Source organism: Aquarana catesbeiana, linkage group LG03 (assembly GCF_042186555.1).
Source record: "Aquarana catesbeiana isolate 2022-GZ linkage group LG03, ASM4218655v1, whole genome shotgun sequence".
Classification (NCBI taxonomy): Eukaryota; Metazoa; Chordata; class Amphibia; order Anura; family Ranidae; genus Aquarana; species Aquarana catesbeiana.
Window position 1 is genome coordinate 364,530,005 of NC_133326.1, and position 72,089 is coordinate 364,602,093.

Below are 72,089 nucleotides of genomic sequence, written 5' to 3' on the forward strand. Positions count from 1 at the left end.
TGGGGGTACACTGAAGAAAAAGTGGGAGTAAAGTAAGCCCCAGCTTTGGTGTCGGTGGTCACAATATTAACCCCAAGCATATTGCTGTGGCAGGCCACAGTCATAATTCCTAGCATTGGTGTCAGTGCCTGCACCAATAACTGCCAACATTGGTGATAGTGGCTACAATAATAACCACCAACATTGGTTGGCAGCCGCAATAATTGTCCACTCGCCCAGCATTAGTGGCAGTGGGTGCAATATTAACCACCAGCATTGGTGTCAGAGGTAGGGTAATAGCCCCCACGTTGGTGTCAGTGGGTGGGGTTATAACCCCCAGCACTGGTATATTTGGGTAGAGCAAGAAACTCCCAGGATGAGTACCTGTTTTTGTGTCAGTGTGGGCAGAAATAAAACCCTTTCAGCTCTGGCATTTTTAAGTTCACCTTCTCTAGTAGGGCACAGTCATTTTTTTTAACATTTGGGATAATAAACTTAGCATTGGTGTTCAAGGTTTACTTACCTCCGCACCCACTCCTAAAATGTTCACTCTCTTTTGCACTGCCACCTCAACCTTCCAAGTAGAGCCAGAACTATAATTTAAATGTCAGGCAGGAGATCACTGCACTCAGAGTAATCCAACCTCTTGGAGTGCTGGAACGCAAAGTATTTCTGCACACTGGAACTTTTTTTGTAAATGCTGCAGGGATCCAATCAACGCTGTATCCTGGCCTAGGCTGACAAGGGCAGCACTTTGCAGGGGGGCAGCACGCAAAGAGTCCTCACCCGCTTGCGCTACACTGTTAGTGTAGCGCCAGTCTTATTGGTCGGACTGGGCTGAGAGGCAAATTAGTCTAGCGTGCCCATAAAGCGGCCGTACTGCTTCCAATATGCGGATGGCCAGCATTCCACAACTGTGGGGGGGCGCCACTGTCCTATTTTGACCGTCCTATCATCTTGGACCACAAACCTTCCTCACTGTGCTATATGTTTTCTGCTGTACCATTAGAATGGTTATATCTTCTTATGCCGCGTACACACGACCAGACTTTCCGGCAAAAAAGGTCCGACGGAATCATTCCATCGGATATTCTGATCGTGTGTGGGCTTCATCTGACTTTTTTCTTTTGAAAATTCTGACGGACCTAGAAATAGAACATGTTTTAAACCTTTCCGAAGGAATCAATTCCTATCAGGAAAACCGCTCGTCTGTATGCTATTCCGACGGACCAAAAACGACGCAAGGGCAGCTATTGGCTACTGGCTATTGAACTTCCTTTTTCTAGTCCCGCCGTACGTCATCGCGTTCTAAACGATCGGACTTTGGTGTGATCGCGTGTAGGCAAGTCCGTTTCAGCGGAACTCCATCGGAACTCCATCGGAAAAACCATCAGAGTGTATTCTGACAGAAAAACTGGTCGTGTGTACGCGGCATAAGTCCTCTCCATAAAATTATCAGAAATTTGTGCTTAAAGCAGAACTATGGGCAACACTTTTTTTTTCATTTTGGATAGAATAAGGGAGGGTTATAGCCCCTGTCATTTTATTTTTTATCATCCCTGTCCCGTTGCAGTGATTTCCCTTCACTTCCTGCCCCATAGCCAAACAGGAAGTGAGGAAATCTATGCAAATTAAGGGAATCCATTGCCCCCCAGCCCTCAGAACTAGTGTCCCAACTCGAAAATTTCAGGGCGGGTCTTAAACAGCAAGGGGTGTGGCCTTGACAGGAAGGGGTGGGTCATATTTAAATTAGGGGGTGCATGAGTTTAGTCAGGCCTAGGGCAGCACAAAACTTAAATACACTACTGGATCCTATGGAGGATCCTCCAGTTCCCCAGTGGGCCATTCCAAGGAGGGCCTTTGTGTAGATACCTTAACCACTTGACCTCAGGGAGGTTTTATCCCGTTTATGACCAGAGCATTTTTTTTAATTCAGCACTTCACTATTTTAACTTGCAATTGCGCGGTCATGCAACATTGTACACAAATGAAATTTATATCATTTTTTTCCACACAAATAGAGCTTTATTTTGGTAGTATTTGATCACCACAGTGTTTTTTTATTTTTTGTGTTATAAACAAAAAAAGACCAAAAATTATGAAAAAAAAACACCAATTTCTACCTTCTGTTATAAAACATATCCAATATTTTTTTTTACATAAATCTAATATCTTCATAAATTTAGGCCAAAATGTATTCTGCTACATGTCTTTGGTTAAAAAAAATCACAATAAGTATGCAACAAGTTTTTCACACCTGGATTTGGGGATCCTCTGCCGTTCCTCCTTGCAGATCCTCTCCAGTTCTGTCAGGTTGGATGGTAAACGTTGGTGGACAGACATTTTTAGGTCTCTCCAGATATGCTTAATTGGGTTTAAGTTAGGGCTCTGGCTGGGCCATTCAAGAACAGTGACGGAGTTGTTGTGAAGCCACTCCTTCATTATTTTAGCTGTGTGCTTAGGGTCATTGTCTTGTTGGAAGTTAAACCTTCGGCCCAGTCTAAGGTCCTGAGCACTCTGGAGAAGGTTTTTGTCCAGGATATCCCTGTACTTGGCCACAGTCATCTTTCCCTCGATTGCAACCAGTCGTCCTGTCCCTGCAGCTGAAAAACACCCCCACAGCATGATGCTGCCACCACCATGCTTCACTGTTGGGACTGTATTGGACAGGTGATGAGCAGTGCCTGGTTTTCTCCACACATACTGCTTAGAATTAAGGCCAAAAAGTTCAATCTTGGTCTCATCAGACCAGAGAATCTTATTTCTCACCATCTTGAAGTCCTTCAGGTGTTTTTCAGCAAACTTCATGCGGGCTTTCATGTGTCTTGCACTGAGGAGAGGCTTCCGTCGGGCCACTCTGCCATAAAGTCCCGACTGGTGGAGGGCTGCAGTGATGGTTGACTTTCTACAACTTTCTCCCATCTCCTGACTGCATCTCTGGAGCTCAGCCACAGTGATCTTTGGGTTCTTCTTTACCTCTCTAACCAAGGCTCTTCTCTCCCAATAGCTCAGTTTGGCCAGATGGCCAGCTCTAGGAAGGGTTCTGGTTGTCCCAAACATCTTCCATTTAAGGATTATTGAGGCCGCTGTGCTCTTAGGAACCTTTAGTGCAGCAGAATTTTTTTGTAACCTTGGCCAGATCTGTGCCTTGCCACAATTCTGTCTCTGAGCTCTTCAGGCAATTCCTTTGACCTCATGATTTTCATTTGCTCTGTCATGCACTGTGAGCTATCAGGTCTTATATAGACAGGTGTGTAGCTTTCCTAATCAAGTCTAATCAGTATAATCAAACACAGCTGAACTCAAATGAAGGTATAGAACCATCTCAAGGATGATCAGAAGAAATGGACAGCACCTGAGTTAAATATATGAGTGTCACAGCAAAGGGTCTGAATACTTAGGACCATGTGATATTTCAGTTTTTCTTTTTTAATAAATCTGCAAAAATGTCAACAATTCTGTGCTTTTTTGTCAATATGGGGTGCCGTGTGTACATTAATGAGGAAAAAAATTAACTTAAATGATTTTAGCAAATGGCTGCAATATAACAAAGAGTGAAAAATTTAAGGGGGTCTGAATACTTTCTGTCCCCACTGTATATTAATTGGTTTGTGCGAAAGTCATAGCATCTACAAAGGATGGTATACTCTATATACTGGAACTTATGCAACTATAGACGCTATACTGTAAAGGCGGTGATCAGCGACTTATAGGGTGGCAGGAAATCTGGCACTAACAGACACTATCTTGAAGGGTCATCAACTGACACTGACATTGCTAGTAACACTTATACAATGATCAATGATAATACTGTATACTGACACTGTAATAATGACACTGGCTGGGAAGGGGTTAACATCTAGGGGCCATCAAAGGGTTAACTGTGTGCCTAACAATGTGTAATGTGTGCTGCTTTAACTTTACTATCTAGCTGTTTTTTTTTCTCTCTGCTTTGCAGGAAGAAGAAACAGCCAGATCGCTGTTCACAGTGCACAGAATTCTGTGTTTTTGTGTTTGTGATTGGCCACAGCTGATTAGCTGACTTCAGCCAAAATCATTGGCTGAAATCAGCTGCCAAATTTGTGCTGTGTCCAATCAAATCCAAATCCGGAAGAAAGGCTGCAATGTACAGGTATGCCGCCCAGCCTGAAGCTGATGCTTGCCCGCAGTACAACTACTGTACTGTGTGTGGGCGGGAAGTAGTTAAATATGAACTCTATTTAAAAACACACACTCTCCACACTTAAAAGAATACATTCCCTTTTTCAAAGGGACTTTTAGCTGATCTGATGACAACACATGTCCTTTTTCTTCTCCTCGAGCTATGGGTGGTAGTGGGTGGTCCTTACTGTTGTACTGAACAGGGCTTACATAATCACCCATGAGCACTGCATAGTGTCATAGTTGAGTGCTGTGATAATACTGCTCTAGGAGGCGGGTGCAAGACAGCCTGGAATCAAGGGACGTGGGTTTGGTAACACTGGCCATTGTTCAGCCTGAAAGACTGATGACATCTGGTTGAAGAAAGGAACTGAAGGCAAACATTTTCTGTAAAAGCTGATTTTTTATTTATACATTGAGTCCATTATTAGTTTGATTCCTTTTTTTTACTTAGCTGGAATTCTGCTTTAAAGTATATCTAGAATCAAAAATAGTTAAAACCGCATCTGATCCTTAATGTAGAGCCCTGTAATAAGAGTAAAGGGTCCCAGGATCAGTGGGAAGGACCCCAGCACCACAGGTCAGGGGAGACCTTCATGGATTTTTGCACCAGGGCCCTGTTATTCAGGTTTCTACTATAAACTAACCTGTTTTCAAATAAGACTTCCCTTTCACTTCCTATCCTGTAGACACAACACAAAGTAAAATGGCAAAATTTCCAAATGGAGGGGAATCCTATCTCAGACAGTGATAAAACCTGACAGTGGTTTAAATCCTTCTCTATTCTATCCAAAACATAAGAAAAAAAGTTTTGGCTTTGAATACACTTTAACACCCAGAATGAATGGCAAAAGAGAGATACACAGGGGTCCCTACCTTATCTGACCCAGTCTTCCTTATGTGCATTTCTTTGAATGTATGTGTCATATTTTGGCACTTGATCTCATTTCTCCTCCACATCACCTAATTTTCCAATAAGAATGAATTTATAATTTAATTTTAATCACGTATTAGGTGGATCATAATTCCCAGCAAATTGATTTCTAGTTGCTCCCCTGAGTCTTATTGTTCTATTGTATGTGCAGCCTAAAAAGTACTCATCTCAATACAGAGGCCATGTACCAGAAAAGAAACCTTGTTCAGCTGCAATTTCCAGTAGAAGCCTAAAAGCATATTTAATGTTCTTTTTTATACTGATTATTCTGATTCTTGCTTCTCAATTGTATACAAACATCTATTGTTGGGGGGTATTGCCAGTTGTAAATGGTGTAAACCAGGCCTGGACTGGGACAAAAAATATGCCCAGGCATTTTAGCCTGAGCAGCCCAGATCCACTGCAGGAGTCAGCAGGAGAGGGGAGGGGGGAACCCTGCAGCGCCAAGGGGGGCCTGGGAAAGAGCACACGGGCCTGGACAAAGTACAGGGGCCCAGGGGGTGCAGAAAGAAGGTGGATAGGAGCAGAGGCATAACTAGAACTTTCAGGGCCCTGGTGCAAGAAACCATGAAGGTCTCCCCTGACCTGTGGTGCTGGGGTCCTTCCCACTGATCCTGGGACCCTTTACTCTTATTATGGGGCCCTACATTAAGGATCAGATGCGGTACCCTTTTACATGTTCCGCAGCGGGCCCCCCATGGTGATGGAATGCCAGAGCCCAGTCGCAATTGCGACGTTTGCGACCCTGGTAGTTCCACCAATGGGTGCTACAGGACCCCCCTGGTGCTGCTCTTAGTGACAGGGAGGCTACATGGGCCCCCTACAGCATGGGCGTGGGTTACAATTGCGACCCATGAAGCTACGCCATTGAAACATTGTACAGTGGGGGGAGCAGTATACAGTATGGGGGGAGCAATATACAATGGGGAGAAACAGTGGGCAGTATAAAGTGGGGGGAGCAGGGGAGTAGTGAGCAGTATACGGGGAGAAACAGTGGGCAGTATACAGTGGGAGGGAGCAGTGGGCAGCATACATTGTGGAGGGGGTGCAGTATACAGTGAAGGGGAGCAGTGGGCAGCATACAGTGTGGAGGGGGTGCAGTATACAGTGGGGAGAGCAATAGGCAGCATTCAGTGTGGAGGGGTTGCAGTATACAGTGGAGGGGGAGCAGTGAGCAGTATACAGGGTGCTAGCAATATTTTTGGGGGATCTGTAACACACCCCTGGTGCCACCTCTAGTGACAGGGAGGCTGCATGTGCCCCCTCCAGGATGGTCGGGGGTCACACTTGCGACCCCTGAAGCTACTACGCCAGTGAAGCATTATACAGTGGAGGGAGCAGTGTCCATGTCCTTATTCTGCTCCAGTCCCATCTCCTCCATCCTACCTCTTCCTCCAGTTCCAAGTCCTCCATCCCACATCCTCCACCTCCTCCAGTCCCATCTCCTCCACCCCACATCCTCCTCCTCCTCCAGTCCCATCTCCTCCATACCATGTCCTCCCCCTCCACCAGTCCCATCTCCTTTTCCTCCTCCAGTCCCATGTCCTTATCCTCCTCCAGTTCCATATCCTCCTCCTCCAGGCCGATCTCCTCCATCCTCCTCCTGCTCCAGTCCAGTCTCCTCCATCTCACATCCTCCTCCTCCAGTCCCATCTCCTCCTCCTCCAGACCCATCTCCTCCATCTCCTTCTCCTTCTCCAGTCCCATCTCCTTCTCCTCCAGTCCCATCTCCTTCTCCTCCAGTCCCATCTCCTTCTCTCCTCCAGTCCCATCTCCTCCATCCCATGTCCTCCTCTTCCAGTCCCATTTACTCTATCCCATACCCTCCCATCTCCTCCATCCTGGGACTCCGGTTCTGTTGGCAACTGTCTCCAAGGGCATTTCTCTCTCACTATCTGGTGTGTCTATGGGACCTCACAATGGGACACAGATGGTAAAAAAGTATGTGGTTTTAACTCTTCCATAATTTAGCCTAAATGGGAAAAAAGTGCTTGCTTTATGTATACTTTTTATACATAACTATAACATCTAATAGGGTTATATCATTGCATGAGATTTCCCCTCACTTCCTGTCTTAGTGTCACCAGTACAGGGAGTGGGGGAATCTCACTGTGGGGTAATTGCAATTGTTGCCTTATAATGTCCATATTATATATTATATATTTTTTATATATATATATATATATATATATATATATATATATATATATATATATATATATATATATATATATATATATATATATACTGTATATATATATATATATATATATATATATATATATATATATATATATATATATAAAAGAAAACAATTGCTGGCTATATCCCCACAGAGATATTCCCTCACTTCCTGTCCTGGTGACACCAAGACAGATAATGAGGGGAAATCTCTTGCAATGACATAACCCTGTTAGGTGTTCTAGCTATGTATAAAACTAAAGCATATATGAAGCAAGCACTTTTTTCCCCATTTTGGCCATATTATGAAAGAGTTAAAACCCCATTCGTTTTTTCCCCATCTGTGTCCCACGGGCTACAGGAAAAAAATTAGCTCTTTTCCCTGCTGTGGAGCCAGTGTATTCTCCCAGTGGTGGGTGGGGAAACTGCCCCTCCCAGAAGAAACACAGTGATTATTGCTAGTGGCTACAAGAGCTGCTAGCGATAATTGTATGACAAATCTGACAGGCTGGTTGTACTCAAGTTCAGTGGCGGCTGGTGCTCAAAATTTTTCGGGGGGGGGGGGGCACAAACAAATGAAAAATTCTGAAAAAAAAACATCAATTGCAGCCTCACTGTGCCCATCAAACGCAGCCACTGTGCCATCAAACACAGCCACTGTACCCATAAAACGCAGCCACTGTGCCCATCAAACGCAGCCACTGTGCCCATCAAACATAGCCACTGTGCCCATCAATTGCAGCCACTGTGCCATCAAATGCAGCCACTGTGCCCATTAATTGCAGCCACTGTGCCATCAAGCTCAGCCACTGTGCCCATCAAATGCTTCCACTGTGCCCATCAAATGATGCCACTGTGCCCCATCAAATGCTGCCACTGTGACCTATCAAGTGCTGCCACTGTGCCCCATCAAATGCTGCCACTGTGCCCCATCAAATGGTGCCACTGTGCCCCATCAAATAGTGCCACTGTGCCCCACCAAATGCATCCACTCTGACTTCCCACCCGCTCGCTGTCTGCCCGGCACTTACCCTGTCTCGGTGGTGGGTCAGGCTGGCAGCGGGTGACGGAAGCGGTGGGGCCTTACAGCAAGTCAGACAGCAGCTCCTGTGTCCTCCATGCGTCTCCTCTCCTCTTCCTGATAGGCGTCCAATTGCAGTGCCTGTCCTTTCAGCCAATTAGGTGATGGATAACAGACCCGCGCACCTGATTGGTGGAGAGGCGGTTCAGTGTTAGGAAAGCGAATATTCATTCGCTGTTCTAACACACCTGGGTGAACTGCGAGTGCAATGCTCTGTGCTTGTAGTTCACCTATTTTGAAGCCTAGTAGAGCCTATGGCTCTAATCAGGTGCTTAAAAAACACCCCCGCCTTTGTAATTCAGGCGCCTGGCGTCCAAAAAGGGGCCAGGCACCTGAATAGAGGGTGGCGCGGCGGCGGAGGCCATGGATAGATTCATGCAATTCATGAATCTATCCATTATACACAGAGGAGGGTGGCTGGAGAGAGGGGGTGGTGCCCGTGCTACCTTAATGGAAGCACCACCACTGCTCAAGTTGTTCGATCGATCAACTTGGGTACATTCAGCCTGCCCATACATAGTTTAAATTTTGACCAGTCTCTGCTAAACAGACTGAGATTTAAACCATCTATGGCTGGCCTTATCTGCACTCTAGTTGCAATCTTCACAGGGGCCGATCCAGTTTTTCTCAACAGGGGATCTGACCGTGGATCCCTTGCTAAACTGAGCGGGCAACTGACTGGTCTGTGTATACTCTTGCTGTCCGTTTACACCCTACTGTCCTCTGATCCGGCCATACAGAGGGGAATGGAGGCCTTCCATCTTTTCTTTTTGCCAGATCAGATCAGATTGGAGGTAGGCAGGTGTAAACGGTCAAATTTGCATTTAAATCTGCCATTTCATAGACGAGAATGAGTGGCCTGATTGCATTTGCCTCAAAAACGGACAGACCACTCATGTGAAAGGGGCCTGAAAAACAATCCGCATGGATTGCTTTTCAGAGCATTGTCTAGTTTAGTGAACCTGGACTAATAACAGTCACTGCAATGCTACCCATATTGCTGTCCTTTTAACATGGTGACATAAGCTGACTCCTATACTATACATGTGTAAAGTTACTTTCACTCTGCTAAAAGGACAGCAATAGGGCTGGCAGTACAGTGATTGATATTAACAGGGGAGCACAGGCTGTGCACTGTACATGTCTTCTAGCAGCTTCAGGGAAACACTTCTTTTTTTATTTAATTCTTTTACTCACCTCAATCTCTGCAGCAGCTTCTTCGCAGAGGAATTCTGTCCCTCCCACCAACACAGGAAGCACAAGGCTCTGCAGTGATGGACTGTGCACCCTGTGTAACTATTGGCTAAGGAGGCAGGAAATTTGTTCGAAAAAAATGTTCCTGCTCCTACAAATTTTCTCATAACTGCGGTCGAAAACAAAAGTCAGTTTGACCCAACTAATGATTACAAGAACAAACTTTCTTAAAACATTCTTTTCCTAAGAATATTAATTCCACCCGTCAATGGCCAGCTTTAGCCTTTAAATGTCACAGTTAAGTAAACCAAATATCTAAACTTGCAGAAAAAATGCAGAGCAGGTTCAATATTTTATTATACCTTTTCATGTGACAACACTGAAGAAATTACACTTTGCTACAATGTAAAGTAGTGAATGTACAGCTTGTATAACAGTGTAAATTTGCTGCCCCCTCAAAATGTCTCAACATATAGCCATTAATGTTTGAACCGCTGGCAACAAAAGTGATTACATCCCTAAGTGAAAATGTCCAAATTGGGCCCAATTAGCCAATTTCCCTCGCCGGTGTCATGTGACTCATTAGTGTTACCAGGTGTGAATGGGGAGCAGGTGTGTTAAATTTGGTGTTATTGCTCTCACTCTCTCATACTGGTCACTGGAAGTTCAACATGGCACCTCATGGCAAAGAACTCTCTGAGGATCTGAAAAAAATAATTCTTGCTCTACATAAAGATGCCCTAGGCTATAAGAAGATTACCAAGACCCTGAAACTGAGCTGCAGCATGGTGGCCAAGATCATACAGCAGTTTAACAGGACAGGTTCCACTCAGAACAGGCCTCGCCATGGTCGACCAAAGCAGTTAAGTGCACGTGCTCAGCGTCATATCCAGAGGTTATGTTTGGGAAATAGACGTATGAGTGCTGCCAGCATTGCTGCAGAGGTTAAGGGGTGAGGGGTCAGCCTGTCAGTGCTCAGACTATATGCCACACACTGCATCAAATTGGTCTGCATGGCTGTCGTCCCAGAAGGAAGCCTCTTCAAAAGATGATGCACAAGGAAGCCCGCAAACAGTTTACTGAAGACAAGCAGACTTAGGACATGGATTACTGGAACATGTCCTGTGGTCTGATGAGACCAAGATAAACGTATTTGGTTCAGATGGTGTCAAGCATGTGTGGCAGCCAGGTGAGGAGTACAAAGACAAGCGTGTCTTGCTCACAGTCAAGCATGGTGGTGGGAATGTCATGGTCTGGGGCTGCATGAGTGCTGCCAGCACTGGGGAGCCACAATTTATTGGGGGAACCATGAATGCCAACATGTACTGTGACATACTGAAGCCGAGCATGATCCCCTCCCTTCGGAGACTGGGCTGCAGGGAAGTATTCCAACATGCTAATGGCCCCAAACACACCTTCTCCAGACCTAAACCCTATTGAGCATCTGTGGGGCATCATCAAGTGGAGGGTGGAGAAGCGCAAGGTCTCTAACATCCACCAGCTCCGTGATGTTGTCATGGAGGAGTGGAAGAGGACTCCAGTGGCAACCTGTGAAGCTCTGCTGAACTCCATACCCAAGAGAGTTAAGGCAGTGCTGGAAAATAATGGTAGCCACACAAAATATTGACACTTTGGGCCCAATTTGGGCACTTTCACCTTAGTTATTTTGATGGGACAGCAAATTTACACTGTTATACAAGCTGTGCACTCACTACTTTACATTGTAGCAAAGTATAATTTCTTCAGTGTTATCACATGACAGGATATAATAAAAAATTTACATAAATGTGAGGGGTGTACTCACTTTTGTGAGATACTGTATATATATATATATATATATATATATATATATATATATATATATATATATATATATATATATATATATATATATATATATGCGAAACACGTAGAGGATTCTGGGTAATTGCAGACGTCACTTCCTGTCACGGACCCGTACCAAATCGAGGCTTGGAACGCATGCTGGGCTAGAGGAAAAGAGTGGCGTGACAGATTCCCAAAATAAATCGCTGGATAGACTCAGTGCCAGTCCTTAGGCCATATAAAGTGTGAGTTTACATTTTATACATTGTGAATACTTACTTATTAGCCAAGATAAATAAATCTTTTATGCATACATGTTGCGCAATGATGGATGTTTAATTCTTATGAGATACCATTATTGACATGGAGAAATGAGGAGCACCTAGCAGTTAACTAGCTGGAGGAATGCCAGGACAGTGGAGTGGTTATCCCAAATGAACCAAAGGCAAAACTTTTTCTAGGCTCTGGTGAGTGCCCATTTTAGAAGGTGGTGGTGGCACATGAATTGGTGAAAAGTTCCTGTATAAAGCACGGATGAAAATTGGAGAATATATATGATAAATGGAAATGGACTTTGGGAATATTATATACCTATGTTCTAAGCTGTGATAGTTTGCACTTTTTCGATATTTGGCACTTTATTGTCACGTTGCACTTTACAGTAAGGTTGTTTTACAGGGTATATACACCGTGAGGTTGTTTTATAGGTTATATACACCGTATTAGTGGTAATATTACACCCATAATGTTTGGATTAGTGCAGTTACACTTTTTTTAATACAACTTTTCCTAAATCTATGTTATAGGACAATTTAACTGCAGCAGATCAAATTATTAAAATTTCACTATTATATATTACTTTATATTTTTTTGCGCCGGTGACACAAAAACTTTTATACATACAATATACCTATATATTTCTTCCAGAGGGGTCTGGAACAGCAAAACTCTGAGTGCTTAGCCAGCCTGCCTCCTCCCGCCTCCCTCTTCTCATAATTGGTCAGTGAGGCTGCCTATTAGTTTTAAAAACCAACCATGAGGTTCGAGAGGCAGCTGGTCAAAGCAATGGTTTGCTAGGTGCATTGATATCTTCATAAGGCATTGGCACATGGCTCTCGGAAAAATTAGCAGGTATTTGTAGGCACCTCTAGGTACCCTCATTTTATTACTACTGCTAGTTTATGTGAGCAACGGGTTTACTTTATGCCTGACAGCTTAACATTGCTACTAACGCTAGGAGTAAAACTATTTTACCCATCAAAAAAGATCCACTCAGAATATCTATGGATTTTATTTGTTTGGATTATTTTCCATCCGGCTCAAAGCTGAACATCATGGCTGAGTTGTCGCAGCGACTTAATTCTGCAGGAGTTCGGTAAAAGTTCTATCACTCCCCCACTCCACTGTTCCCTCTTTTTCCCTGAAAAAAATGGTCACAAGCCTGACACTAATAGAAAAAGACCTTTAAAAAGCTTTATGATATTCCATTCTTATAGTCCTGGTCCCTTTCTCCCTTTGTTGCTGCTGGCATTTTATGAATTATTGATGTGTCTAGGTGATTCAGCTCCCTGGATCTCTCTGTAGTGCTGTTCCTTATGCCTGCATCACATCCTTCCTCTGAGCCAAGTGCTCTGCAGTACACAATCCACATCAGTGTAATTAGCACTTCTCAAATTGCTGTGGTGTGTCAGTATTGTTTCCATTTACTGACAGTGCAACTTCTCAACCCCAAACATTTATATTTGTAACCCCCTCCGTGCTGAAAAAAAAAAAACTTAAATCATTGCCATTTAAAGATACCGTTCGAGAAGGAGCACACTTTAGGATTAACTTTGAGGGGTGTATTTATAACAGATAAAATCTTATTGATCACTCCCTTTCAGTCACTGATTTGTTGTTAATTCTATGCCACAAACTTTATGAAACCTGGACCTAAATTTTGGTTTACCTAAATATTCTTTTGGGAATTCCCTAAAACAAGAGTTTACTAGGTTCTTAAAGAGGAACTGCAGTCTGCTCACATAATTTGTAATAAAAACATCTTTGCTATTCTGAGGCTTCCCTCCGACCACTTTGCATATTATTTTATATATACTGTGATTCTATACTTGCCAAATATGCTACAAAATCTCCCTCCACTTAGTCTGGCTGCAGCCATTTTAACCGTGGCAGCTGAAGCCGCTGCCTGTTCACTTCCTGGATTTACACAGACACACCTCCTGCCCTGCAGCTCTCATTGCCCCTCCTATGACTCATCCCCCTTCCTTCCTGGCAAACTCTCATCAGAGTGAGAGAGAGAGCTGTGCATGATGTCATAAACCTAGGCTTTTTTCAAGACAAGAAAGAGGAAGTGGGCTGTATAAGGTATTTACTGGCATAAAAAAAATGTTTTACTATCCAAATTTAAAACAACAAGGGCAGAAGATTTAATAGATGGAAAGATGAAAAAATGACTGAAGTTCCGCTTTAAAGGTGAGACAGGCTAAGGATTATTTGTAATTCCCCAACATTCAGAATTTCTAGGCTTGAAAACAGTGGTGTGTGAAGATAAAAATAGTGACGAAAAGGTGTATTTCCTATTAAGAAAGATTTATTTATGTTTTGTGATTTTAGCCAATCTCCTCCAAGGGGAAATTGAAACCCTTAAAGTAACATCTTCTGTCTGGGTGCAGGTATTATAAGAATTGAATGGTTATTTATTATGACAGTAGAGCATGATAGCATCGACAACAGAGGAAGTGAGCAGAGCAATAATATATAGGGAGAGATAGTGAGGGGGATTTTTTTCCAGTTGACATATTGCTACAGTGTACTTGTATTGAGAATCTAAAAGCATGACTATCCAGTAGTCCTCTCTTTGTTAGTGCTAACAATGCACCTATTACTTTGGAAAGTCTGCCCATGGCCACCAAAGTACATTATCTGAAAGGTTCAACATTCTCTGCCTCTCATCAAGTAGAAATGAACTGGCCACACACTGATGCCTTTCCATCTCTATCGTCTCCATGATTAAGCTCTTTGTGGGGTGAAACATTTTGGTGAGGTGGACAGGTGAGACTATATGTCGTGTATCCAGGGCCATCTTAATAGCATCATGGGCCCCTGGGAAAAGTAATGTACTGGGGCCCCTAATAGCCTGCCCCAATTAACACACCTACTCTCAAGAATTAAAGTATAAATAGTAGATGGAATTAAACATATATTTATTTGTACTTTCAATAAAATCTATTTTTTTAAACTTTAGGAAAACATGCCATAAATCAATGACTAATCAATATAAAGGTCACAGTACAGGGGGGATCGGGAGGGAACAGTCTAGGTTTCAGGAGGGCTCAGCACGGGTTTCCAGGATGCTGCTTGGGACACAGCCATCCCTGGACAGCTTAGTAAAAAACGTGATTGTCCCAGCAAATTCGGGACAGTTGGAAAGTATGATGTAGTGAAAGATTATCATGGGGCCCCCATGCACCTAGGGGCCCCTGGGCAGTGCCCAGGGATTCCCATGAATTAAGATGGCCCTGTGTGTATCCTTTACTTATTATAATCAGGCTGGTTTTACATTGGTGATGCCATCAGTGTGTGGCCCGTTAATTTCTACTTGATAAGTGGAATAGCTGAGCGGGGATGTATTCATGAGTGTGCAACTGATGAGAACTGGAGGTACAGGGAAAAAGGCATGCCTGGAATGCTATTGATTAGACAAACCGTGAGTTCTTTGCCTTTCATTGCAAAGTCTGTTCGCCAGCATCATTGCGATCACTCGCAACAATGTAAGATGGGGCTGAAGTCTCTGTTAAAAGATAGAATGATGTTAGCCCCCTTGTACTGCATCCTGGCCCAAAGGGTCATAAGGGATATGTAATACATCTGGCTGTGGCTACTTCTTCTTGTGTCAGTAGTGATCTAAACCTAATGAAAAGTGATGAAAACACAATGAAAAAATCCAGGGATGTTAACACATTGACAATAAAATTGTTATGCAGCTTATGGAAGGTATTGCTGAAGTAGTTTAGGTTGAGTATGTTTTAGTCACTCATGGCATACTGCAGTAAATGGTGGGAGCAGCTAGATACTACTACTAACTTAAGAGATTTAGCTGCAGTGCCAGCATCTTGGAAAAATAAACATTTAGTTCTACTGAATGTGTGGTAGAGTACTGCCAATATAAAGATTTTGCACATGAAGATGGAGGACAAAGGTCTTGCATCCAGTGTTGTTCATATGACTGACTCCATGTATCAATGAAGATGAACAAGGATTTTGGACAGCTGCACTCCAAAAATTCGCCTTTATTCTTAGAAAATGTAATCACAAAAACATATTACAGCAGAACGGACAGAAGGACTGACACGTTTCACACTATCAAACAGTGTTCAATCAGTGTTTAATCGCACCCAAGCGGTGCTTGGGTGTGATGGAGGGTCTATTGATGCTGGCTGCCGGGGCATCTATTGTTGCTGGAGGGGATCTATATTGTGTGATGTTTATTGTTACTGGTGGGGGATCTCTTGTTGCTGGGGGGTCAATTGTCACTGAAAGGGATCAACTGTTGATGAAGGGGTCTGTTGTTGCTGGCTGCTGGAGAGTCTATTGGTGTTGGCTGCTCGGAGATCTGTTGTTGCTGTTGGGGGCCTATTGTTGCTGGGGTGGTATTTTGTTGCAGGGGTCCATTGTTGCTGGTGGGGTTTATTGCTGCTTGCTGTGGGGGATCTATTATATTGCTTTTTTTGTTATTATTTCCAAAATCCATACAAACTACTTAGCACTAGGAAATTATACTCTGTCTCTGTATTCTCTAAATGGGGCTGTACTGGGAGGTGGGTAGGGGTGGAACCAAGGGTCGGTGCTTGGAATTGGGTAGGGGATAGAGACACGAAGTGACTCAGAAGTAGGGAGTTCCTGCACCTACTCTCTGAGAAAAAAAAACCCTGTCTACCATTGTGTTAGTTTTTAAGGGGGGGGGGGGGTGACTTTTGGCAGTTTTTATTAAAGTGTTACTAAACCCACAACAGTAAAATCAGTCTGTATATGCAGTAAAGCATGCTTGTTATACTCACTGTGGAACCTAAGGGGTTAATCCTCTGCATTGTGTAAAAAGGCTGCTTGAATCTGTATGCACAGATAGTACTCTTAATCCACTGACTCCAGAACATGTCCGGATAAGACAGAGTTACTGGAGTCAGGGTGCACATGCTCAGTTTGGGGTGTATTGCTTTTTTTGGGGGGAGCGTGCATGTGATCATCACAGGGCCAATCAGCACTGTCCAGACAGAGGGTCAGGGGTTAGCATGGTGAAGGGAGTGGGCACACTCCCCCAAATAAAAACCACAGAAGAAGCAAGCTGCTGCTTCATTAGCTTAAGTTTGGCTTCAGTTTGTTAGTGTAACTAAACCTACTAGTCCATCTAACACTTCCTTCCCCCCAGACTGAGAATGCTGCTGTATGCTGTGCCCCCTGTTCTCATTCATCCAGAGTGGGGGCACTCTAATACAGGAAGTGTGTTACTGGCCAGATGACCAGGGGAAAACAGAGGGGAAAAAAAGCATAAACAAGAAAACAAATGCAGTCACCACATCTAATGATTGGTGAGCTGTGATATATTACATTTTTGGTTTTGGGTTTAATACCACTTTAACTTTTAGTGATTTCAGGTAGATTGCACTCCCTATATACACTTTGATGCTTAAAGTGCATCTCTAGCCAATGCTTTTTGTTTTGGTTTTCGATTTACTAGAAAACTGTTAGGACCCCTGTCAGGTCTTTTGCTGTCTGTGTCAATTTAGGGATCCCTTGTCGTGATAAAAATGTGGTCAATGTGGCACAAAATGAGGGTTTATTTCCATTGGGACACAGGCAACAATAAAAAGCCAAAAAGGTTTCTCATCTCTCATCTGACTAATAAAATGTTTTTATTGCTACCTTGTCTTGGTTAGACAGATTTATCCTCATTTACTGTTCCTGACTACACTGTCACTGCAACAGGAAGTAAGAGAAAATCTCTGAAATGGGGCAGCAAAAAAACGAACTGGATTCTAACCGTTTACTACTATCTTCAAGCTTGCCTATGGGTACACATGAATTTTCAGTTTTGACTGAAGTGCACCTTTACAAGGCATGGACCTGATGGTGTATGAAATTTGAATAGTGTTATACTATAGAGTGGGCATCCGAGTATTTCAGAATGAGGAGCAAATTTTTTGTTAAATCCTGTATAGGAATTTGGCCTTAATGGTAATGTCAGTACAGGCATAGCTAAACCAAGAACAGTCCTGGTGACGTACCAGTTCTTAGACATGGAGACTACATTAGTTTAAGAACGTTATTATTATTATTGTACAGGATTTATATAGCGCCGACAGTTTACACAGCGCTTTACAACTTGAGGATAGACAGTACAAATACAACATAAGTGCTAAGAACATTTCAGCAAGTACAGAATATATCTGGCGATCTTGGCAGAAATGCAATGTCCTTGTTACTCCCTGTGAGTTGACCTAGAAGCATAAAACAACGTTATCCATTTTGTGTAAACTACTAATCTACCCACCATGTAACTGAGGCAAACAAAGGCAAACGTGTGAGGTCCAGCCTGGTAGCAACCATGTTTCCTTCCATAGATAAGGCAAAGGAGTGAGCACAGCCACTCAGAGACAGGAACTATTTAAGCCAGCACATCTAAGAACTGGTAAGCTACATTATACAGTATTATATTTTTGTATATAGATATGCTTAAATTACATGGGGCAACACTTTCTCCCCTTTTCTCATTTAAGAACAGTTAAGTCCCATACACACTATCATATTTTCTGCTGATTTTTGTTTTCAGATTTACCAAAACCATGTAGTGCAAGGGCTTGCCTGATTGCATACAAATTGTAACTCCTAAGGTATGACCTCATATTATATGGTTTTGGTAAATCTGAAGGAAAAAATCAGCAGAAAATCTGGCGTCTTCTTGGCAATTTGCTGGCGACTTGAGTACTGCGCTGATGCAACTTGATGCGACTTTGAAGTGAGGGAGAGGCTACACCGCAGGTAATGCCTGGGTAATCTACCTGTAGTGTCCAATCCAAATCACATCGATATAGATGAGGATCCGACTTGGAGTTGACTTCCATTAACCTTTTCAATACCAGGCACTTACGCCCCTTCCTGCCCAGGACAATTTTCAGCTTTCAGCGCTGTCACACTTTGAATGACAATTGCGCGGTCATACAACACTGTACCCAAACTAAATTTTTAGCATTTTCTTCCCACAAATAGAGCTTTCTTTTGGTGGTATTTGATCACTACTGGGGTTTTATTTTTTGCTAAACAAACTAAAAAAGACCAACATTTTTGAAAAAAAATAGTTTTTCTTTTGTTTTGTTTTTTATTTTGTTTTCCCCTTCACTGACGGGCACTGATGAGGCGGCACTGATGGGCACTGATGAGGCGGCACTGATGGGCACTGATGAGGTGGCACTGATAAAGTGGCACTGATGGGCAGTGATGAGGAGGCACTGATATGTAGAATTGATGGGCACTGATAGGCGGCACTGATATGCAGCACTGATGGGCACCAATAGGCGGCACTGATATGCAGCACTGATGGGCATTGATAGGCAGCACTGATGGGCACTGATAGGTAGCACTGATTGGCACTGACAGGCAGCTGTGATGGGCACTGACAGGTGGCTGTAATTGGCACTGACAGGCGGCTATGATGGGCACTGACAGGCGGCACTGATTGACACTGATAGGCAGTACTGATTGGCACTGACAGGTAGCACTGACAGGTGGCACTGATGGGCAGCACTGATCATGAGGTATTGATAAGTACTGACAGGTGTTACTGCTGGGCAGTGATTGGCACTGTGGTGGGCAGTGATTGGCACAGTGGTGGGTAGTGATTGGCACGGTGGTGGGCACTGGCAGATTTTAATCTTGGGACATTGCTGGGCACTGGTTGGCAGGTGATTGGCACATCTGAGGGGTCTGTGCTGATAATCAATGTGCTGATTATCAGCATAGACCCCCCCCTGACAGGGAGAGCCGCCGATTGGCTCTCCCTGTCAGCGCGAACCGAAGAATGCCGTTTACCGGCACTTCCTGGTTCACGCGATGATCAGCTGTGATTGGTCACAGCTGATCATGTGGTAAGAAGCCTCTGACAGAGGCTTCTTATCACTATCCGAGATGCGGGGTGTCAGACTGACACAACGTAATCGTGATCATCGCGCTGCACGCCCCCACAGGCACGCTCCGTCATGTTATCCTGCTGGACGTCATATGACGCCCAGTCAAGATAACAGAACCACTTCCCGGCCTTCAATAATATGCTATAGGTCGGGCGGGAAGTGGTTAAAGTCTATGGGCACAAGTCAGATAAAAGTCGCCTTGAAGTAGCACAGGAACCTTTTCTAAAGTCGGAGCGACACCAGAAGTGCTATTTAAGGCAGCTCTCATTGACTAACATGGGATTTCACATGTGACTTGGTCAGATGCCAAGTCCTGACAGTGTGAACCGAGCCTAGTGTGGGCAGGGTCCAATCAGATGTAAAACAAAATCAGCTGCAATTCAGTTACACATTGCTTATCTCTGTCAGTGTGTAACAATTCTGTTATCTCCTGCACCATCGAACTATGGGGCTTTTGTACCAAAGATTATGTTATAAGTCAGGTGTTGATGGTGAGGAACCAGCTTCAGTTCATGTCCTAGTAAACAGTAGAGGCCTGATGAATCTACTATATTGGTCATGTGATGGAATGTCAGATACAAAAATGCCATCAAGTGACAATAACTTTAACCTCTTGGATGATATATCTGGCTCAGTTTCTATTGCCTCTTCAATTCTGTAGATATAGTGATATAATACAAGTTAATAGGCGTGACAATGGTAATTTACTTTAAGGCACAAGTGACTAAAAGAACTTTTAGAAAAGTTTTGATTATTTTATAAAGCCTAGCCATATTTTTTTATTTTATTGTTTACATTTTTATATATTTAATTATTTTTGGATCACTAAAGTATGTTATTTTGCCTGTGACACTAGTGCTACATGATAAAAAAAAATGGTTAAATTAAATTCACAAAACATTCATTAATACTAAAAGGCATTGACCTAAGTCAAACCTCTCTGCCTGTAGCCCATTGATTAAGGGACATCTCATAAGACATTTGCACTGTCACTTAGTTTCCTTTATTGAATGTAGAACATTGGGGAAATGCAAATTACAGTTCTCGAATACTTTGCAGGAAATTCAAGATGACACTAACATCCAAGTCTATATTTAGTTTTCAGACACTGTAGGGTCTAAAATGCTGGACAATGTTTATGCTAACATTTAATTTCATTAAAGATAACATGTTAGTGTGTTAAAATATATTTTGATACATTTCGTAAATGGTCCATCCAATTTAAAACAAATATCTCAGTTATGAGTAAACTTCGTTGGACTAAATCACCAACTAGCTTCTGATATCTTTCAAGAATTTCTTTGGATTTCCTAGTTGAAGCAGCCAGCCTGTTCTCTATAATGCAAAATAAAGTTTAAAAATTGTGAACCAGAAAGTGTGCACTCCATCCATTTATAAGCAGCAGTGGAAAGGCACCAATCTAACCACAACAATGAAAATGGCTGCAAGGACAGACCTGGGATCTAAACTGCACAAATATTACATGCAATCCAATAGTTATGAAAACCAAGTGGTTGATTCAACTTACCATAATCTACTAAAAACTGACCTTGGGTCAGACTTGGGTAAACTGACCATTAAAGAGAAACTATGTTAAAGATACTTTTTATTAAGAATTTTAAATGTACAATACAAAACAAAGTCTATTAGGCATACCCAGGCTCATAAGGTAACAGAAAAGACATAAAAAAACTATCAATAGAACCATAATGACAAAATTATTTACTTGGCAACCAAGACATCTAAATTGGATAAAGCTCAGTGGTATAGGCATAACCAGAATGGCACCAACCGATGTGCCTCTACTCTGCAGATGCTCTTATTAGGCCAGTAGAATGAAATCAGGGAGGAGGGGCGAATCCTGTAGAGGAATCCCCAGAATGGTTCCTTCCCACGGAGGCAACCCAAATATTCTATGTTTTTGTGAATTTCCCAGGGCAGCCCCTAGACTCATAAGTGAACTTATACAGCAGTATTGCTGAGTTGACTAGTTTAAAAAATCAAGTGTAGGTGCCATCGGACACTTCCATTTGAGCAGTATGGCCTTGCGGGTGTAAAATAGCAACAACCCTTTCAGCGTTCTCATCGCTCTGGACATGACTAATAAATGGATCAGACCAAGTATGCAAACGTCCACCATCAATGGTATAGATATCAGAGTACACTTTTTATTACACTCAGTAACTTCTTTCCAAAAGGATTGGACAATTGAACACAACCATATTACATGTATAAATGTTGCTGGGTCTTCTGGGCAGCGCCAGCATTTTGCAGAAATGTTTGGGTAAAACCTATACAGTTTTTACAAGGCGGATATATGCTCTTGTGAAGTATTTTAAATTAGATTAGTCTGTCATTTGCCGAGACAAGCTGTTGCACAGGATATTCCCAGTCCCCTGAATCCATATCCGGAGCCTCCACGCACCAACTGGCCAGCAGTTTATCAAGGCCATTATAATTAGATGGAAGGGGAGCTTTGTATATCTTGTATAAAGGTTTTTCCAAGGGTCATCCCGCAGCATGCTCTCCAATCCAGACTCCACAAGAGCGAATGGATGATCATGAAATTGCATTTGAAACGTGTGTTACAGTTAGAGGCAGCGGGATAGATAGGAGTTGGGTAGGGCAATTGGGACCTTTAGGGAGTCAAACGTTCTGAGCGTACCATTAGCACAAATCTGATTTAGGTATTTGATTCCCTTACTAGCCCAAACCATGGGGTCCTGAAAGCTAAAAAATTCAGGCAAAGATGGATTGTACCATAGAGGGCTATGGAGGGACCACTGATGGGAAGCTCTAGGGTTCTGAAGAAGCCCGGCTATGATAAGTGACTTCTAAAAGTTTGAGTAAAGAAAAACGATATTAGTTTGGTATCTAATGTGCTGCCTTTGTGAGGTGTTTTGGGAGACTGAGGTCATAAGGCTTTCTCCCCTTTCTTTATTCTGCCCAGCTCTTCACCTTACCTTTCACAAACCTCTGTATCCTGTTATCCTTTCAGTTGCCTTTTCTATTTTCAGCACCCTTTTTATACAATCATACTGGTGAAGAAGGAACCATTTTTCAGGTTGCCTAAATTGAAAAACATGAATTATTGCTTTGGAAACCACCAGTATGTGCAGCATTTTGAATGGAATGTATAGGTGCAGTGAAAAAAAGTAAAAACACATTAGAGGGGAATTATAGTTTCATATAGCTGCATTACTTGTCTGGCATCTCCATGCAGGGAGAAAAGGCCACCTTATGAAGAGACATACTGCAATATGGTGCCAATGAGTTCAGAATGGCCTGGTGAGTCTGAATTGGTTATTTCTACTTTAGAAAAAGTTAGTAAATGGTAAAAACCTTTTATTTCGACATAACAATTATATAAACTGTTTTAATAAAAAAAATAGTAAACATGATTTTAGGAAACAAAATATAATGCCGCCATCATTTTGTACTTTCTGCCTCTTTTAAGACTATATTAACAATGTAAAGCCTATAAATAGGTTACTTTGTACTTCTGTTCTGTATGCCTGTTAATAAATAATAAACAATTACAAATGTGTATATAATACAGAAGTTAAAAGAAAGGCTTTTTTGAATGCATATGCACAGATAAAATCACATCTATCACTTCATGACAGACTTATGTATACAGTATATTGAGGTCACAAGTGATGAGACTCCCCTGAAGTGGTAAACCACATGGGGGTATCCAACTGTTCCTCTACATGTTTCATAGCCGGAACTCACCCACTCCTGGTTTATATCTCCAGTCCTTAGATTTTTGTTTTAGTCCTGAGGGCAGTGCACCCTTGTGAGCCCTGTCCGCCGTAGCAGAGTTCCGGCTGGGCCCTTAAATTTACCTCCCAGGTACACGAGTCCACAGTGGTAAGCAATTGATTTCTTTTTTGAATGTATTACTGCTGTAACTTCATTGGATACCCACTATCTGTACTATATATTTTTTGTATTTGACTGTTATTATAGCTTGTTGCAGATAATGTTTTGCTTTTTCCTTCTGAAGAAGCGGATTAATCCGCAAAACATGTAGATGAGCAATTGGATACCCCCATGTGGTTTACCACTTCAGGGGGTCCACACTACTTGTGACCTTGATATACTATATATACATAAGTCTGTCATGAAGTGATACGTAGATGTGATTTTATCATGTATCTGTGCATATGTATTCAAAAAAGTATTTTAACTTCTGTATTAAATAAACATTTGTAATTGTTTATGTTATTTTAAATGTGTTGTTAATTGGTGCCAAGATAGTCCATTTATTTTGTTAGAAGACCCCTTCTCTGTGTTGGGATTTTCTGGGGGCCAATCCCCCTATTCTTTGGATTTATTAATTTTGGATGATGGTACCCCCCCACTTCTATTTCAAGTATATTACTCTTACCCACCTGAGGCATCTAATACAAATTTTATTACATCATGCAGGGTTATTATTATAGGGTTATTAAAAATAAATTTAGGATAAAAAAATATTATATGCCATGCTGATTATGGAGGGTGTCAGTGTGTGGGGAGGCACAGTACAGTAAGAGCTGATCATAGCCAGGTTTTCAAACCACCTGAAAGGATCCGATTTCAGAGGCAGTGCACCATATCTGAGTGAGGGAGAAACGAAACATTAGAATACTAGTCAGTACCTGTTTGCAAAAGTGTATTTGCTTTGGAAGAATAAATCACCTCTAACGTTGGGTGTCCTATGTGTGTGTGTGGATGTCACTGCATTATGTATAAATATTAGAATAGTTTTTTACATTTTAGAATAGGGTGCCTTGAGACTGTCCATAATTTTTATAGAATGCCTCAAGACTATCCATAATTTTTATAGGATGCCTCGAGACTATCCATAATTTTTATAGGATGGCTCGAGACTATCCATATTTTTTAAAGGGTTCCTCGAGATTGTAACAATAGTGAGGAGAGAATAAGGGGATTATAGCAGTGCCAAAATTTTGAATACTATACAGTTACACATTAGTCTTAAAAATATAATATTTTATTAACAAGCAGATTAAAAGAAGGGTATACAAAAAAAGTATACACAACGAGGGTGTAAACAAACAGTAGGGGAGAAGATACAGAACCAGCATATGCAGCAATAATACAAGGACCAGCTAGTAGTATGACGGCAGGTCTTGTTCACAGGTACTATGTTCCTACATGTTTCGCCAACATTGGGTTCCTCAGGGACAGTTGGTTATACCTGTATTAATGTCATGAATTCTGAATAAAGAAATAGATAATCAGAGAAAATATAACAATATATATATGGACACAAACAAGTAAAGTGAATATTCAAAGGCTGTCGGACATGGCCAAAAGTCCCCCCACAAAAGAAATTGCCAGGGCAAGCGACCACTCCAAAACCCCCCCAAAAGGAACACCTCCCTGCCCATCAGGTCACCCCAGAACCCCACCTCCCATTCCATTGGTTGTTAAATACCTACCGGTGATTCACAGTAGGTGAACAAAACAGTCCCCTGGAGTGAACTCAAGATCCCATGTCGCAAATAGGGTGGCTGCAGGGGACGAAGAAAAGGCCTGGCAATCAAAGAGAGGAAAAAGGTATAAATTTCATAATGTTGGTGGATAACCCGAATAGATCTGAGTGTCCAGCCATAATGAGATAGGGCTAGCATAGTCTCAAAAATACTCACAGTCTATATCTTAGTAAAAACAAGAGAAAATAAGGGCGCCGGTAGGCTGACAATCGTGTGGAAAATCGAATAGGGTCACTGACGAATGGTGACTGAAAAAAAGGGGGGGAGAGAGACAAGAAAAAAGGGGGGGATAAGAACAGGTGGAGAAATAATGTTTTTTACCAAAATTACATTATTTCGTATTGATTCTGGTTATGGTAACAACTCATATGTTGAAATATATATCTAAATGTTGTTCGGTTGCTTGACATGGCCAGCCTGCGGGACCTTTGCGGGGACCCGACCCCTTGCTCCCCCACCGTGTATGGGTGACTTCTGGTCACCATTGACCCGTTTTTTCTCCCCCCATTGCTGGGCGCTCGCGTTCGGCCCCTTCCCCTCCTTGGCTCTCCTTCTGCCGCCCCCAGGTTCTCTCTCCCCTCCACCTTCCCTTCCTCCTGCCGATGTCCTTGAAACAGGGGCGTACCAGGTCAGCCCCCCGTAGGAGAATCGCAGCTCCCTATGCCGCCTTGGCTGTATGGACACCCAAGGGCGGCACTGCCCTCCAGCAGTGTCCATCCGCTTTCTGCCATTGGCATCTTACATGATCCATTTGGATCATCATAACATCTTCTGGTACTTTGCAGCGCCACCGGTATGGTTGGCTTTCCAGCGTATCCAGTATTCCGTGTCACTTCACATCACATGACATGCTAGACGCTCCCGCACAGCCCTATGGGTCTTGTAGGCCCATGGAGCTGTTGACGGGCGCATGCGCAATGGCTCTGTGTGTCCGCTCACACAATCGGTGACGTCAGACGCCGCTCGTGTATGGGGGGCATAAAAGGCCGGCTTCTCCGGCCATTCTGTTGCCGGTGTTCAAGGGCGCCCATACCTGCTGTCCTTTAAAACGAGGTAAGCCTTCCTTTTACTCTGTGCTGATGATTTCTTGGTTCACTATATCTTGGACACCAAGCATGACCACATGCCTTTCTTTTATAGTATAGCTCCACTGTGTCCAATATATCAACCCATACCTACTGTATCTCCATAGTCCAAAGTATTTTTTCAAGAGTCACGCTGGACTTATGGGTGAGTTTTCCCTCTTATCTCAAGGAATCTTTTAGGTTCACCACGCTTATTTGAGTATTTTTTGGCCCTACTTCCTATCTTGAATATATACCATTTTGGTAAAAAAACATGATTTCTCCACCTGTTCTTATCCCCCCCTTTTTTCTTGTCTCTCTCCCGCCCTTTTTTTCAGTCACCATTCATCAGTGACCCTATTCAATTTTCCACACAATTGTCAGCCTACCGGGCGCCCTTATTTTCTCTTGTTTTTACTAAGATATAGACTGTGAGTATTTTTGAGGCTATGCTAGCCCTATCTCATTATGGTTGGACACTCAGATCTATTCGGGTTATCCAGCAACATTATGAAATTTATACTTTTTCCTCTCTTTGATTGCCAGGCTTTTTCTTAGCCCCCTGCAGCCACCCTATTTGCGACATGGGATCTTGAGTTCACTCCAGGGAACTGTTTTGTTCACCTACTGTGAATCACCAGTAGGTATTTAACAACCATTGGACTGGGAGGTGGGGTTCTGGGGTGACCTGATGGGCGGGGAGGTGTTCCTTTCTGGGGGTTTTTGGAGCAGTTGCTTGCCCTGGCAATTTCTTTTGTGGGGGAACTTTTGGCCATGTCCGGCAGCCTTTGAATATTCACCTTACTTGTTTGTGTCCATATATATATTGTTATATTTTCTCTGATTATCTATTTCTTTATTAAGAATTCATGACATTAATACAGGTATAACCAACTGTCCCTGAGGAAGCCAATGTTGGCAAAACATGTAGGAACATAGTACCTGTGAACAAGACCTGCCATCATACTACTAGCTGGTCCTTGTATTATTGCTGCATATACTGGTTCTGTATCTTCTCCCCTACTGTTTGTTTACACCCTCGTTGTGTATACTTTTTTTGTATACCCTTCTTTTAATCTGCTTGTTAATAAAATATTATATTTTTAAGACTAATGTGTTACTGTATAGTATTCAAAATTTTGGCACCGCTATAATCCTTTTATTCTCTACTCACTATTGTTACAAAACTCATTGGGATGAGGTGCCGTATTATATTGAGGACTATCTAGCCATACCCCCCTTTTTTTCTAGTTCCTTGAGATTGTCCATAATTTTCAAAGGGTGCCTTGACTGAAAAAAAGGTTGAGAAACACTGGCCTAGACTCACATGTAATGTGAGCAGCTTTGTGGGGCTGAGACTCATCTGTGCTTTAAGTAACTGTTCAGAACTGATCACTGGGATCTAGTTCTGTTTTGAGCACTTACAGGCAACAAGATTTAGCTGTAAATGCATCTCCTCCAAAAGAAGAAGTTTCAGCCTGCTTTAATACTACATACAGTAGGATATTAACTAGCTAGCAAGTAAAATGAGATGCCTCAGAGCATACAGAGATAGTCTCGGTAATTTTAATTTTGCTTCATGCTAATTCCTGTGCTTTTGATACTATATTGATGTGTTCTTTATGTCAACAGCTTAATTTCATGTGTTCTTTAACACTGTTGGAGCCCTCATAAACATATTTTTTATTAATAAATATTGTAATGCAATCCAGTATTCCATAGTGTTTCCTAATCCAAACAGCAGTATGAGACAAGTCCAGCCTGCTTTTGCTGAAGTGACAAAACTCCACTTTATATAGCTTATGAATTATTCATGGACCTTGTACTGCCCAAATGTTCTGCTCTTTTGGTAGACATTGTCTTAATTTCCTTCCTAGCTTCTTGTGTTCTGACATTCAGCAAATGGAGAGATATTGCACTTCTTAATAATTCATAAATAATAACCCACATTATGCCTAAATTCAACCAATATATTTGAGCCTCAAGTAAGGTAGTGGGAGACATGACAAAGTGGAATTTATACTACAATTTTTCTTCTCCTTGTATTTTAGGCCTCTTCTATAATATATTACAACTGTGTCTTTAATCCGAATCCATCATGTTTACCAAGCAAAATCTAGTCACAGACAAACATAGAGTACCCGCAGCTGGATTTTGCTTGGTAAACATAATGAATTCAGATTAAAGGAAATGTATGGTGTTTTGCGAATATTTATTTTCTTTTTATGCTTTATGTTTATGTTATGTCTATTTATGTTTTGAATACCGAAAAAACAAACACTTTTTTCAATTTTAGGTTAGGTAGATGAAGGTTTAGGTTTCTTTCACATGTGTACAAGGCTAACCTTAACTGCTTTGTTTAAAATCATTTTGTTTACAAAGCTGAATAGATGAAGTTCAAATTGCACATACATATGAATGAGTCACAGTGGTGCAGCATCAGAGAAACTCAGTCACAAAGGTATATGTTGAATGCTCTAAAAAAAAAAAAAAAATGTATAATAGGTGACCCACCTATTTTTTCCCCTAAAATAAAGAGTTTATATAAATTTGAAAAAAATCGGTTTAAAATCTTGTAAACTTGAATAATATATAGACAAAACTGTCCCAAGCCATCATGACCCTCTAACTAATCACTGGCATTACAAAAAAATAACCTTTGCCCCTTTTACTCATCTAAATAGTTCCAGTTCTTCTTCATCTTTACAGAAGGTGGGGTCCTTCGGGTTACCATGTCACTGCCTGCATTTTGCAGAGTGATGGGCTGTGGGCTTTACATTTTATTGGCCAAATTCTGGTTCTGACAATATTGAGAGACTCTTTATCCACTTCCCACCCACAATCTGTAAAATAATGTTTCATGGCACAATTTCCCCTACTGAGAAAACATTCAAGTACCTACCCCCCTTGACAGCTAGCAGTCAGCACAGTGCACAAGCTGCTAGTTGTCAAAATGGGTTGTCACCATCGCCAGAGGTAGTCCCCACAAATGATTAGGAACTAATCTGAGTGTTTCTCAATATGTGATCACTATGCCAGCTATGATAAAGTGATCACACGCAGGCTTGAGGTTCTTTCATAAAGATAAACTTAAAGTTGCAACTACAGTTTGAATCTGTTACCTGTCTATGTTTAATACTCTGATTTTCAGATACAATTATAGTATGAAAAATTTTATATACATATATATATATATGTTCAATCACAGAGGAGAACCGCACCCAGCTTGCAATCTAGTGCTAGCAATCATATCCTCCCACCGACCTTATATATAAAGAAAAAGTCCAAGAGGTTGCTGCACTTAAAAATTTCTGTTGCTTTATTTCACATAGTCTTGAAGGAAAATTATAAAGCAAGCATAATCATTCCAGACAAATAGTGGCAACAAATGCCTATATATTTTAGATATGAATGGATTACGTTTCGGGCTAGTATGCTTACGCCCTTCCTAAGATCCGTCAAAACACATCTGAAGGTTTCACTACAATCGTTCATTTAAATACCGATTTGTAGAAAACATCACACATGGAATCATTATGGTTAATTAGTTAAATCCGTATTGTATTGAGTACTTGTGTATATGTATGTTATCTACCATGAACACAAAATATAGCAAATAGCGGCCAACAACTTTATCTCCCCATTCGTTTTCTTCAAAAAGTTTCATAAATCTGTAAAAAATACACACATGTATAAAATAAACATACCCACATATGTAGTTCTTTGCGAAAAAAATTTTTTGTCCAAACAAATGGTCATCACAGATTCAAACAAATAAATAAAGATCCAAATCCACATTTAAGCCATATGGGGCAATGGTATTCAAAAAATGTTTCCAGTATACCTCTCTTTTCTTCAAAATAATTTCACGATTTCACGAGACTATGTGAAATAAAGCAACAGAAATTTTTAAGTGCAGTAACCTCTTGGACTTTTTCTTTATATATATATATATATATATATATATATATATATATATATATATATATATATATGTGTATTTACACAATATATATGTACCTTTGCCCATTTGTTAGCCTATAATAAAACAGATCAATGCTTTTATTAAAATAGTGTACAAAAAAGGCCGAGTATATAAAATTCTTTAGGTAATTTAGGTAGTTTAGGTAATAATTAGATTTATACTCAAGTTAATGGATGCATATTTACACTGCAGAATTTGGCCTGAGCATCTATCCTGCAATGGCCTCTGGTTATGAAAATGTTAAAGTTATCCTGTGAAGATAGCAATATAGGACATGCACACGGTCACTAGTTTATTAAAGTTCATTTGTTATAAAATCAGATATTCATAAAGGCATTGTACAATTTTTTTATTTGAGCAGTTCAGTATGTACCAGAGTTTCACCACACTTCCCACTGCACTCTGCAACCTCCAGACCTAGTTGGACACACCCCATCAAGTGTGTGTATGTACACTTGTGACAAGGGGAGTGGTTATTACTCTAGACTAGAGTGGGAGGTTAGAAGTGTATTTCTACTAAGAGCATTTCCAAGTCAAAATAAGTTAGAAACCATAACATATTGAAGAACAGGACTATAAAGAGAAAAAGGGTGTGAGAATAAAATTTGGGTTTTAAAGGTGAAGGCCCCAGGGGGCCTAATTCTGATCCATTTTAGTACTTAGCAATTCCTTGACCTATAACAAATATACAGCTGGTGAAGCCAAAATGTTTAAACTCTCCTTCGGCATGCTTGCTCTAGGTCAGTGACTCACTATGTAGGGAAGTGAGGATGGGAAACACTTAAAGCGGTAATCCGCCGGAAAAAAAAAATTGAAAGTCCAAATGTGGCACCGGAGGGGGGAGGAACCGGAAAAGCTGAAGTTCCATTTTTGGGTGGAACTCCGCTTTAAAGTGATTGTAAAGCTTCTGTTTTTAAAAATAACAGGCATGTTATACTTACCTCCTCTGTGCAAGGGTTTTGCACAGAGTGGCCCCGATCCTCCTTTTCTGGGTTCCCTCCACGGCCCTCTTGGCTCCTCCTTTTCTCAAGTGCCCCCACGGAGAGCCGCATTCCATGGGGCACTCGTGCGGGCGCACTCCCGAGTCCTGCTGCTGCATCCATTGACACAGACAGCAGGACTCGGCCCCGCCCCCGACTCCCGTGTCACTGGATTTGATTGACAGCAGTGGGAGCCAATGGCTCCTGCTGCTATCAGTCTATCCAATGAGGACCCAAGACAGTAGCTTGTGCTGCTGTGCTCGTCCCCATCGCTGGAATGATTGGGTTCTGGTAAGAAAAGGGGGGGGTCTGGGGGGGTGCTGCAGTACAAAAGGTTTTTCACCTTAATGCATAGAATGCATTAAGGTGAAAAACCGTGAGGGTTTACAACCCCTTTAAGTGCAAACCTTTACAGAGACAGAGGGGCAGGTTAGAAGGGACATGGTTACAGGTTTATGATCAAGAAGGGAACGATTGGGAACCCTAAATGTCTTTGAAAGAAATGCAGGATGTTTTTACATTTCTTGTAGAATATGTACTAAATTTCTCCACCTTATGGACCATTGACAATCACCCCAAGTTTTTTGTTTTTTCTGAACTGGCTTAAGTGTCAAGTAGATTTGGGCGAATGGTTTTACCTGAGCATCAGTTCAGCCGAACATTGGCTGTTCTCTCCATTCGGGGAACACCCGAATTTGCACGCTGCACAGTGCATTCTGTGCCCTGATTGAGCAAAGCTTTGCCCCATCAGGGCACAGTAAAAGCTGGTTGTTAAGGAGTGGGTCCAGGAAGCCGGCCGCAGCATCCTTAACAACGATGAGTCATCAGCTGTCAATGGGCTTCCCCACTGACAGCTGAATAATAAAAAAAATAATTGCTGGTAAAAAAAAGTAAAAAAAAAAGTAAAAAAAAAAACAGTGTGGGGTCCCCCCTAGTCACTACCATGCCAAAATATTAAAAAAATGGCATGGGGTCCCCTACAAAATCCATACCAGAACCTTATCAACATGAGGACATGGTCCTTTGGGGTGATGGGGGAAGAGCCCTCCCTGCCCCAAAGCACCCTCCCATGTTAAGGGCATGTGGCCTGGTATGATTCAGGAGGGTGGGCTCGCTAGTCCCCCCCTTTCCTGACCTGCCAGGCTGCTTGCTCGGATAAGGGTCTAGTATGGATTTGGGGGGCCCCACGCCATTTTTTTTTATTTTGGTGTGGGGTTTCCCTTAAAACCCATACCAGACCCAAAGGGAAGATTCTTTATCAAGGCACTAGCATTTATGAAAGAAATATAAACGTGCGAAGATGGCACATTTGGGTGAACCTGATATGGCCAGTGCTGAAGTGTAGGTGAGGTGTGGTGTCTTCAAATACCTGCATTAGTCTTTAAATTGATGCACATATTCCCAGAAAGCTTGGATCTTAGACTCAGGCTGTATCTGTCTTCTGCTGAAGTTAAGTTTAAGCCAAATCCACTTTCTGGCACTAAACCCTATCCTTTGCCATTAAACTGCCAAATGCCAGGGCCTAGAATGTTTACCTAGAGTCCAGAAATTTGCAGTTCACAGTAATTAACATGTATTTGCAAGCACCCACTTTTCAGCACTGAACATTTTCAGTCTTGGTTAGTATAGTTTTAAAATACTGTATATTGTACCCCATCTACTTAATGCATTATCTTTAATAGGTTTCCAACTGAAGCAGTAAGTACTTTGAAAGTCAATGGTAGGTCAATTCATGTTTTGCAGTCTGGACCAAAAGGCCATTGTGAATTGTTCTACTAAGAATAAAATATATATTTCCAGTGATGTACTTTACTTTCTCATATGAGGTACTTATTTTGCTAACATTTTAATGAGTTTGTAAAAAATTAATGTAAAGGGCATAATTAATGTCACTCACATTTGATTTGGAGTTTTATGATTTTTGGCACAATTGCTCCATTTGGAAGCCAATAGGGATGTTAAAGTCAAAGTTAAGTTCAAGTTTGTTTGTCAAAGTTTTGCTGATGAGTTATAAAGATGTGTAATACATTCTGTATCTACATCTCTAGAAGTCAACTGTAGTTAAAAAAAACTGACATTTCTGACATATGATGAGGTAGCACTAGAGGACAGATGCTTGGACAATTTAATGTCTCATGTATTGTTGAGTATTGCAAAGATAAATGGGTAAAGCAAGTCTACAGGGAAGCCCTCTGTGTACTCTCTAAGAAGCTACAAAGTCAAAGCATAGTCTAGACTTCTACTTTTTTTTCTACTTGACTATATTGTCAAGTTTTGATTATCAAAGAATTAACATAAAATGTCTGTGTTTAAACGTATGCGGGGTACACACACCCAGTGGGCCCAGCTGAGCTATTGTATTCTGTCAGGGGGACTGCCCCCCGCCAGAACACTGGTCAGTCTTCACAGGCATTGGTTGCACGTGCTGATCAGATGCTGGTTTTCCAGCATGCCAGTTTGATAGAAGCCGGTCGTGACACCTCCTTCTTTCTAGTCTAGAGTAGAAGAATAGGCTATCATACTTACCTTATTTCTTGATCTGGCAGGCAATCAACTCACCACCCCACACTTCAGGTTTTGAGCAGGTCCTCGCTGTTTCTACTTACAATGTAGGACTGCTGATCCTGCATTGTACGAGATGACATCAGAGTGTGACCACCAGCCAGAGCACTGAAGAGAAGAGACTTTATGGGACCAGTGGCACAGCATGGTGGAAGCATGCCAGAGTAACAAATAAAGTAAATATTACAGATTATTCCTCTACTCTTGATTTAACACGCATTTAACATTTGCAGTGCAAGATCCCTACTGCAATGATATTGTTTACAAAAATCCCAAAGTACAGTTTTAAAAATGTCAATTCTCACTCTCTAACTCAGGGATCTTCAAACTATGGCCCCCCAGCTGTTGCGGAACTACGAGTCCCATGAGGCATTGTAAAAAGCTGACATTCACAGACATGACTAGGCATGATGGGAATTGTAGTTCCTGACCAACTGGAAGGCAATAGTTTGGGGACTCCTGCATCTAACTGAATAAACATATGAATACTATGTCTCATGCAAGCCAGAACATGTCTCTTATTCTGTTATAAGCTATTGTCCATCTGACATGTCCCCAAGCAAATACATGACCTTGAGATACAGTACAAGCCTTCCCTGTGCCAAGCCCTGTCCATCCTGTACCCAGTATATGTCTGCCTGAGTTAGACCTTATTTCCTTTTTAAACATTAGTGAAGACAGCACATTCTATCCCACATTAACCTGCAAGGAGATGTCTGCAAGAGAGAAAAGAGTGAAATGATGTTGTGAGACATGAATGTTTTAAAAACTGTCTAGAGCTTTGAGTTTGTCCTGCTGTGTGCAAATTGTATTTCTCATCGCAAAATCACACGCCTTGATGAAACTGAACTAAAGTAAAGCTTTGTTGGACATTCAATTTTTTTAATGGCTTCAAAAGATCTGTATTATCTTACCAAACTAAATTTTAAATACTAAATGGTGTTACCATATGTTTGGAAATCCACCCAGATCTCATGATTGCATACATTACACCATTAACCTGTAGCTTCAAAGTTTGATTGTTAATTTATTACAGGAACCAACTGTCTTTGCGGGTATAGTACACCTTATACACTGTCAGCCTGGGAGGACGGCTGAGCTGCTGTGGGTGACCTGTTATGTACCTCTAAGTCCCTGATAGCCTAGACCAGGGGTCTTTAAACTTTCTAAACAATGGGCCAGTTTACTGTCCTTCTGAATTTAGGGGGCCGAACTAAGCCCATTATAAGCAGAAAGTGTCCTGGCATCAGTGTGAGTAAATAATGCCCAATCTTTGGTGTCAATGAGAGCAATTGTGCTTCATCATTGGCGTCATTTGGAAGAGCTGTGCCCCATCATTGGTGTCATTGGGAGGTACTGTGCTCCTTCCTTGGTGACAGTGGGGGGAATTATGCCCCAATGTTGGTGTCAGAGGATAAAATATTGCCCCAAGGGCCAGATAAAAGCAAGAAAAAGAATGCATCCAGTCCCTGAGCCACAGTTTGGAAACCACTGGCCTAGACAATAAAATAGGAGGATCAGAGGCAGCAGAGTGAAAGGAATGCCAAATTGGAGCTGATGAGGTCCACCTTTCTGCTGGGTAAGAGATGTTGCAGAAAAACATCAAGATTAAGGCATAATACAGAATGTTGAAAGCAAAATCAAAGCAGAGGAGCAATGCCCAGCCCAGAAGCACAGAGGATTAACTACTTAAACAACAGAAGTGTGACCAGGAATCAAGCAAGGGCCAACAGCCAAAAATAAGGAAAACACAATTCATCATTAGAAACCAGGTAAATCTGAAACAGAGGTCAGTGCCAAGGAAACAAGCTCAAGCCAAATTAGGAGCAAATCGTTGTCACACATATCTGGGTCATCTCAAGAAGCCATTCAGGAGCACAGAAATACATAGCACTGAGTCTCGGTTCAAACTGGAACCAGCTGTGGATCGCACAGGAGTTCTTTTCGTCCCTGTTCCCCGTTTTAGGGATGAATCAGGGCCGAATCTATGCCCTGAAACGGAGCCAAAGACACGCAGCGTTTCTGTGCAGTGCGCTCCGCAGCCGCATCAGGGATATGTGAACCGGCTCCATAGGGAGCCAGTCACATTCTCCTGCTATGTGAATTGGTTGCGGGGAAACTAGCATCTATTTCGCATAGGTGTGAACCTGGCCTGAAACTTAGGATTGTAATGATTGTCCAACTCTTGAGCCAGGGCTCAAAGTTCTCCGTAAAGCAGTAATAAACCCCAAAACAAACATTTTATAGATTGTAGAATGCTAATGTATTTATTTATGTGGTGGCTGCATTACTTTTGTTTCTTGGCTCTGACCAGTAAGTCTGTTATTTTTTTAACTTCTTTTAACAGACCAAGCTGTCCATCAAAAATGGCAGTTAGAGGGTTAAGACAAATAATTTAACACTAGTGAGGGTTCTAAAGCCCCATACACACGATAGGACTTTGTACAAACTCTCCCTTGGATTTTTGTACAAAGGGTGTTGGCCATAAGTTTGTATTGCATACAGATGGCAGGACTTTTCCAGCCAACTTTCACCAAATCACGTGGTTTTTCAGCTCTTTACCACCACCCTTTGGTCAACATCTGTATTGTTGTCTGATATTGTGTCAATCTCGCCGCTTTTACCGGCGAGATTGACACCTTGCGAGCCGGGTTAAACACTGGTGCGGGGATCCAACTTGGATCCCCGCCAATGTCAGGCACTGTGTTTGGTATGAATCTTGAGGGGGAACTCCACGCCAAATTTGAAATAAAAAACCGGCATGGGTTCCCCTCCAAGGGCATACCAGGCCCTTAGGTCTGGTATGGATTTTAAGGGGAACCCCTATGCCTAAAAAACGGCGTGGGGGTCCCCCCCAGATCCATACCAGACCCTTATCTGAGCACGCAGCCCGGCCGGTCAGGAAAGGGAGTGGAGACGAGCGAGCGCCCCCCTCCTGAGCTGTACCAGGCCGCATGCCCTCAACATGGGGGGTGGGTGCTGTGGGGGAGGGGGGCGCCCTGTGGGCCCCCCCACCCCAAAGCACCTTTTCCCCATGTTGATGAGGACAAGGGCCTCTTCCTGACAACCCTGATTGTTGGTTGTCGGGGTCTGCGGCGGGGGGCTTATTGGAATCCGGGAGCCCCCTTTAATAAGGGGGGCCCCAGATCCCGGCCTCCCATCCTATGTGAATGAGTATGGGGTACATCGTACCCCTACCCATTCACCTAGGGAAAAAAGTGTCAATAACAAAACACACTAGACAGGTTTTTAAAGTAATTTATTAGGCAGCTCCGCAGACTGGGCTCCTCCGCTAGCAAAAGAGCGGCTAAAGAGCAGAAGATAGCGAAGGAGCCCGGCAGAAGGAAGAAGGCACCGGAGAAGAACCAGAGAGCGCGGAGACGACACCGGAGAGAGGGAGAAGAGGCCTGAGAGACCCCCGAAGTCGGAATAAGACCCCCAGAGCTGCCAAATAAATTACTTTAAAAACCTGTCTAGTGTGTTTTTTTATTGACACTTTTTTCCCTTCGGGGTGGGGACACAGCACCCACCCCCCATGTTGAGGGCATGCGGCCTGGTACAGCTCAGGAGGGGGGGCGCTCGCTCGTCCTCACCCCCTTTCCTGACCGTCCGGGCTGCGTGCTCGGATAAGGGTCTGGTATGGACTTGGGGGGGACCCCCACGTCGTTTTTTCAGCGTAGGGGGTTCCCCTTAAAATCCATAACAGACCTAAGGGCCTGGTATGCCCCCAGAGGGGAATTCCCTCTTGCGTTGGCCGCAATAGGAAAATGTATTTTTCCTATTGCAGCCAGCGCGAGATGTATAGTACCCGGTCGCCGAGAACCAGCGCGATGGGTTCGCACTGGAAACATTCTCGCGGCCGCGTACTGTAGTTTGTACAAAAGTCCGATGCTTTTGTGTACACACGATCGGACTTTGCTCCGTCGGACTTTTGTTGCCGGAAAGTTTGTGCGTTCGCACAGCCAACAAAAGTCCGATGGAAACAGAACAAGTTTGTCCGATGGAGCGTACACACGGTGGGATGTTGCTCCAAAACAGCTAATTTGCATGTTTGTTGTCAAAAAGTCCGATTGTGTGTGCGTGCCTTTACAATGGTCAATTTACATTCATTCATGTAAAACTTGTATCCTAAAAGCAAAAACTGTTGTGCTGCTTAAAAAGGCTGGAGTTGGGGGGCAGGAGGCGGAGCCTAGCGGAGAAGACATGCATTGTTAGAGCTCCACACCGCTGAGGAGAGAAGAGAAGGACAAAGCGGAGCCTGCAGGCTCAAAAGGTATCCATTTGAACCTTTTTGCCCCAGGGAACAAACTGTGAAAGTTTGGGCAGGAAATATGGTACTGAGAGGAAACCGTGGCAGAAATAAAAATCACCTCACAAAGAGCTCACAGGCACTCACTGCATCTGAAGCAGCTCCAGTCACCTCACAATATACAGCATCAGGGCGCTCTCACAGACAGAAAATGTCACAGCAAGACTCTCCATTTGAGTCAGATACAGAACAAATCCTCTCACAAACTTCTCCACAAGCCTCCTCAGTATCCCCAGTAATATTATTACAATTTGAAAAGATGCTTCATAAGGCTTTAAAACAAACCTCAGACCAAATAACAAAAAGCCTAACCAAAGAAATAAGAGAGCTGGGAAACCGCACCGCAGCCTTAGAAATAAAAATGGATGAAATTGAAATTACAACCCAAGAAAATATAACAGAATTGGAACAATTAAAAAAAGAGAATTTAATACTTCAAACTAAGCTCGAAGATTACGAAAATAGAGCCAGACGTTCAAACTTGCGCATAAGGGGAATACCTGAAACTGCGACAGACCTGCAATCTACTATTACTGCTCTATTACAAGAACTAAAGCCAGATATCCCTATTGAACGTTTAGAACTGGACAGAGTACACAGAGCCCTCACAGCCAAAAAGAAAGATGGACCCCCACGTGATATAATCACAAAATTTCATTATTACAGAACGAAAGAACAAATACTAATTGCTGCAAGAGAAAAAAAGGAACTTAATTTTCAAGGACACAATTATCAAATATTTGCTGACCTATCCCAACTTACTATTACTAAAAGACGATCCATGAAACCCCAACTAATGGAACTGCAACGCCACAACATTATGTATCAATGGGGCTTCCCCTTTTCAGTCAGATTTAACTACCAAGGTACAATTTACAGAAGCAGATCAGCAGATGAACTACAACAAACCCTTTTAAAATTAAATCTGACAGAACCCACAAGCAGCAACACTCCCACATGCAGAAGAATGGCATCATCTTCACCTTCAGGCAACACCCAGAAAATTCCAGAACAAAATGGGAATCATCATTCTCACAAAAGAGGCCGTTATGCCACATCATCCATGGACCAAGAAGATTCAATGGACTGACATACTAATTCCTGATATCTCTTCATTTATTATACTAAGAGATGGTTCTCTATAAAAAAACTATATTTATAACTGAATGTAACTGCATTCTGATAGTCACACACTGTGTGGGATCATGTTACATTCCAGTTATATTTCTTATTACTTCTGATTCATATAGCCTTAGAATATATAAGTGAAATAAGGAAATTCTTGTTCAGTTATATATTATCAGGTAATAACAATAGATTTATTACTTTTTAGGACAAATATGTTCAATAATCCAGAAGTAATGGAAGCTTTTTTTTTTTTTTCTTTTCTTTCTTTTCTTAAAACAAATATATTATTACTACTACTAGTTCCTAGAATTATGTTTTTGTTTATTCTAATCTGAAGCAATACAACCTCAATTTTATGAGTTAACATATCTAAACAGTTACATATGAATAAAATATGTAATTGTTTACTCTAAAAGGGTTAAAATCCCAAAATAATTCAAACTATCTTCATCAATACCAAAGTTATTAACAGTACCTTTCTAACTGAATTATTTAGCCTAGGGCAAGACTAACCATATACAACCACCCTGGAATAAATAATTTCAACAAAAACTATATTCTGCACTCCAACTAATGAAACATCATTTTGATGTCTTTTGACATAGCACTTCTCTCCTGTAAGCGGAAGATCCGTGTACCCCCATTAGCCCTCCTCATTCTCCCAACCATATTATGTGGGAGTGTGACGAAGGCACTTATTCCCCTGAGAGAGATATTTATTCTCTTTCGCGGGTAAATTGTGATTACTTGCAAAAAATAATTTATACAATGTATCATCTAATCTCATATGTTTTTTGTTTACTCTTTACTCCAGAATTCACTGGTTTCTTTTCTATCTATTCATCTCTTCAGTCCACACAGGTTGATCTGCGCAGTCAGCTCTGCATAACAAAAAGTAAGTCAAAACTATTTGATCTATTGCCATGGCACCACTGAATATACTTTCCCTGAATGTTCAGGGAATAAATGTCCCTCAAAAAAGGACCAAAGCCTTCCGTACTTTCCATAACAAGAAGGCTCACATAGTATGCCTCCAAGAAACACACTTCACCAAAGATTCTACTCCAAAATATATTTCTCCTTTTTATCAACAAATTTACACGGCTTCTGCCTGTACCAAGCAAAGGGGAACTCTAATTGCATTTCGCCGATCCACACCATTCACCTTATCATCAGAAATTAAAGACCCAGAAGGTAGATACCTGATACTCATGGGTTATATAATGGATACAGCAATCACGGTGATTTCCTACTACGCTCCTAACAAACAACCTACACCATTCCTCTCACATATATTACAAGTGATTAATACACACAAAATAGGAACAGTGATAATGTGTGGGGATTCGAACCAGGTCCTCCTCCCATTTCTAGATAAATCACCTTTTACACCATCCAAAATAACCTCTAGATTACCTTTTTCTCAACTTCTTTCCAAATACAATCTGGTAGATTCGTGGAGAGAAAGTAACCCAATGAAAAAGAAATTCACTTATTTCTCGCACCCTCATCAAACCTTCACCAGAATAGATCATATTTTTCTAACAATAGGAATGATACCAGAAATTATTGCATCAGATATAATTCCGATTCCGTGGTCTGACCATAATGCAGTATACACTACTATAGCCTCAGCCATACCAAAAGCGCATGACCCAACGTGGTACTTACCGGACATAATGCTCAAACACCCACTACATCAGATGGCCATTGAACAAGCTTTAAAGGAATACATATCAATTAATAATACAACAGACATCTCCCCAATAACACTGTGGGAAGCTCATAAGCCTGTCTTGCGTGGTACAATACAAAGACAAATGGCACTATTTAAACGGGAACGCAAAAATCTAGCAAAAAAACTAGAACTCAATTTTAATGCAGCCTACATATCATTTCAAGATAATCCATCTCAGAGTACAAAATCTCATCTGGAAAAATCTAGATTGGAATACGATCTATTTCTCACTGAGTCAGTTGATAAATCCCTCAAACGCTCCAAACACAATTTCTACATGAATACAAACAAACCAGGTACATATTTGGCTCGGGCATTAAATTCAACTAACAAATCTTTCAAACCAATACGTTTGAAATTATCAAAAAATGTTTACACTTGTAATCCAGTTAAAATAGTCCATAAATTTCACTCACATCTCGCAACTTTATACAAGACAAACAATGAATTTAATCCTACAGAGGCTGAATCCTTCTTCTCAAAAATAACCTTACCTGAGTTATCTCAGAATCAAAAAAGCAGTTTGGATGAGCCTATAACTATAGATGAAGTTGCTAACGCCATAAAAGACCTAAAACTTAACAAAAGACCAGGCCCAGACGGCTACTCGGCTTTATACTATAAAACATTCTCAGAAATACTCTCTCCCATTCTCACTGAAACTTTTAACAAACTTCTAGATGGACATTCTTTTCGGCAAGAAACACTAATGGCAGTTTGTATGATCCCAAAACCCCTTTCTGATGATACTTCCTGTGTGAATTATCGTCCTATCTCTCTGTTAAACCTCGATATTAAATTATTAGCAAAAATAATAGCAAAACGCCTCAATAGCATTATAGGAAAATTAATACATAGAGATCAAGTAGGCTTCATGCCAAATAGACAGGCAGGCGATAATATACGCAGGGCAGTGTTATTGGCACATATTGCTAAAAAACGGAAAATCCCTTTATGTTTTCTATCTCTCGATATTAAGAGGGCATTTGACACAGTATCCTGGCAATATATGCAATATTCATTACAAAAATGGGGTTTTGGACCCCACTTTTTAACATGGATCAAAGCATTATATAATAAACCCAAAGCCTATATAAAATATGCTGGATACAAATCTGAAGCCTTTAATATCGAAAGAGGTACCCGACAGGGTTGCCCATTATCTCCCTTATTATTTGCCCTTATACTCGAACCCATGGCCCAATATATCAGAACAAACCAAACTATAACTGGCATTGAAGTAGGAGGTATTACACACAAATTATGTATATTTGCAGACGATATATTACTTTTTCTATCATCACCACAGGTCTCTGGTCCTAACTTAATACCAGCTCTTGATGGATTTGCAGCCCTATCCGGCCTTATGATTAATCCTAAGAAATGCCTAGTGCTTAATATTTCACTCACAAACATGGAATTGATCCCGGCTAGGGCTGCACTCCCATTCACATGGGCAGAAAAATCAATCCCATATCTTGGAATTCATTTAACAGCCTCTCATTCTGACTTATTCTCAACCAATTATCCTCCTGTATTAAGACAGATCACAAATCTAATAAAACAATGGTCGCAACTTCCTTTATCCTGGATGGGGAAGATTAATGCAATCAAAATGACTATTCTACCCAAATTGCTTTATCTATTCAGAGTCCTCCCTATTCCAATTCCTTCCTATTTTTTGAGAATAGTACAAAAAAGAGCAACTTCGTTTACATGGGGCTCTTCTAAACCACGTATACCTATACACACACTACATCTTCCCAAAAATAAAGGAGGCCTGGGATACCCTAATTTTACTAACTACTACAGAGCGGCACATTTGGTCAGTCTGTCCAAATACCATGCAAAACAGGAAATACCATTATGGGTATTTATAGAGGCTTCAGAAAATGACCCTCTATTAATATCAAATTTATTATGGCTTGATCCTAAAGACCGCTTTAAAATTCATAATCCCATAACTAAACACTTCTTATCTCTCTGGGATAAACTAAAAACCAAATATCAGTTACAATCTCCACACAATCCTCTCCTTTCTTTTATCAGAAATCCGGCCTTTTATCCGGCATGGATCTACCCAAATTCTTTTAAAGCTTGGACAACATCAGGCATTCAGACACTAAATGACTTCATAGCATCTAAATCATTCCTTTCATTCCCATCGCTTAGAGAAAAATATGATCTACCAAACTCTGAGATATTTAGATATCTCCAAATCAAAAATTTCTATACACCATTCCTAAAGGGGGATACACCATTATCCCAATTATCCATTTTTGAATCAATCTGTACAAAAGATCCATTTACTAAAGGTACAATTTCATCACTTTATAATCAATTATATGGAGTACCAAATCTTAATAGACCCTCTTACGTTCAGAGGTGGGAGGAGGACCTGGGACGAACTTTAGAAGACACGGACTGGTCTAACATATGGCTCACATCTAAGTCATCTTCACCCAACATCTTAGCACTGGAGACAAATTATAAAGTCCTAACTCGCTGGTACCTTGTACCCGCTAGAGTGGCAAAATATTCACCTAATACCTCAGCTCTTTGTTTTCGAGGATGCCCAGAAATAGGCACATATTTACACATATGGTGGACGTGCCCAGTAATCCAAACCTTCTGGAAGGAAGTCTTCGTGATTGCATCTAAAATATTTAAAAAAATAATACAACCAGATCCATATTTAACTTTACTTAATCTAAAACCGGAATGGTTAACACTCTCTCAATTCAAACTTATGATCCAACTAATAACGGCTGCAAAACAAACAGTGGCCAAGGCATGGAAATCTCCTACATTGGTACTAGCAGAAACAATTCACAGAATGAATAATACAATGTCCCATGCTAAGATGGTAGCCATCGATCAAAATCAAATTCCAAAATTTGAAAAACTTTGGCATCCTTGGATAAAACAACAGTTCCTGTCAAACTTCAATGACTCTGTCCTGTTGCCATGGTAACAGATTAAATGACTTACAGAGACACCCATTCTAAGGCTTCAAAGAGAACTAAAAAGAATAATAAACTGACGAGCGGGACAACCTTGTGGACCATACCTCTACCTTTCAACCCTTTTTCTTCTTTCTCTTTCCTTTTCTCCACCTTACGATTAAAGCTCATTATCAGAATTTATTTGACCTATATACACTCTACTTGTAAACAATATGTATAGTAGGTATAAATCATTTAAATACCTACAAAAGTAACTAAGGAAATGATATATATCTTTAATTTAGGTTTACGTGAACCCAATGTTTAATATTTGAAATTTCATGATATTTACCTATATAAACCCTACTGTAAAACAATGAGCTTACTTTATAGATCCTTGTAAACTTACTTTATGTATCTTTATAACATTGTATACTCAATAAACTTCTTTTGACAAGGAAAAAGGCTGGAGTTTGGCTTTGATTTGTTAGTCAAGTTCATCAAATTCTGCTAGTGTATCTATCACTACCCAGATTGACAATGCTGCTGTCCAAAGATGTCTCTGTTGCTTTTCCAGTGGCGTGGAGCCACCCCCTAAGACTGGACGTGTGCTACTGGTCAGATAACCAGGTTTAACCACTTCACCCCCGGAAAATTTTATCCCCTTTCTGACCAGAGCACTTTTTACTATTTGGCACTTTGTCACTTTAACTTCGACACTGTACCCAAACGAAATTTGTGTCCTTTTTTTCCCACAAATAGAGCTTTCCTTTGGTTGGTGGTTTATCACCTCTGCGGTCTTTTTTTTTGTTGCGCTATAAACAAAATAAGAGCGACAATTTAAAAAAAAAAAAACAATATTTTTTACTTTTTGCTATAATAAATATCCCCCAAATTAAAAAAAAAATATTTTCTCTTGTCATTTCACCAGATTTTCAGAGACTTTTTTTGCGAATATACAAGCATATACATCATTTGCTGCAAACCTCCCAATCACTCCAAACATAATACAATGTACACATAGGCGTGCACAGGGGGTGTGCTGGGTGTGCACCCACACACCCCGCCGCCCCGGCTGTGCTGTGATTGGCTGCAGCAAGTACCAATCAGCAGGTGCCGGCCACTGACTGGTCACCAGCACCTGACGATCGGCTCCAGACATTACCGAAGGGAGCCCTGTGTAGGTAAACAAACACAGGTCTTTCTTCTGACAACAGCAATGTGCTGTTTTTTTTCTTCCGGCAAAGCCGGAAGTAAAAAACAGCACATTGCGTTGATAAAAGCAGCACACACAGTACACAGTAACACAAGTTGGCCACACATTTAAGCTCTTGATTGCCCTAGATGTTAACCCTTTTCCTGCCAGTGTCATTAGTACAGTGACAGTGCATATTTTCAGCACTGATCACTGTATTAGTGTCACTGGTTCCCACAAAAATGTCAGTTAGGTGTACGATTTGTCTGGCACAATATCGCAGTCCCTCTATAAGTCGCTGAGTGCCGCCATTACTAAGAAAATAAATAAATAAATACAAATTCCATAAATATATCCTATAGTTTTTGGACGCTCTAACTTTTGCACAAACCAATCAATATACGCTTATTGGTATTTTTTTTTACCAAAAATATGTAGCAGAATACATTTTGGCCTCAATTGATGAAGAAATTTGACTTTTTACTTTTTTTTATTGGATGAGTTTTATAGCAGAAAGTAAAAAATATTGTTTTGTTTTTTTTTTTTCAAAATTGGCAGTTTTTTTGTTTATAGCTCAAAAAATAAAAATGGCAGAGGTGATCAAATGCCACCGTAAGAAACCTCTATTTGTGGGGGAAAAAAGGGACATCAATTTTATTTGGGCACAGTGTCACACGACTGTGCAGTACCATATAGCAAAAAATAGCCTGGTCATGAAGGGGGTAAAACCTTCCGTGGGTCAAGTGGTTAAAGTGGAAAATACCATTTTGTGAATTGAGCCCACTGTGCTTTAGCAAACTAAATGTAATTCTGTCAATATATACATCTATTTTAATTTTTAGCATCTCTCTGGCTAAAACTCTGTACAGCCACAAACTGAGTAGGCAAATTGGTAGGCCTAATTAGTCATTCCTCTGACCTATTCAGTTCTCTGTATGAATTGGAGCTTGAGCTACTGAACTCTGTAAATAGCAACAAAACAGCTAACAACAGACAGGTGAACTCTACTAGCTAGTTAGATATTCAAAAATGATATTCATATGCAATATTCCATAACTACCTGACTAAAATAAAAACACAAATATACTTTCAAATATATATAGCTTAAAGGGGTTGTAAAGATGTTTTTTTTTTTTTTTTAAAATAACAAACATGTTATACTTACCTTCACTGTGCAGCTCGTTCTGCACAGAGTGGCCCCGAACCTGGTCTTCTGGGGTCCCTCGGCGGCTGTTTCAGCTCCTCCCCGCAAGCATTTACCACCTTCATGCGAGCTCCCTCGCACGGTGGTGAGTGCTTGCGGGCGCGCTCCCGTGATACAGCCGGCGGCTATAGCCGCTCGCTGTATCACTCGGCCCCGCCCCCCGGCGCGCCGCGTCATCGGATGTGATTGACAGCAGCGCGAGCCAATGGCTGCGCTGCTTTCAATCCATCCACTGCAGCCAATCAGCGACCAGGCTGAGCTGCAATGAAGCTGACGAGGACGAGGAGCGAAGATTCGAGGCGTCAGGTAAGTAAAACGGGGGGGCTGGGGGCGGCGGTACTGTCAAAAGTTTTTTCACCTTAATGCATAGAATGCATTAAGGTGAAAAAATTTTTACCTTTACAACCCCTTTAATTATAGTTTATTTTTATAAAAAAAATATATGTTTACAGTTAGTTTGACCAGTTAGATCCTCCTGAGAACTCACATGCTGATGTGCATTTGTCTGTCCACATATGTGAATAAGCCCCCCCCCCCCCGGTTTAATGCATATGGTGGTGCAGCAGGTAGAACTTGTGCCTGTTGGACACCTACAGTAGCGTGTCCATTTCCCTATATATATCAGAGTATACTCAGTGTTATAGCATAATTAGAAAGACAGCTGTCTTTTGGGATAGACTGAGGCACACATAGCTATTTACCCAATAATTCAACGTCTTGCAGCAAAAAGGAGGGAGCTTCAGTTTTACAAACTTTTGGCAAACTGTTTTCAACTTGATTTTGAAGTCCCGTACCCACTATTTGTCTACGTTTTAACACATGATTCAGCATTATTCACATACAAAAATAGCAGGGCAAATCTTTAAACTGAAAACAAGGTGCTGCCTTATTCTTTCATCCAGCATTCTAGACAAGCACACATTATATTGAGGAACATGGGAATATATGAAGAGATCTGTCTCTTTTTTGCTCCAATCAAAAGAGCAGATTTTTCTTAACAAGATGGTATATACGGTGCCTTGAAAAAGTATTTATACCCCTTGAATTTTTCCACAATTTGTCATGTTACGACCAAAAACGTAAATGTATTTTACTGGGATTTTATGTGATAGACTAACACAATGTGGCACATAATTGTGAAATGAAAAGAAAAGGGATAAATAGTTTTCAACATTTTTTACAAATAAATATGTGAAAACTGTGGCGTGCATTTGTATTCAGCCCCCTTTTCTATAATACCCCTAACTAAAACCAATTGCTTCCAGAAGTATCCTAATTAGTAAATAGAGTCCACCTATGTGTAATTTAATCTCAGTATAAATACAGCTGTTCTGTGAAGCCCTCAGAGGTTTGTTAGAGAACCTTAGTGAACAAACAGCATCATGAAGGCCAAGGAGCACACCAGACAGGTCAGGTATAAAACTGTGGAGAAGTATAAAGCAGGGTTTGGTTATAAAAAAATATCCCAAGCTTTGATCATCTCACGGAGCACTGTTCAATCCATCATCCAAAAATGGAAAGAGTATGGCACAACTGCAAACCTACCAAGACATGGCCGTCCACCTAAACTGACAGGCCGGGCAAGAAGAGTATTAATCAGAGAAGCAGCCAAGAGACTATTCCTCCTTATGGTACCAACGATGGGGCACTATTCCACTAACCTAATACCAAATGTGGTGATGTTTACTACTACTGATGCCAGAAAAATTTCCACTCCCACTGGCCACGATCTGGCCCTCCTGGGGTCTGAAGGACAGTAAATCGGCCCTTTGTTTAGAAAGTTTGGAGACCCCTGGTTTAGATCAAAGCATATTCATGTGTTAGAATGGCCCAGCCCAGTCAAAGTCCAGACCTAACTCCAATTTTGAAGTTGTAGCAAGACTTGAAAATTACTTTTCGTAGATACTCTCCATCCAATCTGACAGAGCTTGAGCTATTTTGCAAAGAAGAATGGGCAAAAATGTCACTCTCTATATGTGCAAAGCTGGTAGAAACATCCTCAAAAAGACTTGCAGCTGTAATTGCAGCGAAAAGGTGGTTCTACAAAGTATTGACTCAGGAGGGCTGAATACAAATGCACGCCCCATTTTTCACATATTTATTTGTAAAAAAAATTTTGAAAAACATTTTTCATTTTCCTTCCACTTCACAAGTATGTCCTACTTTGTGTTGGTCTAGCACATAAAATCCCAATAAAATAAATTTACGGTTTTGGTTGTAACATGACTAATTGTGGTAAATTTCAAGGGGTATGAATACTTTTTCAGGGTACTGTATATTTGAAAAAGTGATAATAAAATGGAGCTCCCCCCCTTTTTTTTTTTGCAAACCCTTCCATTCTTAATTTAGCAATAAGAGGGAGACTAGTATATACAGTAACTGAAATTTATGAGTTATTTCTGACCTTAGATCTTAGATTCTAAGGAGCTAAGTCACTCTAATGCCGCGTACAGACGATCGGACATTCCAACAACAAAATCCTGGATTTATTTCCGACGGATGTTGGCTCAAACTTGTCTTGCATACACACGGTCGCACAAATGTTGTCGTAAATTCAGATCGTCAAGAACACGGTGACGTACAACACATACGACGAGCCGAGAAAAATGAAGTTCAATAGCCAGTGCAGCTCTTCTGCTTGATTCCGAGCATGCGTGGAATTTTGTGCATCGGAATTGTGTACAGAAGATCGGAATTTACGACAACGGATTTTGTTGTCGGAAAATTTGAGATCCAGCTCTCAGAATTTCCGACAACAAATGTCCGATGGAGCCTACAAGCGGTCGGAATTTCCGACAACAAGCTCATATCGAACATTTGTTGTTGGAAATTCCAACCGTGTGTACATGGCATAAAGCAAAACTATAGGGGAAAAAAAGACTTGCTACTAGGATGTAGAAGTTTTTGTTTCATTGTTTTGTTTTTTTTTTGTATACATTACTTCTGCCATAATATTTCTTCCCCTGTCTCTTAGCAATCTTTTTCTTACTGGACACTGCCTGCAGCATGTGCAGAGCAGTATACATTTCAAGACCAATATTAAAGTCATTAGATAAATATAACTGCCAGACAGCAATTTTTTTAAAGTGATTGTAAACTTTCAGATTTTTTTAAAATAACAAAACATCTCATACTTAATGGTTTTGCACAGAGCAGCAACAATCCTCCTCTTCTCATTTCCCCTACTGGCGCTCCTGACTCAACCCCCCACCGAGTGCCCCCATAGCGAACCACTTTGCTTGCTTCTAAGTCTGTCTCCATTCCGCCTTTTTGCCTGCTCAGCCCCCCCCCCACTCCCTCCCCACTGGCTGTGATTGACAGCATTGAGAGCCAATGGCTCCTGCCACTGTGTATGAGCCAATAATGAGGGAGAGAGATGAGAGAGCCTGCTCTCCTGCACATTGCTGGATTGAGATCAGGCTCAGGTAAGTATAAGGGGGCCTGGGGGGGGGGGGGTTGCATACTCAAGGGGTTTTTGTCTTTATGCAGAGAATGCATTAAGGTAAAAAACCTTCCACCTTTAGAACCACATTAAGCACAGATCAGCATTAACAGTCTGCTTATTTCCTTTAACATATTATATATTATAGAGAGCATAAAAGGAAGAGTGACTACACTCCAGGGTGCATAGGAACGCCGACACCTACAAGGAGGTGAAAAACAGAACAGGTAGTATACAAGGCTATCATGTTGCAGAAATCCCCAGGAGATCAACACTCAACTCGTTAGTCTTCACTGATAACTTGTTTTTTATGGGGCTGAACTTTTATTTATTGTTATAAATAAGATGGCAAAAAAGTACATAATATGGGGAGTCTTGTCAAATTTGTTCTTATGACCAGTGCCTTTCTCTATTTTCTCTTCACTGGGCTTTGAACTCTATCCCTAGACTACTGCTTTTATCTGTTAGCCTTCACCTATCAATCAAATACTCTGTCTTCACTAGTACCTGGTTTGAGGGCATACAAGGACTCCCACAGGGTTTGGTAATGCATTGTGTGGGTAGCCTGTAGCCCAGTCCCTGTTCTGTGGTTCTGTAATTCTACAACTACTTTCTTTATTTCTCTGGCATTTTCAATAATCCCTGTTTTTCTATGTCTGACACCTACTTCTACCCTCAACTTCTGCAAGATTTTCATAGCAAAACTCAAATCCACAAATCCTTATACAGTAGTTCTCTGTTTCTTGTTACACATACTGTACTGTACATACCCATATTCTTTGTAGACATTCTTATACACTTACAGTACCTTGTTCTACACCTGTAATCTGCTCCCTTCACGAAAATAATCTTATATGAAACATAAATGTATCTCAAGTGTCTGTATTAGCCCAGAGAAACCAAGCAGATTTAAATGTTCACCTTCTAAAATTATTATGAGGCAATATGTAACAGCAACTGCCATATTTCAAAGTGCTTCTTTGAACCCTGTGTAGAGGCAAGTGACTTTCACAAGTAGGTCCAAACTGCATTGATGATTGTAAATTGTTTTGTAGTATGAAACTTAAGCAAAACTTCACCCACAAGGGGAACTTCCACCTTCCGCCTCCTCCCCCCTTCTCCAACACCTTTGGATGCAATTTTTTTGGGGGGGGGCGGGGTTAGGAGCGGTTTCCTAGTTTTGACAGTTACCTGCTTTTACTGCCACTGAGATCGCCCAGCCCCCTCCCCCCTTTCTCCACAGCTTTCTATGTCACAGGTCCCAAAAAGCTATGGGACCATTCAAAAAGCACAGCACACCTCATGCATGCGGAATAGGAAGCCAGCACCAGCTGTTTAGCCGCTAGGATTCACAGCTGACTTCCCATAGTAAGGAAGCTGGTACCAGAAACCCAGAGACCAGTGAAGAATCCCTGGACAGGTAAGTGTCCTTGTATTAAAAATCAGCAGCTAGGACACTTATTTCCGGGGACGGTATGACGTGAGACGTCGGACGGGAAGGGAGGAGTGGGAGGTGTGTCATCCTGCTGGCACTCCGGCGTGTTCTATCCCATAGCAGGATAATTGGACGGGGCAGACTGAGAGGAGCAGGGAGAACCATTGCGCCGGGTGAACCACAGGGCGGCGAGAGAAACAGGAGCCGGACGGATGCAGGGCTGTGCACGGAGACCTGAAAGGAACTGACGCGGTGACGGCCTCAGCCGTCCGCCCGGGGCTTCCCGCTCTCCCAACCCCCCTACCCTCCGTACCGAAAGCTGGCAGTTCGTGCGCTGCAAAGCCAGGCAAACGCTGGGAGGCACAGTGCTCTGTAAGCGGCAAGCAGACTCTGCAACTGAATCCAACCGCAGAAAGTACTAAGGAGAAGGCAGAGGTACAACAAATGGTGGCGTTAAGAGATACACTAAGTTTCACAACTACGAAGGTAAGAGTGCAACAGGACCACTCCAGGAAAAGAAAGATTGTTGATTGAGATGTAAGAGACACTGCAGAGCAGACCTAGTATGGTAATATCTGTTTTTTCTGCAAAACTGATGGGACGGATTACGGGTAATGTGACTCTTGGCTATTCACTGTATATATTTGCTATCATGAACTCCATCAAAGCTAAGATAATGCTATCTAAGTTCCTTAACCCTTGGATGTAACTATATTCTATTGATGCTACACTGGGGAGATGCCTCGGGACATTATATACAGCTGAAGTGTAACAGAGATAACCACGAAGAACATTGCAATTAATTCTACATCTGTGGTATATGTATCCCGTTTGGGAGGGAAGGCCGGATAATAATTAAACCAGCCTAATATATCAATATAATCCCTACGTTTATATGCCCACCTGCCATCCTAGTGGTATATTTAAACTATTGGGAGGACGTTATGTCAATATTTAGATACTGGGCAAAATAATTCAGGACATACCCCCTTCAATACCCACAGAAATGCACGATTGGAGCATTTGAAGTATTGTTTCATCTTAAATAGACAGCATGGGCGGCTCCTGAATGCGGCGAGGTTGTGAGGCTGGATACTGCACATATAGTTAACCACATTAATGTAACTTAACACCAAACCTCCCATTGCTGACTTCACACCCATATCATCTGAAGCCAGACACAGGCCAGTTATATTAAGCCTAGTAGCATTATAAATTACCGACAAGATTGCTATTAGTATAATATTGATGAGCCATAAAACACCTTGGAAACGTGTTTTCTAGACACTGCGACACGGTGCCAAACTTAGTAGTACAGAGCTCTTTTAAACCTGCTAATATTATACCAATGCCACACTTGTACCTGTACTGTGCACCCAAACATCACTAGTCGGGTAATCAGGGAGAGTTGGACCTAGGATCATTTTTAATACTGTGGGATACAGTGATTAAAATCAACTGGACTAGGTCAGCAGGAAAATAGCATGAGTCGGAACGCATCTAAAACTGGGAAGGGGGGACCACCGAAAACCCCAAAAGATAATCTATCGGGAAGTGCTGCCGGGAGCACAATTAAGCAATATCTGGCCAAAGGGGGGAGCCCGGGGAGTGCCCATCAGGAGACCCAAAAATCAAGTATGGCAGACAAAAAGAAGATGGGACTAAATGAGAGGGAGGATCAGACCCCTGATCATTCAAGAGATGATCTATTAGCCGAATATACTCTGGAGTTATCTAGATCAGATGAACATAGACAGGAATTACAACTACCCTCAAAAAACAAAATCGCAGAAATGTTTAAAGCACTGGAAACTTCAATTAAAGCAGAGATTGGTTTGTTGAGGACAGATTTTGGCAACCTGTTGACCAGAGTGGAAAAGGCTGAAGGCAGGCTGGATAAACAAGAGCGGGAGATCTCTGAATTAAAAGATCAACTTAAAATAACTCAACAAAATCAGATAAAAATAAGTTACAGGATGGAAGATCAGGAAAACAGAGACCGCAGACAAAATCTGAGAATCCGAGGGGTCCCGGAAAAGAGGGGGGAGGACCTGAGGAGGACTGTAGTGACTATCTTGAGCCCCCTCTTGGGACTAGGAGGAGAAGACTTCCCCAAAATTGAGCAGGTGCACCGGGTGGGTAGGTTGGATACCAGACGGTCAGAAAGAAGCCACGACATAATCGTGAGGTTTAGATTCTATGAGGATAAGGAAAATATATGGGTTAAACTGAGAGGGCATACCCCACTTCAATTTGAAGAGGCAAGGATTCAAATATTTGCTGATCTAGCCGAAGACACACTGGCGAGAAGGCGACATCTGAAACCCCTATTGGAACAAATGATAAATCAAAGTATAAAATACACATGGGGATTCCCAGCCTGCCTGTTAGGCAGTAAAGATGGGAGATCTGCAAGATTAAGATTCCCGGGAGAATTAGAGGAGTTCTGTGAGAAACTGGGCCTGCAGGTGCCCCCGCAGCTGGACTGGTCTAATGAACGGTGGATAGAATTAAGTATAGGTTCGGTGTAAAATGCCACAAGGATGGGGGGGCTTTGGGGGGGAGGAGGAGAAGGGGAGGGATAAGTCTAATATCATTAGAAAACAATGGAGATGGAAGACCCGATAGGAGAAGTCTAGTACACCTGGTCACCAAGACAACAGAGACCGGAGGGATGACACACCAAAAGCTCCACCTTTGGAGGAGGAGACCAATGGAGGGCCACAATATAGTGACCCTCACTGGTCTAAGGGTCCAGAGGGGACCAATGGGGGGGTGAGAGGGAGGGATGGGGGGATGGGGAGGGATGGGGGAGGGAGTGAGGGGGGTGGAGGGAGGGGGATTAGGGGAGGGAGCTCTTTCTAACCTCAACATTAAGAAAGGGGGAAACCTCTCCAAGGTCTAAGGTAAAAGGTGATTTTAGGAGAACGGAAAAATGGTTTTGGCTACAATAAAATTTACAACGTATAACGTCAAAGGTTTAAATACCTCCAATAAAAGACTTAACATCTTTAAAGAGCTTAAATTATTAGGACCAGACGTGGTGTTCCTGCAAGAAACACATATCTCGCATCAATCAAGACTTAGACTGTTTTCAAACGAATACCCGGTCTGGTACCAAGGAGATACTATTTCTAGTAGAGCACGAGGGGTAGCTATTGGTTTTGCAAAGAAAACAAGGTTCGTGCTGGAGGATAGAATGGTGGACCCAGAAGGTAGATACCTAGTTCTCAGAGACAGATTGAATGAAGGGGAATACACATTAGCTAATATCTATGCCCCTAACAAGAATTCGATGAAATACCTGGCAAACATATTGGGGAAAATAATGGAGTTTAGGAAAGGGTACTTGATATTAATGGGGGATTTTAATTTTTGTCTAGACCCGGGATTGGACAGTACGGCCCGAACACAGGGGAAGAACTGCGTATATCTGAAAGAGATAAAGCAAAAACTCTCCACCCACCAACTGGTGGATATATGGAGAATACAACATCCAGGTAAAAGGGATTATACGTTTTACTCCCTGATGCACGGGTCATACCCCCGGATCGATTGGGGACTAGTGGAGCATAGTGACATTGACAAGGTGGTGGATTCTAGGATAGGAAACATAACCTTTTCAGACCATGCACCTATGACCATGGAAATGATAATAGGTAGAGGTCAGGCCTATACGCGGCAGTGGCGGCTAAACGAGGAGCTGATTAGGGAGGAAGAGGGGGTTAATAGAATCAGAAAGGAATTGGAGAATTATTTTGCGGTAAGTGACACCAGGGATGTATCAGGGGCCACTCTGTGGGAGGCTCATAAAGCCTACATCAGAGGGGTCCTAATTGAAATGGGGGCGAGGAAGAAAAAAGAGAGACGTGAGAAAATCCAAAAATGAATGGTAGACCTTGCTGGATTAGAGCAAAAACACAAAAAACAACTGGGCCAGCTACCTCAAGAGATGCATCAGCAGATGGTAATCAAAAGATCAGAGCTGAAAACGGCATTGGAGCAGGAGTCTAGAGCAATATATAGCAAGATAGCCTGGGAGAGATATAGATGGGGCAATAAACCTAGTAAACACTTAGCAAAAATGGTACAAAAGAAGAAAGTTAGGAATTTCATAGAGAGAATCCAGACTAAAGAGGGCCACATGGAGTATTCATCTACGAAGGTGGCGGATATCTTTAAGAATTACTACCAGGATCTTTACTCAGTCTCTAAACAAGACATCCCTTTAAAAAATAGGAGAGGGAGAAATAATAATTATTTAAAGAAGGCGGAGCTCCCCAAGATTACTGAGGTGGGTAGAGAACTACTGGAAAGACCAATCTCTGAAGATGAAATAAGAAAAGCATTAGCAGGAATGGCCCCTGGGAAAAGCCCCAGCCCGGATGGGCTAACATCACTCTATTATAAAACATTCAAAGAAACATTAGTACCTAGGTTGTGCCATTATATGAATGGACTGGGGGACAGCTTTGAGATGAGTAGGGAGGCATTAAAGGCCTCCATAACAATCATATTGAAAGAAGGTAAAGAGAAAACACTATGCTCAAGTTATCGCCCAATCTCTCTGCTTAATATCGACACAAAATTATAAGCAAAGGTTTTGGCAGAGAGATTGAAGGAATTTATGACCTTGTTGGTTGACCCAGACCAGGTGGGGTTTGTCCTAATAGGGAGGGGAGGGACAATGGGGTCAGGACACTCCTCCTGCTGGAAAAAATAAAGGAGAGTGGGCCCCCAGGACTACTTCTGTCACTTGATGTAGAAAAGGCTTTTGACAGAGTAGACTGGGGGTTCATGATACAGACCTTGGGACTAGGACCTAAAATGATTCGGAGGATTAAAACTTTGTACCACCATCCAACCGCTGCAATAAAAGTTAATGGGTTAATGGCTCAACCATTTGAAATGGATAATGGTACGAGGCAGGGGTGTCCCCTGTCCCCGTTGCTCTTCGTCTTGGCTATGGAACCCCTCTTGGCAACAATACGTAGGGATCCTGACATAAGAGGAGTCAAGGTAGGAGAGGAGGAACACAAAGTTGCAGCATTTGCGGACGACGTGTTGTTCTATTTAACGGACCCAGTTTTCACCATGCCCAACCTCGTAAAAGCGGTGAGGAATTATGGAGAGGTATCTAACTTCCAAATAAATATGACTAAATCAGAAATATTAAATATAAATTTGAGCAAGATAGAGGTAGAGACCTTGAAAAAAGAATTTAGTTTTAAATGGACCAAGGAATTAAAGTATCTGGGTATTAAACTAACTAATTCAATAAAGAAGATGTTTACTATTAACTACATGCCCCTACTTGACGCTGTGAGATTGGACTGTAATAGATTTGCCCATCAGGCCCTCTCATGGATAGGACGCATTAATGTCATTAAAATGGTCCTAATGCCTAAAATTATGTATCATTTCCAGATGATACCAGTGCCCCTCCCCCAGTACTACTTGAGGAAGTTAAGAAAAATAATAATGACCTTCATTTGGAAAAATAAAAGACCGAGAGTCCCCTTCCAGACGTTAAAACAAAGGACGTACAGACCTATTATAAAGCCGTAGTACTATCAAGAATGGTAGAATGTGCGAGGAAGGAAAAGTTAAAAAAGTGGGTGAAAATAGGGAAAGAAAAGTTAAAAAAGTGGGTGAAAATAGAGGAAAGTTTTAGTAAAGCACAATTGGGTAACATTATCTGGAATCCCCCACACTTTAGAATAATGGATAACAGCACGCACGTAATAATACGAAATGTCTTTAAAATATGGGATGGGGTATACAAGAAACTTAATGGGAAATACAATTCACCGCTCATCACATTAATAGATAATAATTTTTTCGCACCGGGAACAGAGAATATAGGAGGAAAAGAAGCACTATGGGGGAAAACACAATTAAGAGAAATCATGAAAGAAGGTAAAATCATGTCTTTTCAACAACTTACACACGGGAGGGAAACACGGGGTTTGGATGAATGGCGATATCTTCAACTGAGTCATTTTGTGAATAAAGTACCACACCCGATTAGGTCTGGGGAACAATTGACAGACTTTGAAAGGTTGTGTGATTTGGAGGACTCAAGAAACATAATCTCCAAAATATATAAAATTCTCATGACGTCAGAAAAATTGGAGATACCGCCATTCTTGGCTAAATGGGAAAGGGAACTAGGCACAAAAAAGGATGAACACACAATCAGAAGAATTTTGAAAATGATAGCCAACTCAGCAACTGACCCCCGAACGGCAGAAATGAATTATAAATGTATTAGTAGAAGCTATTTAACCCCAGAGATAACAAGCAAATATCAGAAAGGGTCGGCCAACTGTTGGCGAGGCTGCCAAGAAATAGGAACAATGGGGCACCTATGGTGGAGCTGCCCCAAAATTAAAAATTTCTGGAGGAAGATACTCGCTCTAATTAAGAAGATTACGGAAATAGAAGTAGTAGAAGACCCATGGGAGGTTTTGTTCCATGGGGGGGTTGGAGACTTAAATAAATACAAGCAGTCACTGGTCCTGCAGCTTTTGAATGCTGCAAAGAGAACGATACCGAGGAGTTGGCAGAGGAGGGAGAGTCCAGAGACATGGGAGTGGTTAGACGCAGTAGAGGATATATGCAATATGGAGATCTTGGGGAGCATGCTAGACGAAACAAGAAGCGGGAATCTAGGCAGGTGGGACTGCTGGAAAAAATTCAAAAAAACATGGAGTTATGCCAAAGAACTGAAAGCCTTAGACTAAAGAAGGAGAGTAGAACAAGAATAGACCTTGGAGAGGTGGGGTGGGGGAGAACCAGGGGAAGGGGAGGGAGGAGTGGGGAGGGATGGGAATAGAATCAAAAGAAAAGGGGAGTAAAGCATAGAAATGTGGGTTTTATTAAGTCTATTAGGGGATGTGGTATGAAATAGTGCTTTTATTGTATACACTACTTTTTTGATATGGCAAATGGCCACGATGATGAGACACTAGAGGGTGACCCAAGTAAAATGAACTGTAAAGTTGATTTAAGCCCCTCGAAAAGGTCGACTGAAGTGGCGAAAAAAAAAGAAAAAAAATCAGCAGCTATGGTATTTGTAACGGCTGACTAATTTTTTTGGGGGGGGCCACTGAAGGTCCTCTTTAACTCCTTGTTGCTAGTTACCTAATATTAATATTGATTTAAATGTGCTAAAAATTAGGCATTTTCCAACACAAATCATTTCATGTTACTCAGTGATTATCAATTCAGACATGATGCACCAAAGGTGATATCACCCAAATTTACAATTTTACAGGACTTTGGAGTTAAAGCGGAGTTCCACCCAAAAGTGGAACTTCCGCTTTAAGCCCTCCTCGCACCCTTACATGCCACATCTGGCATGTCATTTTTTGAGGGGGGGGAGTGGGTGCCTAGTTTTGAGTGGGACTTCCTGTCCCACTTCCTGCTTCCGACTACGGGCCTGCCTAGGTGACTCCCCCTCTCCCCCTAGGCAATCTTCTGGGACACGTCACAGGTCCCAAAAGATTGCCTGTCCACTCGGAGAGCGCAGCACGACTCACGCATGTGCAGTGCATGCCCGGCCGCGAAGCCACAAGCTGTTACAGCTGGGTTACCCACAGTGTCAATGGAGGCGCTGCAGAGGGGAGGGAGAGAGGGGCGATGCTCCATACGGTCACATCGCTGGACCGTGGGACAGGTGAGTGTCTGTTTATTAAAAGTCAGTAGCTACACTGTTTGTAGCTGCTGACTTTTAATAAACGAAAAAAAGCCTGGAACTCCGCTTTAACTAATTTCAGACAGAAAAAAAATCAGCAGCTATGGTATTTGTAACAGCTGACTAATTTTTTTGGGGGGGGCCACTGAAGGTCCTCTTTAACTCCTTGTTGCTAGTTACCTAATATTAATATTGATTTAAATGTGCTAAAAATTAGGCATTTTCCAACACAAATCATTTCATGTTACTCAGTGATTATCAATTCAGACATGATGCACCAAAGGTGATATCACCCAAATGTACAATTTTACAGGACTTTGGAGTTAAAGCGGAGTTCCACCCAAAAGTGGAACTTCCGCTTTAAGCCCTCCTCGCACCCTTACATGCCACATCTGGCATGTCATTTTTTGAGGGGGGGGAGTGGGTGCCTAGTTTTGAGTGGGACTTCCTGTCCCACTTCCTGCTTCCGACTACGGGCCTGCCTAGGCGACTCCTCCTCTCCCCCTAGGCAATCTTCTGGGACACGTCACAGGTCCCGAAAGATTGCCTGTCCACTCGGAGAGCGCAGCACGACTCACGCATGTGCAGTGCATGCCCGGCCGCGAAGCCACAAGCTGTTACGGCCGGGTTTCCCACAGTGTCAATGGAGGCGCTGCAGAGGGGAGGGGGAGAGGGGCGATGCTCCATACGGTCACATCGCTGGACCGTGGGACAGGTGAGTGTCTGTTTATTAAAAGTCAGTAGCTACACTGTTTGTAGCTGCTGACTTTTAATAAACGAAAAAAAGCCTGGAATTCCGCTTTAACTAATTTCAGACAGAAAAATATTTATTACATTGCAAGTCTAACACTAATGAAAAAAAATGTATGCACACTTAACCCTATAACTCAATATAACTCAATCCCTAAACCTAACCCTTAAAGTGGTTGTAAACCTCAGACATAAAATATGAACAAAGCATCTCCCTTTATAGCATCGGTCCTGTAACTGCAGCCTGTGGGCCGGATGAGGCTCTCTGATTGCTTTTATCTGGCCCTTTGGGCACTATTCCTCCCACTGACACTAACAATGTGGTACTATTCTTTCCACTGACGCCAACAGTGGGGAACTGTTTCTCCTTCTGACACCAACGATGGGACATTTTTCCTTCCACTGACACCAACAATAGGATACTATTTCTCACACTGATAGAAATGATGAGGCACTATTCCCCCCCACTGACAGCAAAGATGGAGAAATATTTCTCCAATACCAACAATGGTGCACTATTCCTCCAAATTGCGGGCCAGCAAGCCGTCAATCTTGGTCTACCTGTCGACCGCGGGCAGGTGACGGGTAGACCACGAACAGGTCCCTGCGCCGCCGACTCCTGCCTTCTATGTGCTGGCCCTTCTCCCCCCCCAGCCTCCTCTACCGCGCCTCCTCCACCACGCGGAGAACAGGAGGCAGCACAGCTCAGGATGGAGGGCTGGAAGAGGAGCTGGCCAAATTGACTTTTCAAGTTAACTCACAGGTGATTGGTTGCTAGAACACAGGATGGTCCAGTGGCGGCTGGTGCTCAATTTTCTGGCCCCCCCAGCTAGCCACCCACCCACCCTCCTCCCAGCCAGCCAACCAACCATCCCCCAACCAACCCCCTCCAGAGCTCAGTCGCTCACTCGATCATCGCTTCTCCCCCCATCACTCGATCGCTGCATCACTCGCTCATTGCCCGCCAGGCCCCCTGCCAGCCCTGCACTTACTCCATCCAGGTTGCGGCTTCGGCGGCTTCCCCCATGCATCTCCTCCCTAGTTCCGGTGATCGCTTCTCCTTCCGGCCAATTAGGACTTAGGACTCATGGCCAATCGGGTCTTAGGACTCCCAGCCAATCGGGTCTCAGGACCCGCTTCCTGATTGGCCGGGAGGAGATACAGGAAGACATTAGTGGCTCTAATCATGTGCTTTGAAAAAAAAAATACCCAGTGGAATCCTTGCACCCGGCGCCCTGCATGTAGATTAGGGGGGCGATGCCCCTGCGCTCTGCATGAGCGGGCACCACTGGGGTGGTCTTAAGCAACTGAACACCAGCTTATTAATATAAAAACTCACTCTGGCAGCTCCCGCCCTCTGCCCAGAACTGTGCTGCCTTCCTCCATTTCTGTGCTCATAGGTAGGAAACTGCTTATGTGTGGGGGGTGATGTTAAGGAAGCAGAGGTCGCTGCTATGGGACACTAATATGAGAGAGAAGGGGATGGGCAGAGGACACTGCTGGGGGGAAGGGGGGTCAGAGGTCACTGCTATGGGGGAAAAGGGGATAGAGCAAACTACTGTGTGTGTGGAGTGATGTGAAGGGTTGCTATGAGGGAGAAGAGGACTCTACTGTGGGGGTAGGTGATGTGAAGGACAGAAGACACTGGTATGGGCAGGGCAACCCCCAGAGCAGTGTCCTCTACCGCCCTTCACATCACCACCCCACAGTAGTCTCCTCTTCTCCCCCACAGTAGTCTCCTCTTCTCCCCCATAGTAGTGTCCTCTGGCTGCCCTTTCCCCCATAGCAGTGACCTCTGCCTGCCCTTTCCCCACCTAGCAGTGTCCTCTGCCCCCTCTTCCCTCCCATAGACAGGTATTTTAAAAATCTGAATTCCCAGCAAGTGACTCCCCCCTACCCTGGCACCCTAAGGCACCCAGATTAAGGCTGCTTAGGCAGCCGCTTAAGGCGCCAGGGTAGGGGGGAGGGGTTAGTAAAATCCAAATCCCCAGCCACTTGCTAAGAATTCAGATTTTTAAAATACCTGTCTTCTGACAATCCCCTTTATTTTCCTCCTCCAGCAGCTAAAAAAACAGCTTCTCCTCCTCTCCCTCCCACCAGCATACAGCTGCTACAGGAGGAAAATTCAGGGGATCGGATCTAGTAAATGCCTCCCACGGCTGACCCTCCTATCCTTGTTCCTCTTTTTTTTTCTGCTTCCTGGCCCCGTGTGTGCTCCCTTTTCACCAAAGCCCCCCAACAGGGCTCCTAAAAAAATTGTAAAAAATAAAAAATAAAACACCATCCACTGCCCTACTGACACCAAACTTTGCCCTACTGACATCGTCTACTGCCCTACTGACTGACACCGTCCACTGCCCTACTGACACTGTCCACCACTCTACTGGCTGATGCCATCCACTACCCTACTGACTGACACCATCCACTTTTAAGGTAGGCTAATTTTGTTTCTTGTTAAAAAAAAGGTAGGCTAATTTTGTTTTTTTACAGTGACATTTGTCGGCACTGAACCCCAGTAATCTTTTACATAGTTACATAATTACATAGTTAGTGACGTCGAAAAAAGACACAAGTCCATCAAGTCTAAACTATGTGTGTGATTATATGTCAGTATTACATTGTATATGATCTCTTCATCCCTACCTGTTGTTCAGGTAGATCTCCACCTCTGAAAAGTTGCCTACCCCTGCTCCAAATAGAGTAATACCAATAATTGGGCACTGACCACCAAGTCTGAGACATTGTCTACTCTGATGCTGGAGCATTTTCTACTCCCAATGGTTCGGCCCTCTTAAAGTCTGAAGGACAGTAAACTGGCCCTTTGTTTGGAAAGTTTAAAGATCCCTTCTCTATAGTGTTTACTTGTCTCAAATAAGAACACTACCGTATTTATCGGCGTATAACACGCACTTTTTCCCCCTTAAAATCAGGGGAAAATCGTGGGTGCGTGTTATACGCCGATCCCCGCTAATTGTGAGCTATCAGCGGCGATCGCCGCCGACATTCACATAGCGAGTAGTTTTAAATATGGCGCCGCGGAGTTCGGAGGGACTCGGCGGAGCTGAACGAGCGCCGCCGAAATCACAGAGCCGAGATACACATAGTCGAGTGTATTCGGCTCTTTCCGGCGCTGCTCACAGTCACGCCCAGTCCCGCCATTGGACCTGTGTTATGTCCATCATAAGGCGGGACTGTGAGCGGCACCAGAAAGAGCTGAATACACTTGACTATGTGTATCTCGGCGGCGTTCGTTCAGTTCCGCCGGCGCCGAGTCCCCCCGAACTCCGCCATATTTAAAACTACATGCAGCTATGTGTATGGCGGCGGCGGCGGTAGGCATGGACACTGGGGGCAAGGCTGCACTGACCACTGGGGCAAAGCTGCACTGACAAGGCTGCACTGGGGCAAGGCTGCACTGACAAGGCTGCACTGGGTCAAGGCTGCACTGACAAGGCTGCACTGGGGCAAAGCTGCACTGACAAGACTGCACTGACAAGGCTGCACTGGGGCAAGGCTGCACTGACAAGACTGCACTGGGGCAAAGCTGCACTGACAAGGCTGCACTGGGGCAAAGCTGCACTGACAAGACTGCACTAGGGCAAAGCTGCACTGACAAGACTGCACTGGGGCAAAGCTGCACTGACAAGACTGCACTGGGGCAAAGCTGCACTGACAAGACTGCACTGGGGCAAAGCTGCACTGACAAGGCTGCACTGGGGCAAAGCTGCACTGACAAGGCTGCAATGGACACTGGGTCAAGGCTGCACTGACACTGAAAAGGCTGCAATGACACTAACAAGGCTGCAGATGAACACTGATGAGGCTGCATTGATGGGCATTTTAATGTAAGTTTCTTTTCCTTAAACTTCTCTCCTAACAGTTTTTTTCCTTAAAATTCTCTCCTAAACTTGGGGTGCGTGTTATATGCCGTTGCGTGTTATATGCTGATAAACACGGTAATTATAATTTCTCTCTGTTGCTTCGCTCCTCTGCTATCAGCATGAATCACTTTTGCCAAATTTTCCTGACACCAAGAGAAATAAGGTGACAGAGGAGGGAGTTCCTGCTGATTGAGAGCCTCAGCTCTGTTCCTGTGTGCTGTGTGAAGAAAGGTGTGTCCCTTCCCTCCAATCAGCTCTCATAGCTCTCCTCGCTGAACTCTGCAGAATGTAACTTCAGCTCTCCGCTCCCTTTTTTCTGACAGTTCAGTCAAGTTTTATAAATTCTGGACTTTAAATGGCTGTAGAGAAGAAAAGACTGCAGATAAACAGGTACAACATATGTAGGATAATTTGTTTCATCTCTGTGTATCACCTCACTTCTCTTGGTATAACTTATGTAAGGGTTTACAACCACTATAACCACTTCCCGCCCAGGACATCATATGACATCGCAGACTTTGCGTGGGGATATCTGAATGATACCTGCTGTTACAGGCATCATTCAGAAACCTTGTTTTACAGCAGGCGATTCCCTGCATTGTTCAGCCGCTTGATTGTTTTTACAGGTGGCCGAAGGGGCATGCCCTCCCACCGCCCTCTGGTGCTTCTCCCGGCTCGCCTGGCTCACCTGGTGGTGGAAGTTGACCATAGATCCCCTCCCTCCTACCGCCCTCTAATGCTTCTCCTGACTCGCCTGACTCGCCTGGTGGCGGACGTTGACCATAGAGAATACACGGGTCAGATGGTCCCCGGCAGTCTCTTTGACCTTCGGAGGTCATAACGTCGCGCCCAGCCTCTGCAGTTGTAATCACCGCCGTTGCCTCAGCTGGGAAGCCAAGATTGTTTTTTAAATGTTTTTTATTATAGGCTTTCCAGCCTAGAGGCGAGATCTGGGGACTTATAGACCCCAGATCTTGCTGTTAAGAGGACCTGTCATGCCCTATTCCTATTACAAGGGATGTTTACATTCGTTGTAATAGGAATAAAAGTGATAATAAAAAAATGTAAAAGGAAAGGGTCAAAATAGAAATATAAAAGTAAAATAAACAATAAAAAAACAAAAAATGTAAAGTGCCCCCGTCTTCGCGTGCTCGTTTGCAGAAGCGAATGCATACGTAGGTAGCGCTCACATATGTAAATGGTGTTCAAACTACACATGTGAGGTATTGCCGCAAACATTAGAGTGAGAGCAATAATTCTAGCCTAAGACCTCCTCTGTAACTCTAAACAGGAGATCGGTATTGCAAGGTGGAGGCACAAGTAGGAATGTCAATGCTACTCAAAATGCAACACGGAAAATGGAAAGAGATCTGGGAACCATTCCCAAAACACAATTAGATGATTTTTTAGACAAAGCGAAATTGATCAAATCACCGATAACACCGAAGGGGCTAGAACCCCATACAGGCAAGACAACACCAAAGGGAGATTGAATATTATTAGTTTATCTTCTCACAAACTTACAGATGAGGAAGAACAGATACAACTGTTAGGTCTATCATATTGTCCAAATAGGAGCTTGGACAAATTGGAGGTTGTGAAGGACATTAACTTATTTGCCCGGAAATTATTTTTGAAAAGTCTATATGCCAAACAGACAACTAAAGAGGAGGCAATAGGCCCAAATATGACAGCAGCAGATTCAAGGCTCTCCGAGATTTGAATTTACTGCTCTAAGAAAGTGAACCTTTCAGTGACATTTGGGAGGAAGACTTAGAGGAAGGGGAGGAAGATGAGGAGGAGAAAGAAAACAGTTCTAAACAAAAGTTTTATAAGAAATCACATAGATTTCCACAATTAAATCATAATCCTGCTTTGGTCCTTTTTGTTAAGCAAACCACCAAAGAGATAGAGGCCATGAAAGTAGATAGTAAGATTAGGAACCTAAATTCCAATCAGCAGACAGCATTAAAATCCCTAAAAAAGAATATGAAAATAACCATAAAAGCATCAGATAAGGGAGGTAATATAGTTTTAATGAAAAATGAAATGTATTAAAACGTGTCAAAAAATTCTTAATAATAAAAAATGTTACCGTAAGATTTCTGCCTCCCTGATAGACAGATTTAATCAAGAATTCTATCTTTTAGTAGATGAGGCTTTAGAAGAGGGAATAATTACTAAAGACACGTGGGAATTTATTTGTGTAAAATATCCCTGCATTCCAACTTTTTACGCACTTCCTAAAGTAAACAAAGACTTATTTAATCCGCCAGGAAGACATATTTTTTCTGGGAATGGCAGCATCTCAGAGATAATCAGTCAGATTATTGACGCCCATCTAATACCACATGTAATGAGCATGGCCTCTTACATCAAAGATATGATTCACCTGTTACAGATATTGGAAAATTTGGAGATTCCCAAATCGACAATTCTAGTGACTGTGGATGTGAAATTGCTCTATGGGAGCATTCCGCACAACAAAGGAATTGCCGCTGTGGGATATGACCTTAGACAAAGGGCTACACAAGAATGTAAATGCAATCAATTTATTCTACAAATGTTGGATTTTATCCTTCAGCATAATGTCTTTCTTTTCAAGGGCTCCCACTACCTCCAGGTCATATGCCAATCTGTACCTGGGGGAGTGGGAGAATAATTTTTTGTCAGACGATCACTTATCTATGTATACTCAACACATAATTATGTGGCAGAGATACATAGATGACATATTTTTTGTTTTGGATGGTCCAGAGGACAAACTACAGTCTTGTCTTGACCAGATGAATCACAACGATCTTAACCTATTCTTCACAATGATAATCATAGAGTTGTTTTTTTTGGACATCAGTATCTTAAAAGAACCAAATGGTAGACTAAAGAGTAAGCTTTTTAGGAAGGAGACCTCCGGCAACAGTTTGCTGCATGTCGACAGCTTCCATCCTGAACCACTCAAAAAATCTATATCTTTCAATCAATTTCTACATATTAAACGCAACTGCACCACCAATGAAGATTTTCAGAGGGAAGCAGATGAGTTGACTGAAAGACTACTTGTGAGAGGCTTTACTAAATCATCGTTAAGGAAGGCTTTTAATCGAGTCAAAAATACCAATCGACAGGATTTAATTTTTAAGCCCCAAAAAAAGAAGGAGAAAGACAATACCACCAGAATAATATTGCGATACTCAAATGAACATGAAAAAAATTAGGAGACTCCTTACTAAATACTGGTCTATCCTCCTTGAGGATCCAGTCCTTGTAAAACCTAGTGACAGAAAATCCCCAAATCACATATAAAAAGGCAGTATTGATTGGGGAATCCATTGTACAAAGTGAATATAGGGGAGAGTCAAGAAAGGATCCCATTAAAACAGGAGGTACTTTTCCCTGTGGGGCATGTTCTTTTTTCCCCAGCTGTTAAAAGAATGAGTCATTTGACTCATTTGCCAAATGGTGGACGTTTTGCGGCCAAACACTTTGTGAATTCAAAAACCAAGGGGGTGGTCTATTTGATGCAGTGTCAATGTGGCTCATTTTATATAGGAAAGACACGACAAGAATTAGGACAACGTATTAGTAAACACATGCATAGTATGCAAATTGGCGATCTGTATTTGCCCTTGGGTCGACATGTGGCCAGAAAACACAAATATAGAATGCCACGAAAGGGGAGAAATATGCACAAATCTTTTTGATATGTTGTGTATTTTTTTTCTCTTCCCCCCATTCTATTGAAGAATTGGCATCTTTTTGAACAATTGTCAGTGGTCTCTGTACAGCATGAACCATGAAATGATTGACATATGGGAGTCTCTTTTCTTTCAGGCTGTGGGTATGCTATAGCCAGAGACAAAGTATGTTGTGAGTATTTTTGAAATTTACTATAATGTACATTGTTTACAAGTTTACAATATACCCAACTCTCAAAGAGATGTTGCTTTTCATTGCAGAAGTTGTAAAAATCCCTGAAGAAGAAATTATTTATATCCATATTTCGAAATGCGTTGGATATCCCCATCTACTGGATTTGTCCATCAGACCACCATCAGGGTGGATTTCACAACCAAATAGCTGGGGGTTACCACTTCTACATATCCTCAATATGTAACTTTGCTTCAAGCACTTTGTGTTATACCATGCTACATGATGTAATGTGTGATCATTATTGAACCAATTTTGTATTGTTTTTTTTATACTATTTTTAGAAGATATTTAATAAACATAACTTTTTTATAAAAACAACGTTTGAATTGCCTTAAAAATCCCAGAATGAGGACACATCTTTTTGAAATAACTCTAAACAGGTAACCTGTAAAAAAATTTAAAGTGTCAACATATTAGGTATCTATTTACTCGGCGTAACATCATCTTTCATAATATGTTAAAAAATCGGGCTAACTTAAGTATTTTTTGTTTTTTTTAATGCATGTTTTTCTTTCCCAAAAAAATGTGTTTGAAAAATTGTTGCGCAAATACCGTGGGAGATAAAAAGTTGCAATGACCACCATTTTATTCCCTAGGGTCTCTGCTTAAAAAAACATATATAATATTTTGGGGTTCTGAGTAAATTTTTAGCAAAAAAATTATGATTTTTACATGTAGGAGAGAAGTATCAGAATTGGCTTGGGTGGCAAGTGGTTAAAGCCCAACTTCAGGAAAGGATCAGGTAAGTATATCTCCCTTTATCTGTCCCCTAGACAAAAACAAGCAATTAACTCTTGCAGTGTGGGCACAGCCCCTCTACAATGGACATTTTTTTTAGCCTGGAGTTCAACTTTGAACTCTAGCTAACTTTTAAACCTCAATCAAAATTCTGAACCTAATATTTGCAAACCCACCTATAAACTTATTTAGCTGTCAGCATCCATATCTGAACCTAGGACTTCTGCAGAATTTGGCTGTGGCTATTCTCACTGTGCCACATGAAATGCTGGACTGAGTGGCCTGCCCCTAGAAACATTAGGAAAGTACAATGATTTGTTGGATTTGCAACTTTTACAGATTGATAAGGAATTTCTCCAAGGTAATTGCACCAATTACGCAGCTCATGAAGAAAGGGATGCTTTTTTCGTGGTCACCTGAGGCATAGGCTGCCTTAAGTAAACTAGATTATTTTCACTGCTGCACCAGTGCTGGTACATCCTTATACTGAACTACCTTTCATGGTGGAAACTAATGCTCCAAACTGTGCTGTGGGAGCTATCCTTTCTTAGTAAATTGGAGAAAAGATGCAGCTTCATCCTTGTGTTTATTTCTCTTGGTCTTGAGTCTTCAGTTGAAAAGAATTTTGACATTGGAAATAAGGAGTTACTGGCAATTAAAGAAACATGTTCTGAGTGAAGTCATCTGCTGGAAGAGACCAAGCATCCTGTAACTGTCCTTACTGATCATACAATATTAGAATGTATTCATTCTGCCAAAAGATTGTCTTAGAGACAAGCATGTTAAATCTTATTCTTTTACAGGTTCAATTTAATTATTTTGTATTGCCTTGGGTCAAGGAAAGGTAAGACAAATGCCTTATCATGAATGTTATCTAGGTCTCTTCAGAAAGGCAACTGTCAATGTACTATCCTGCCTCAAAACCTTAACCTCAAGCTGCGTAGGGGTTTTTCCACTGTCAGAGCGGTAAGGATGTGGAATTCTCTTCCACAATCGGTGGTGTCGGCAGGAAGTATGGATAGTTTTAAAATACTCTTTTACGTGCATTTTTGCGAAAACAATATAAGGGGGTATGGGAAATTATTTTAGGGGACATGCGTTCTAAGGCATTTCTGAATCAAGAAGGGTTAGAATAATGATCCACTTCTTAATCATCCTTCTAAGGACATTAACCTCAGTTACAAGAACAGACTTGAGACGCAATCACATTGCCCCTATGTACTGGAATCTGCTTAGATAGAAGTTCTCAGGTTGGTTTATGATTCTAAGCTTGTAGGGCATTTTGGGGCCTTTAAGACAGAAGAGCTTTTATCACTTTCTTTTTGGTGACTGGGTAACAAGATGGATGTCAAAAACTATGATGCCTTGTATCTGACTGCTGTGTGCAATAAGACACCCTATCTTCTCCTCTGGGGTTATTCCAACCACTCCCTTTCCCATCAAGACCATGGGTGTCAACTTCTATGGACCTGTGTCAATTTTCTCTTTTCAAAAGAAATTATTACTGTTTTGGCAATCATTGACTGTCTCACTAAGATGGCTCACTTTATACCAGCTAATGAGATACCCACTGCAGAATAGACTGCGGAGTTGATCGTCCGAGAAGTCTTTATACTACATGGAATTCCTTATGATGTAGTATCTGACAGAGAATTAGAATTTACCTCAAAACTCTGGAAAAGCTTCTGCGCAGTTTTAAGTGTTACAAATAACTTGTCTGCTTTTCAACCTCAATCTAATGGTCAGTCTAAGAGGACCAATCTAACTCTGTAAGTATCTTCAGTGTTTTGTTCGCTATCTTCAAGATGAGTGGAATATCTTCTAACAGCAATTTTTTCTTAAACCAATTCTAAGGATAGTTCCACTTCTCAAAATCCTTTTTCTTAAACTCTGGTTATCATCTAGTTTTTATTCCTGATCTCCCTATCCCAAATCTAATTGCTGCAGACAGATTTACTATATTACAGGAAATTCAGCAGAAATTGATTGAAACTGAAGGAGGCTCAGAAATATTACAAAGAGGCTGCCAGCTGAAATGCTGGACAGCTCCTAATACGGTCCCATGGACATCCCTGCTTTGTACCTTGTCTTTGTTGAACTTTGAACTCCTTGCTCTTCCAATGATTTTCTATTTAAGCCATGTCCTTGCATCATTTTTCAGATTAGTGTGCTCTCCAGCTGATATCTTGCTCCTTGCATACCTGCTCATGGAGGTGCTCTGGTGAAGACAGCCTAGTGCTTAGACCCTGCACCTTATGTGAGCTTGCATTATTTCTAGGGGCATCTGCTTGTGTATTTATTCAGCTGACCATTGTGTGAATATCCCAACTGCTACAGTCACTGGCCTCCGAGCCTGAGCCCAGACCATGACAATAACCTACCTCTTAATCTATCCCTTACATGCATCATTGGTACTGACATCAATTAATTTTAAAAATGTTTGCACTAGTATACAATGTTCCAAACATCTGAGACTAAAAATTCATCCTGAAATTATGTCATGAAACTATCAGTCCATCTTTGGGCACCAATTGGTGTGACAGAGCAGACTTTTCAGGGTGACACCTGTAAAACAAATGGGTATAATACATGGGATGTGTATATGTTGCTGTTAGCTGCTGTCGTTATACAGGCTGTAGACCCAGGATGATCAACTGAGGCAGTGTTTACCTTAATGAGATTGAATAAGCAAGTAAAATAAGCTGATATATTCTAGCACTGTACTATAGATCTGGTCAGTCCACAAGGACAGTTTAAGCAACACAGGCTCCCCAAGGGTGGGTCATGCTAAGAATGACCCACCAAAGAGTGTGGAGTATGAGATATCAGTACGGTGTGCACTCAAAAGCTGTGTCATTGACCTCAATCCATGTATATTCTGCCAATCAAGCTAAGGTGGATATCCATCAGCTGCCTAACTAAGTGAAAATCCTTTACTACAAGTGCCATGCCAAGTCAGCTGATTATTCCAGCAGTACCAAGTAACTTTGGACCTGACCCATAAATTAATTTTGTACAGAGCCGTTTCTCCGTTTTGTGATCCTAACTATAGTTTTTTTTTAGGATTGCGTTATCTTCTGTGGGCCTTACTCAAGGAACTCTACAGTTTTGTCTTAGTACAGCTTGTAAGTGGGTTGAAAGTTATGCACGTTAGGTCTTGTCCTGGATGGGAGGCTAAGATTTAATATTTTCCTGGTTCTTTGGTTTTGGCGGGTATTTCTCTGGGTCTGACCCACTGATCCTGTGTTATAAAAGTGAGACAGTGGTCTGGTTAGAGAGAGAGGAAGGAAGGGGGCCTGCATGGGTAGACCAGTGAGATTTCCTAGAGACCCAGGGTTCAGTGCCCATAAGGGGAAAGAGTTGGAGAACAGCAACAGGGAGGAGCAAAAGAATGTCACTTACTATTGCCGAGATGTAAAAGTCATCAGAAACTTGGGGTTCGCCCGAAGGACACCAGCTGCTGGAGTATACCACTGATGCACTCTGTATTATACATGAACCCTATCTTTGCAGGTATGCTGGGGTAGCACATAGTCTGAGTTTGGGTTAAGGACATAGGAAGGAATAATGTTTCTGCATGTTGGATTTTATAATGTCTTTTGTACTTTTTCAAGTAAAGCTTGAAACCTTGTTCCTGCCTGGTCTGAAGTTACTAAAAGGGGTGTAATGCAAGTAACCAACACCATTCCATAGTTCAGGTCACTAAGGTAATTTAGGGTACGAAGATATCAGTACAAGAGTAATACAGTGTGAAGACACAAGGCTAACCTAGAGTGACGGAAGCTACAAGCAGCCTGTCATTAAGTGTGTGCCTGTGATAGGTGGGATAGCCTCTTGCAGGAGAGAGTTGTTGTTGGATTTCTCTCAGTCAGCGGTCCGTTTCCCATAGCACCGGAAGTAGACTCCTGCCACAGAGTCCCTCAGCCTGTACCCAGGTACAGAAGAGTTAAGTGAAGTGAAGTGCGCACATGGAGTCCATGCTATGTGCACAGTGGGACCCCATACCATTACTGAGAGTGAGGTAGCGGTGATACACTGGACAGGTGGATGTGGACAAGGCTCA